At 36.4% G+C, this 72089-nt stretch overlaps 1 protein-coding gene across 2 annotated transcripts; it reads right to left on the reverse strand.

Moving 5' to 3' along the window:
* Positions 1-18641: 18641 nt before the first annotated feature.
* LOC131053581 (large ribosomal subunit protein cL38) lies at positions 18642-41652 on the reverse strand. 2 transcript variants are annotated; one of them, XM_057988207.2, is made up of 2 exons: positions 41056-41652; positions 18642-18945 (listed from the first exon to the last, which is right to left on the reverse strand). In XM_057988207.2, exons 1-2 carry the CDS (start codon positions 41422-41424, stop codon positions 18925-18927), a joined length of 390 nt encoding a protein of 129 aa, XP_057844190.1. In that variant the 5' UTR covers positions 41425-41652; the 3' UTR covers positions 18642-18924. The 2 variants fall into 2 exon arrangements, with proteins under 2 accessions (XP_057844190.1, XP_057844191.2); XM_057988208.2 differs by lacking the exon at positions 41056-41652 and adding an exon at positions 36919-37392.
* Between the last annotated feature and the right edge of the window lie 30437 nt (positions 41653-72089).

Here is a 72089-nt window from a genome sequence, read left to right on the forward strand (position 1 = left end):
CATTAATTATCCCATTCTAAGTATCAACATGTGGGGAAAATAAAATTAAATATCCATGTCCACAAGTCACCTTTATCATTGCATGTAAAATCATCACACCTTATATATGTATTACAAACAATAGTGAGAATAAATATTATAAAAAAATTTCCAATACACTCTAAGTGCCTATGGGCACTGCCCAGGAATGTTGGAACCATGTACTATGCCATATGATTTACAAGATAGATGACACCTTAATCCTAAAAAGGAAAGTGATAGGGATAGGGAGAGGGAGAGAGAGATAAAGATAGGGTGAGAGGTAAAGAGAAAGGAAGGATATAGAGATAAAGAGATAGAGGAAGAAGGAAAGAGAGATAGAGAAGGAGAGGTAAACAAATATAAAGAAATGGTGAGATATACAAAATGGTAGAGGGGGAGGGAGAGAAAGATAAAGAGAGAGTACATAAAGAGATAGAGAGGGAGAGCTAGAGAGATAGATAGGAATAGGGATAGAGATAAAAGAGAGGTAGAGAAACATAAAGAAATGGTGAGAGAGTTAGAAAGAGATAGAAGGAGGGAGAAATGGGGAGGGGAGAGAGAGATAGATAGATAGAGAAGAATAAAGGGAGAGAGGGGTAGGGAGAGAAATGAGGGATGGAGAGAGATAAAGAGAGGGAGGATGGAGACATTGAGAAAGAGGGGGAGATATACATAAAGATATAGTGACAAGGATATATGCAAAGATTAAGGCAGAGGGAGAGATAGACATAGAAAGTTAGAGAAAGAGAGGGACAGAGTAAAGAAATGTCATTTTTTATGATTGATGTTGTATCTCTTTCTTTTGTAAAATGTCAAAATGTGAGCGCATTTTCTAGCCAAAAACAATTCCCACCCTTTTTCGTTTGGAATAGGTTTGGATAACAAGCCTATGGATTTGGACTATTTATTTTTCTCCATTTCATATTTTTTTACCTTTGATGGAGTTTCTTGACTCGAACTTCATCAAGTTTACATATTGTATAACGATATTTAAAAAAATTAGTGCCAAAATTTTACACATATTCTTAGCTTTCTAATCATTTTTTTTAATATTTGAAACACATTAACATATTTAATTTTTAATTTATTTTACTATTTTTTTTTAATATTTATTAGACAAATATGTGCTCATTTTTCTTTATAACTTTTGATCTACTAACTAAAATTTGAAAAAAAATATATAGGATTGTTCTACACTTCATTCTTTACACATTGAAAAATATTATATTTTTAATTATTTAGTGGAAGTTATGTGGCAAAAACACTCAATGATGTGATTTTTAAAATTCATCCACTTTCAAAAATCATTATATATATATATATATATATATATATATATATATACTGTAACTTCTTGTACTCACTCTTAACTATGTTTCTATCGATGGGTTTTTCAAAATACTAAATGTAACAACAAAAAATAGAGCGGCATGTACCACAAACTATGTTATATTTTAGTGAAAAATAAGGAACATTTTTGTGTGCATGGAACATTTTGTCCTTTTAATCTTAACTAGTTTGTAAAAACTTTAGTATATTAGAAACTAAAACTTAGAGTACTACAATTCTTTTTTATTTTTTGTATTTTCAAATTTTGAGTATAGGAATCGCAAATTACTCATTCAAGTTCAAGTTTAGATGATTTTAAGAAAATAAATAGCCACTTTTGACCCCCTTTTTATACCATTTCCGTACACTTAGCCAATGTTCACAAAATAATTCCTTGTTACCTTCGTTGAATATCCCAAAAAATCCTTCCTAAGAAAATCTACTCTTTTATGGTATTCCAAATCATAGATCCTCACATAATGATTTCCACTCTAAGAATATCTTCACTATATACTCCTCTAGGATATTTGAAATTGAGAATAATTTTCATGCTTGGCTATTATGTTTACACCATATCGAAATACTATTTGCCACTAAGGCCTTGCAATTCAACTTTGACTATTGAAGACTAAATCGTCTATCCTTTTTAGTTCTACACACCAATTTCCAACTTTCAAGGCTCCACTTTTGAGCTTCTATGTTTCTAACCCATAAGAAGATTCTTGAGAGAGCATCAAGTTCCTTAAGGAAACTTTTTAGGGTGGCTAAAAGAATAAATCTATATATTGGCAACGCCTCCAAGATGAAATTCAAAAGAGTCAATCAATCAACAAATGAAAGCCATTGAAAATTCCAATAGCCAACCCTCATCCAAAATCTATCCAAAAGTTTCTTCTAGTGAGCCCTCCTTAGACTATTAATCGAGAGGAGGATTTCAAGATATTCTATAGGTAGGACTCCAATATAAAAATGAAAAAATTATAATGTAATTCTATGTTGAATTATCTCTAAAGTGTTAAAGAAGAAAATGCTAGACTTATCCTTGTTAATATTTTGACCAGAAGAAGATAAGTGGGTATGTGCACCAAGATGGTGAACAAAAAGGTAGCCAATAGCAAAAAAATGCCTAGAATGGTTAAAACATGTGCATTTTTTTGATAATTTCAAAAACTATGTACATGTTAATGCCTGGAAAATTTGAGCCAAAATATGTATGTGTTCTTTGAATTAAAAATGTGTACATGTTATTTAAAATAAAAACATGTATGCACTTTCATGAGAAAAAATCTGAATGCATTCTAACATGTATGTGTTATGGTAAACAAGCAAAACACATTCGTGTTTTGCTAACATTAAGCTAGAAAAGGAACATGGCCTTAGATGCAAATTCCTTTGGAAAAGTATAAGTTATATTTTCTCTTTGTCTCTTATATTTTGTATACATAAAGTCACATTTTATGTATACATTAGCAGGATGTTGAGAATGGTTTCAAGTCTCTAGGAGTCATAATGTAGATTCTAGATTCTAGGAGATCTTATAATTTTTCAAACTTAATCAAATTTCAATAATCACTAAGCTCCTATTATCATTCTCTCTCTCTATCTCTATTTCACTCTCTTTGTCTTCTTCGATCTCTAGACTTGTCTCTCTTCCTAACACTCTCCCTCTCCCTTTATCTCCCCTTATCTCCCCCATCTCTAAATATCACTCTCACCTCTCTCCCCAAGCTTTAAACCTATTTATCACCATTTTGTGTATCCCCCCTCTCTTCCCTACCTACCTCACATGTTAGACAACTCAGATAACTGGTGAACAACTAAGAGGGGAGGGGGGGTGAATCAATTGTTAACAGATTATAGAAATTTAAGCATTAAAACCTTATAACTGGAATACATAAACCAAATAGTGGAATAGCAGATATAACAGTTAAGCACAAATATAATCCATAGAACAATTACCAACCATCCACAAAAGATAACACCAAGATTTGTACGTGGAAAACCCAATAAAGGGAAAAACCACGGTGGGAAGCCTACCCACAGTCAAATAATACTTCTGTAGTAAGTATGTGATTATTGTTAGGTCCCAAAGACAACTGAGAGGGGAGGGGGTGAATTGGTTGTCTAATAAATTCAAACCAAAAACAACTTAACCAACCTTTGTGCTTAATACCGGTAAACCAAACTTTATGTTGGTAGACAGTTTATCAGTTAATTACAGTACCGGTAAAGATTAATGCATGAAACAGAAAGACAATAACATCCACAACACATAACACCAATGTTTGTACGTGGAAACCCTGTAAGGGGAAAAACCATGGTGGGAAACCTTACCCACAATCAGATGATACTACCGTAGATAGTATGTGTATACAAATGGGGTCTGCACATGCAAAAAGGCCAAGCGCCTAAATCTCACTGCTCAAACACAAATAGGAGTCACACTGACTACAATTGGATGGTTAAATCCAATAAGAATGTACTGCTCAAAATAGCATCTTTCTATGCTGGATTCAGTACCGGTGTAGTTCTGATTGTCTTTACAAATACCTTGTTTCACCTTCAAATGATGTCTACGTGTATATCTCTGCTTATTCTCGTATATACCTTCTTACAAATCCTTATCCTTATCGCATATCGATCTTGCAAATAAGATCTTACATATATACCATAACCTAAGACCAATTTTAGTAGGTCGGCTCTAAAAGATATTACAAGTAAATCAATAATTGATGCAATATTTGATTTAACAAGTTGGCTTAATACATTTACAATAACAACAAAATCATCTCCAAAGTGTGTCATGCTGATCTGGAATAGATAAGTCTGCCAGTGCATAACCTGGACCTATTTACCGGTAACAACAAATATGCAAATACGAATATGCCAATGAACAAATCTCCAAGAAAAAGTTTCCAAACGATGTCTTCGACATAACCAGGTGTTTTCCATATCATTCCAAGTGCCGGTGAACATTATATCCTGCCGATGTACCAGATACCGGTGACTGTGCATAAGTCACTTGCTTGCCGGTGAACATTGTCAATCCTCCAAAGTGCCAGAGTTGATAAGTGTTAGTAGGTGTTGACATCAATGACAAAAACATACCAAAATACGAACAATCTCCCCCTTTGGCATTGATGGCAACACAAGATGGAAAAACCATCAAAGTGCCAACACAGAAATGCCAAATACCAAAAACCAACATCTCCAAAAAGAGATCATGACCAGAAATCAAAATTCAGATACAGAGAGTAATCAATCATCTCAAAGTAACAATTTCTCCCCCAATGAGTAATCTCTCCCCAAAGGATAATGTGTTTTTCCATAGATATCTCTCCCCCTTTGACATCAAATGCCAAAGCCAATACAAAATACCAACCAATTCAGTATGCCAACTACTCCCCCTCGGAAGTAGCTCTCCTCATCAAAGCCGGAGTAAAAGATTTCTCTGTTAATTATGTCGGTTGATGATAAACATCAACTGTCTAAGTCTCTACCAGTGGGGGTATGACCCCAAGCTAATCTCTAAGATATTCAAAGGTCTCTTTAGGCAGAGGTTTAGTGAAAATATCTGCAATCTGCTCTTTAGTATTCACATAAACTAGTTTTACTTGTTTTGCTTTAACATTCTCTTTCAGAAAATTCAGTTTGATAGAAACATGTTTGGTTTTAGAATGTAATATCGGATTCTTAGATATATCAATTGTTGCAATGTTATCATAATAGATAGTCATAGGTTCCTTGCATTTTACCTTTATGTCCTTCAACATTTTCTTCAGCCATAATACATGTGTACAGTTAGTTGTTGCTGCAATATATTTTGATTCTGTTGTTGATAAAGATGTGCAACTTTTTTTCTTGCTCAACCAAAAAATTAATCTGCTTCCAAGAAAAAATGCTCCACCGGTGGTGCTTTTTCTGTCATCCACATCTCCTGCCCAATTTGCATCTGTGTATGCACATAATTCAAAGTTTTCATCTCTAGGATACCATAAACCAAGATTTGTAGTGCCTTGTAAGTACCGGAAAATCCTTTTTACTGTTGATTCATGATTTTCTCTAGGATTACTCTGAAATCTTGAAACAATACATACTGCATTCATAATATCAGGTCTTGTTTGTGTCAAATATAGTAGGCCTCCTATCATAGATTTGTACCTAGTCGGATTAACAGGTGTAGATTCATCCCTTAGTGATAATTTGTCATTTGTAGTCATAGGTGTGCTTACCGGTTTAGAGTTCGCCATCCCAAATTTCTTTAGTAACTCTTTCAAGTATTTGGATTGACTCAAGAATATATCTTTATCAGTCTGTGAAATCTGCAATCCTAAAAAAAATTATCTCTCCAATCATAAACATTTCAAATTCTTGCTACATTTCAATAGAAAAGTCTTTACATAATTCATCTTCTCCTCCAAAGATTATATCATCAACAAAAACTTCTATAACCAAGATGTCATCATTAGTCAAAGTGATTCAGTCTTACATACCGGGGTGTCTTTGTTTGATGTTGTTCCTCAGTCACAATGGAATATTCAGATGATACCGGTGTAACTGGATCTTCATTCTGTACCAATGGATTCAATTTAGGTTCATTTGTGAGTATCTCTATTGCCAGTTCAGAGTCTATATACCTTGAAGTTCCTCTAAATTGTTCATCAATCTTCACATTTATACTATAAACAATTTTCTACAATCTCTTGTTGAAACATCTATATGCCTTGCTCTTAGATGAATAACCAAGAAATATTCCTTCATCACTTCTAGGATCAAATTTGCTAATATACTCATCTCTTCTAATATATCATTTACTTCCAAATATTCTGAAATATTTAAGAGTAGGAGTAATACCAAACCATAGTTCATGAGGGGTCTTACCGGTTTCTCATTTGATGTGAACTTTGTTGAATGTGTAGACTGTTGTGCTTACTACCTCTCTCCAATATACATGTGGTAAATTTTCTTTAGATAACATACTTCTAGCTACATTCAAGATAGTTTGTTTTTCCTTTCTACAACTCCATTCTGTTGTGGTGTCCGGGGTGTTGATAATTGTCTTCTGATTCCATTCACTTCACAAAATGTATCAAATTCCTTAGATGTAAATTCTCCTCCTTGATCTAATCTCAAACGTTTGATTTTCTTACCGGTTTCATTCTCTACCATTGCTTTGAATAGTTTGAACTTTCCAAGTACTTCTGATTTTTCTCTGAGAAAAGTAACCCAACACATTCTAGAATAGTCATCAATGATTAGCATGAAATATCTATCACCTTGTAAGCTTTTAGTTCTTGCTGGACCACATAAATCAGTGTGAATTAAGTCAAGAGCATTATTTGATTTTTCTAGAATACTTTTAAAAAGATTCTCTAACTTGTTTTCGAAATTGACATTCCTTACATACCGGATTGTGAGGTTTGACAGTCTTAGGTAAATCTCTAACTACCTTAGTAGTACTAATTTTTACCATGCAATCAAAATTTACATCACAAAGTCTCTTATGCCATATCCAACTTTCATCAATATGTGCAATCAAGCATGTCTTTCCACTGTTATTCAAATGAAAGATGTTACCTCTAGTTTGATTACCGGTTGCAATTTCCAAACCAGTTCTGTTCATAATTTTGCATTTACCATTCTTGAATTGTAACTGAAACCCTTTTTCAACTAATTGACCAACACTCAAAAGATTATGCTTTAAACCTTCTACATAGTAAACATTGTCAGTATTATGCTTTCCATCAAGAGATATTGTACCTTTTCCTTTGATTAAACAAGCTTTGTCATCTCCAAATCTTACCAGACCTCCATTATATTCCTGAAAGTTCAAGAATTTACCTTTATCACCAGTCATGTGATGTGAACATCCTGAATCAATGATCCATTCATCCTTAACTTCAACTTTAGCTGCCAGGGCCTGCTCTACCGATTGAACAGTAGGTGTCGGTTGATCTTCTGTTATAGCAACAAAAACCCATCCATTGTCTGTCAGGTCTTCATCAGAATCATCAGTGACTCCTTCATCAGCAAGATAACAAGATTTATTTTTATTCTTCTTAAATCTGTATCTCTGGTATTCAAGGTTAGGCTTGTATGTTCTTCTAGCTTCTTCTCTTAGTCTAGCATGTCTATCAGGGCATCTAGAAGCAATATGACCAATCTTACTATAGTTAAAGCATTTAAAGGGTGTTTTACCTTCATACTTACTTCCAATTGGACCTTTAGACATTTTCCTTGCAAATAGTGCTTCAAGTTCTTCAAGTTCTTCATTTTCTCTCCTGCTTTCCTCAAGTTCTCTTGCATAAAATGTTTTCCAATCAGGCTTGTCAAATGATGGTGCAGATGATGTTTATGCCTTAGAAGCTAAATATGTCTTTATAGTAGCAACAAGACCAAATTTCTCAATTTCAAAAGCTGAAAGTTTTCCAATCAATGTATCCCTAGTTACTGATGTATTAGGCAATGTTCTTAACTCATTTATAGCAGTAACTTTCATTTTATATGTCGGTGGCAATCCTCTTAAAACTTTTGAAACAATTTCATATTCACTTAAGGTTCCTCCACAACATTTAATACCCAAAACAATTTCATTTACTCTTTCTATAAAAGTAGAAATCCTTTCATCTTCTTCCATTTTCAAATTTTCATACCTGACCCGGAAGCTTTCAAGTTTTACAATTTTGACTATGGAATCTCCTTCATTCAATGTTTCTAAATGATCCCAAATAGCTTTAGCAGTAGACCTATCTGATAATCCCATGATTTGTTGATCTGTTAATGCGCTCAAAAGTGCTTCTCTTGCTTTGCAATCATTTTCCTCATCTTTAGCCAAGTTTGGTGGATTAGGCTGACTGGTTGTAGGAGTTGTATAGTCATTCTTTGTAACATCCCATATGTCCTTTCCAATGCAATTTAGATGTGTCTCCATTCTGATCTTCCATATTCCATAGTTGGTTCCATCAAGTTCAGGACTGTCCTTCCTGAAATAGCTAGTAGACATTGGATCTCCTCAAGCTGTTAAACTTCTGCAAAAAGAGAACTCAGCTTTGATACCAATTGTTAGGTCCCAGAGACAACTAAGAGGGGGGGGTGAATCAGTTGCCTAATAAATTCAAACCAAAAACAACTTAACCAACCTTTGTGCTTAATACCGATAAACCAAACTTTATGCTGGTACACAGTTTATCAGTTAATTACAGTACCGGTAAAGATTAATGCATGAAACAGAAAATAATAACATCCACAACACATAATACCAATATTTGTACGTGGAAACCCTGTAAGGGGGAAAACCACGGTGGGAAACCTTACCCACAATCAAATGATACTACTGCAGATAGTATGTGTATACAAATGGGGTTTGCACATGCAGAAAGGCCAAGTGCCTAGAGCTCACTGCTCAAACACAAATAGGAGTCACACTAACTACAATTGGATGGTTAAATCCAATAAGAATGTACTACTCAAAATAACATCTTTCTATGTTGGATTCAGTACCGGTGTAGTTCTGATTGTCTTTACAAATATCTTGCTTCACCTTCAAATGATGTCTGCATGTATAGCTCTGCTTATTCTCGCATATACCTTCTTACAAATCCTTATCCTTATTGCATATCGGTCTTACAAATAAGATCTTACATATATACCATAACCTAAGACCAATTTTAGTAGGTCGGCTCTAAAAGATATTACAATAAAACAATTACAAGTAAATCAATAACCGATGCAATATCCGATTCAACAAGTCGGCTTCATGCATTTACAATAACAACAAAATCATCTCCAAAGCCTATCGTGCTGATCTGGAATAGATAAGCCTGACGGTGCATAACCTGGACCTATTTACCGGTAACAACAAAATGCAAATACGAATATGCCAATGAACAAATCTTCAAGACAAAGTATCCAAACGATGTCTTCGACATAACCAAGTGTTTTCCATATCATTCCAAGTGCCGGTGAACGTTATATCCTGTCGGTGTACCAGATACCAGTGACTGTGCATAAGTCACTTGCTTGTCGGTGAACATTGCCAATCATCCAAAGTGCCAGAGTTGATAAGTGTTAGTAGGTGTTGACATCAATGACAAAACCATAACAAAATACCAACAATTACATAAAGAGGGGTTTGCACATGCAGGAAGGCCAACAGCCTAGAACGCACTACTCATCACAAAAGGAGCCTCACTGACTACAAAATAAATCCAGACTACAATTCGGAAAGAAGAATGAACTGCAAGAATAACATCTCTTATGCCTGAATACAGTTTCGATTAAGCTCAGTACTGGAGGTCTTAAACCTCTTTCACCAACCCAATTCGATCACATATGATCGACCAAAACCTCTGGATATGATTACAACCTTATTCGCACACAGATTAACCTATATCCCCAAAACCCATATGCCCATGAATATCCCCCATGATCTACAAAGAGATCTTACATCATATTTATACCAACCTAGGACCTAAACAATTAGGTCGGCCACCTAAAAGATAATACAATAAATTCATAACATAAACACGCAATCCAATGATCAACCAAGTCGGCCTAAGACCGAAACAACATAATCCAACTGGAAACACATCGGGATCATCCACCAACACATTACATAAACCGGTCCATAACCTAGCTGAATAAGATAGCATTAGGTCCGGACCCAAATCCAACACCACCAATCAATAGGAACATGAACAAGATAACCACCAGCATCCCGAAAGCCATCTAGAAGCCACGCCAACACCCCTTATCATGTGCATCAAAAGATCTTCAACAAAGCTCTGTCAGTAGAACCCTTACCGGTGACCAAAAGGCTTACTAGAACAAATGATAGCTCTCGAGTAATCAAATATCGAACCAATTGATCTTGAAACAAATTTGAATAGCATGAATGACAGATCCAAACCAATTCCACAAATCGAAACATACCGGAGCATACCGAATCAATATCATAATACAATCGCTCTACCGAAATCTACCGAAAACTGGTAAACAACTAAAACAGCCATTGTTGCCATCAATGCAACCCATAATCAATTCCTCCAATTGCCAACATCACACACATTCTCTTCTCTCTATCTCACCTTTCTCCCACTCCCCAATTCTCTCTCATTCCCCCTCTCTACTTATCTCTATCTCTTCTCTCCCTCTCCATACATACATCCCCTTACTCCCTCCCTAACTGTACTTCTCTACATACCTCTCACTCTCTCTCTCCCTTTCTCTCTATCCCACCCTCCCATGATTCCTCTCTACTTATCTCTCTCACCCTTTCCCTCTCTACTTACTTCTATCTCCTCTCTCCCTCTCTCCACATACCTCTACCTCCCTCCCTCTCTACCTCTATTCATCTACAAAAATCTCACTCTCTCCCTCTCTCTCACTCCCTCCCTCCCTATTTCCCTCGCTATTCCTCTTTATCTCTCCTCTCCCTCTCTTTACCTGCCTCTCTTTCCATCCCTCTCTACTCTTATCTCCCCTAATTCTCTACCTTCCTCCCTCCAAACTACTCTCTCTCTCTCTCTCTCTCTCTCTCTCTCCCTCCTTACCTCTCCATACTATCTCTCTCTCTAACTACTTGTCTTTATCTACCCTCAATCTCTTTGAATACCTCTCCTTCCCTTTCTCAATCCAACTCTACACTCCACTTTTGTGCATCTCACCTCTCTCTATCTATCTAGGTATTTAGCTAAATAGAGTATGGGAAGAGTGTATGAGAGGTAGGTAGATATAGATAAATAGAGAGAAAAGGAAAGTGACAGCTAGAGAAATAGGTAGGGGGGAGAGAGATGTAGTTTGAGAAAGAGGTTATATATATATATATATATATATATATATATAGAGAGAGAGAGAGAGAGAGAGAGAGAGAGAGAGAGAGAGAGGGGGGGCAAGGGAAGGTTCAGGAGATAGAGGGAAAGATAGAAATATAGGTCTTGTAGCCCAAAGGGAGATATATAGAGAAAAAGAGAGGAGGAGGGGAGATAGTGATAAGTTGCGAGGGGGGAAATAGATAGAGAGGTTGAGAGAGATAGAGAGAGGTGAGATAGACAAAAGTGGAGGGGAGAGTTGGAGTGAGGGAAGGAAGGAGATGTATTAAAAAAGATAAAGGGTAGATAGAGATAAGTAGTTAGAGAGAGATAATGGAGAAGGAAGGAGGGAGAGAGGGAGAGATAGGTAGAGAGGTAGGGAGAGAGAGTTTGTGAGGTGAGATAAATAGTAGTATGGAATGAAGGAGGTAGAGAGTTAGGGGAGATAAAAGTAGAGAGGGATAGAAAGAGAAGTAGGTAGAGAGAAGGAGAGGGGAGATAAAGAGAGGAGGGAAGATAGATGGATAGAGAGATAGAGAAGATAAATAGAGAAAGGGAGAGGGAAGATAGAAAGTACATATGGTTGGATAAGTAGAGAGGCAGAAAGAGGGAAGGAGGGCTCAAGGGATATAGGAATAAAGATAGAGGGTGGGAGGGAGATTTATTTAGAGAAATGGAGGTAGTAGGGAAGGAGGGAGAGGTATGTATAAAGAGAGGGAGAGGGGAGATAGATATAAGAAGAGGTAGAAGGGGAGAGAGAGGATGGAAGGAGAACTATGTAGAAAAATAGAGGAATGGAATGAGAGGGAGGTATTGTTGGTGTATGTTTTATCATCTACCAAACATTAGAATAAGATACCCAAAGGTATTCTATCCTCTCTTGAAAAATCACTGCTGATTCCAAGGTCTATATGTGCGAACAAGTGACTTTAGTGGGATAGCTACTTGGGTAGTGTATGCTGAAAATCTCAAGGGGGACTTACGTTGATGAATGTCTTATAAGCTTCTTGACTTAGATGGATTTATCAATTTTAGGTTCTTTCTCTTTTTTTGGATTTTTTGGGATTTAGACTTTCAAAAAAAAAGGGGAAAAAAGGAGATAGGGTTAAGGAAATTTAATCTAAACCTAGGAACTTTGGAGACGGTATTAACTAGGTGTTCTCGGGAAACCACACTTTGTTTCGCCACACTGAGGACAACTACACAAAGTGGGTGCAATCTTCAACTGGTTGTGCTTATGATCAAAATGTTGGCATACACAGGGGATAGGCTCAGACTAACTTTGCATAGTGAAATGGAAATCATCCATTCACCAAAAGTATGAGCAGAGATACACCGTTAATTAATACTTATCAAATCTTTCATTCAATTCTAACAACTTTGAAAGCAAATCTAAATTAACTTTTAAACTATTGTGTTGAGGAAATTGAAACCATGCTAATCACTCAAATAACAGAGATTACAAAGCCTTAAGAGAAAGCACACATGCAATGTATTATTTGAGAAATGACCTTCACGCAACAATATATCAAAAACCACACACTCTCCAAATGAGAGGAGGTAGCCTTATATAGTTTTTCAAAAAATAATGAACGGTCGAGATCAAACAATGATCAAGGGCTCAGATTGAAAGATTGAAACCCTAATTAAGGTTTCCCAAAACTAACTACCCCTCGACCAATGAGAAAATTACATTTGGGGACACTTGTCCTTCTTGCTAAATATGAACCAACAATGAAAATAGAAGGTTGTTGCATTGTGAAGTGTGCCCTTCTAGAAGCTTTTGGATAAGTCAGGTTCATTGAACTCAGACATGCTGACTCGAAACAATCTGATTGGTCGGAAGATGACGAAGTGCCACCTCAGCGTGTTGGATGTCTTCTTTGAATTCTCTAATTTGTGTCAAGAAATTGTCTTAAGTATGGAAATTTGTTTGTCATCACCTGATTCTGATTAGGAGCTTAATTCTTCAAGAGATGAAATTCTTCAAGAAGTTGGAAATTCTTTTCAATATTTTCACCAAGTCTGAGAATTTTTCTTTCTTGATGTCTTGAGATGCTCGAATAACCTTGCTCATGGTCCTGTCTTTAACTCTGAATTTGGCTCGAAGCTCCATTTGTGTATTCAGTGATGGTCCCGCCTTCAGCTGCCAATTTATGTTGCGCGGGAGGAGGGTAAAAAAAACTCTGGATAACCCCATGCAAATATGAATTCATGTTCTCAAATTGATAATTCTTTCAAGTGCCTTGAATTTGGAGAAGAATTTATCCATGCCTTAGAATATTTTCCATGACAGATTTTGTTGTCATCATCTTCTTGTCTTCCATTTCAGCTCAATACCTTATCTTCAAACCTGATCTTACCATGATCTGATCATTTTCAAGGCATACTTAGGATTTTGTTTGATCTTTCATCAGTGGGGTGGACTTCAACCAGCTCATGACACCACACTTGTTCATCTTTTGGGGTGAAGTTTAGAGAGTTTGTGGCACCACACAATCATCTTCATTAATACTTCCAAGGGCGGACTTTATGAAGTTCATGGAACAGCTTTTTCAAACATAGGGGGGAGTTTGAAGAGTTGGACCTTTGGAGGGTGGACTTTTGGGGTTCACCTTGGAGGGCAGACTTTTTGCTTCCTAGGCACCAAGGAGGGCGGAGTTTTTCCAACTTAGGTGTTGTTGATTGTAAAGTAGGGCGAACTTTGTGAGACTTATGCACCTTTTACTTCACCTTGGGTGGACTTTGGAGTCTCCCTCTTGCATATGGCGGACTTTAGGGGAGTTAGGCACCTTCCACATGCTACTTTCATTCCTCTTGGGCGGACTTTATCACTTCTCTCCTTCTATTTGGGCGGGGTTGAGGAGACTTGTGCACCACTCTTGTTATTGCTTCACCCCAAGGCAGACTTTGTGAGTTTCAAGATCCAAGGTGAGGGCAAAGTTCAAGAGATTCATGCACCTTCTTCATCTTTCCCAAGGCAGACTTTGAGAAGCTCCTGTCACAACATTAAACACCATTAGCCAAACTTAGAAATATTTGGAAAACCTTTAAAATTTAATAACTTCTTCAATTATAGCCAAATTAACATGGTATTTGAAATCCATACTCAGGTAACCCATCTGAAGCGTCATGACCCCTAAAATATAGGAACTTAGCTTTTTGGGTCAAAACTTGAAAATTTTCGATCACGATCGATGCAAGTCAGTGGTGTCAGTGCAAACCCTAGGTCCCCACTCCGAAAAAGCAAAAAACAAACATCTAAAAAATAGGGAAAACTTTCTAAAAATAGCCATCTCGAGGATCAAGCTAAAAGTGTCAAAAACAAAACTTCCTAAAAATAGGAAAAAAACAAAAAAGAAAACTTTCCAAAAATATAAAGTTGTTCGAAGTCATTCAAATCAATTGCATTCTTCATCCTTTGACCTTTCTAAGCACTTTGACGGTGTCTTGACTCTGTTATCACTTGGTTTGCAAAAATTGACTTTCAATCCTTAAGACTCGAACCGTTCAAAATTTGACAAAACTAAGTAGAACTAAAGCGGAAGGCCATGTGACACTAACAAAGACCCTAGAAAGCAGGAAAAAAAGGAGGGTCCCCATTTGCAATGGGGCGATGTGTGAAAAAGGTCACAACAAGTATGTAGATAGAGGGAGAGGGACACACACACACACATAGAGAGAGAGGGGGCAGGGATAGAGGGTTGAAAGAGTGATAGAAAGATATGTCTAGATCTTGGGGTGGAGAGGAGAGAGAGGTAGAGAGAGGGGAGAGAGGGAGAGTGATAGGGAGAGAGATTAGTAGAAAGCTTTAGTATCTAGTCATTTTTTTCCAAAAAAAAACATAACATAGTATCTAGTGTACGCATAAAAAAAGTTATAGTTGCATTTAGTATTTTGAAAAACCCTTTGGTAAAAAGATAATTAAGAATGAGTTTTATAAGTTGCATATTTTTTGTAATATTTTGTTGAGTTTTGTTTTATTAATAATTTTTTGAAGTGAATGGATCCTGAAAACTAGATACCTGTTCATGATGAAGTGTAGAACAATAATGTATAATTTGTTTCAAATATAAAGAATTCTAGTCAGTTTTGCACGTCTGTTAGATGTAGCAGTACCATCTGCTAAATTTCGTTACGAGTACAATATAAAATCTAAATTTATTATCACACCACATTATATATGAAACAAAGTTATCTGCACCCCCTATTTCAATGTTGTGCATGGTACATAATATCCATACATTGTTAGTTGGATACGTATTGATGGGCAGACTTACATCAAGTATCATTAGGAAGTGTGTTTCAAAAGGTTTACAGAGGTTAATTTATGGAAGGATAATGCAAATGTGATAGAACCTACATGCCAAAGATGTAAAATATGATGTTAATCTGTAAGATTTAATGTGAAATATGTAGAAGAAAGTAAAGAAACGAGAAAACAAATGCAAAGGAATGTATTATCGTAAGATGAATATAACCATAAAATCAATAATACAGTTAAAAAAAAATCACTAATCTGAAACTTTTAGAAAAGATTTTTTACTTGCAAGATTGTTCCACCGAAATAAATTGATTTTCATAAACGTGGGTTCAAATATGTACCCGAGCCATGTAAGATTTGTTGACTAAATGTGGCATTTGTTGCAGGGTTTTGAGGAAGCCCATTATTCAAAATTTGGAAGAACGAAGGATGTTAGGAGAATGGGCATCCTCAAGCTGAAAAAGGGCAGAATGGGGAGAATTATAGTGAGGGAGGGAGTGTTGCTGGAAATGGGAATAACAGAAACACTGCAAGTTCAGCTTTGTACAAACAGTATTTGCCTTGGGCAAGTCAATCAAATTTTAAAATTTTGTCATGTTGTTTGAAATAGAAAGATACATTGGAACTTAGGACCAAGTAGATAGTTAATTTGCAATTTTGCAAGATTTACTTCGGGTACATTGAACTGTTTAAAAGTTTTTTTGTTGTTCGCACTAAAGATGAAAAAAAGATTTATCCTTAAAATTTGAACAAATGACTAAACCACAGATCTACAAAGATTATGATCAAATAAAGCATCATATCAAATGTTGTTTGATGAAGAATCATGATGGGAGGGAGTTAAAAGAAATGGTCGTCTACAGAATTTCAAAATAGGTACATGGCATCTAAAATCCAATGTGTTTGGTCCTAGGGATTAGAAGTATATGGAATTTAGTACTAGGTTTTATAGAATGTAGAATAGGTTACTGAATTGCTAAATTATGTATGTTTGAAATGGAAAAATATCAAGGAATTTAGAACTGGGTAGATAGTTAATTTTATTAATATGTTGATCTTGTAGCTGCTTTGGATTTAAAATATCGGTGAATTGTATGGGAGATTGATAAGGTGCAATAAAGAAATTTACATTCAATATAAATTGCAGGGTGAGCCTTCACGGAATTAAGTCCTTACCAAAATATCTGACCTAAGCTCTTCATTAATTGGTGGGCAGAAAGTGAGGCATAGAAAGTCCAAGAAATGAATACTTGACCTTGATTAACGTTGATTAATGAATCCATCCGAAAACGGTAGTGTGAATAATACAAATTAATTCTGTATATGAAGCACAGAAAGTAAAATTTTGAGCTGACATACAGGAAATTAAGTTGTATTGTTAGTTTGAATACTCTCTCAAATTTACAACTGTTTTAGAATAAAACCTCTGTGAACTGTTTGGGAGATTTGGAAGATACAATAGAGAATACTGTGTTAAATATAAAGTGATGGGGTGAGCTTCATACTATATGCAATTATGTTCTTACCATAATACCAGATTGCACTCTTTGACAAGGGAGCACATTCTTCTTTTGTCGGTGCACAGCTTAAAAGGTGTAGAAATGTCAACAACTGAACATATAACCTTAATAAGTGCATCCATCGCAAAGTAAAATTAAGGATATAATAAAGTTATTTTGTAAATAAAATAAAGAGAGCATAAACTTTACAGGTGAAATATAGAAAATTTCTGGTAGATGTTCAGTTTGCACAATCTGTCAACGTTGCAATTATTTAGGTATAAAATTCCTGAGTGAACTCTTTGGTTTGAGACAAAAATATCACATTCAAAAGAGATTGTAGAGGAAGCAGTAGATTGATCAAAGACCAGGATTATGAATACAACAATTTAACTTGGTAAGTGAAGCATTGAGAGGGTAAGTCAGTGTAGGAGATGGCAGTCTGATTCTTGAATTATGATAAAAGCTTATGAAAACTGATTAGTTTTTACTAATTTCTCAGAAAATTATGGAGTGGATATTGTTGGTGTGGCTCCAGAGAGATCCATAATCATAAATCCACTAACCGTGAGTGAAAAACACTAAATTCAAACTGAAAACACTTGTGAAGTTGTTGACGTGCATGCACCTTCAAATAGCTACCATCCATGGACTTATTATTGGCCTTCCATTATCCATCAATCTTCATCACAATCTTCTTAAAATCAAGAGGCACATCCCCCATCTTCCCAACTACTGCCAGTATCTCAAAAAGCAAACTCCTAGCTGACCTTCCTTTGCTGCATAAATAAGGAATGCTCCTTCTCTGACTGGTTACCTTCCATATGAAACCACTTAAGAGCCTTCAGCATGAGCTGTATCACCTTCGGTGCTACCTTGAGGACCCCCTGCACCTTCCAGCACAGCACCATGAGGTCTTTCTTCTTGTCAACCAAAAAACTCAGCAAGCCCTCCACATCCATCTTCTTGCACATGGTATTCAACTCCAAGTGCGGTCATACAACCTGTCCATAGTTTTTTTAGCCTCAACCAGATTCAAACCTTATGCAGCTGCTTGGGGTTTTGGGAAAACTCCTCCACCCATGTCACTTACATCTCCACCAATTCTATCCATGAAATACACAATCTTTGCTTACAAGTCTTTCTCCACAACAAGGATCTAGCTATACGACTTGCATTGCTAGCTTCCCTTTATTCAAGGCCTTTAACTATGCAGCCATAGAAGTGGAGGAATAGGATACTGTTCTTGGTTTTGTTGTGAGCAACTCACATTGGTTTGATGGTCATCTTGCACCCAGGATAGGAGGTAGACAGCTGATTTTAACCTGACATTGTATGGGACATTGTATGGGAGCTCACTGTGCTCCACAGGGGAACACCAATTGGCATAATTAATCATTGTCTTAATTTAACTAATTAAATAATAACACAAACTTAGGAGACATTACACTCCATCCTTCTAATGAATCTTGCTTGTTAACGCATCCTATGGAAACAAAGGATTGCCACAAAAGATATTCAGTCTTAGAATAAGCGTTAAAATATCTGTAAGTGCAAAAATGCAAAAACCATTACTTGAATCTTGCAACGAATTTGCAACAGCTTCCAACAAAGTGAACTCCTTTTTTCAATGCTGAGAATTAATACAGTAATACATATGGAAATGAACAAGCACAGATAAACAAAGCCAACCTATAGAACCTTTCATTGCTAGAAAGCTTTCCAATTAACTGATAACTTTTTTATTAAAAATGCAAAAAATATAGTCAATCAGATGACAATACATTATCCAATCTAGGCTCTTAAACAACACAGCACAATTGGTAAAAGAAAAGATGAAGCTTTAATTCAACTCAATGCAAAATGTCAAGAGCACGGAAGCACGGAAAATGTGTCCTATCATTAAACCTGTAGCTGTCAAGAATTTAAAAAAATTAGCATTATATTTTATAGTTAAAAGGTCACATGACACAAAGAACTCGAAGCATGCAGTGATGCAGCTCTAAATCGCCTCAGCCACTACCTGTAAACAATAATGAACAATTTGTTACAACCCATGCTTGCAAATTTCACTTAACCACATTTAATTGTTATCACCACAGAGAAAATCTTTTTTATAAAAACAATTGAAGTTTTTGATTACTTGAAAAACAGGTTTTGAAGGGGCCCCGAAACCCTTTACAGCAAATTAGAATAGAGATTAAACATGATAGGTCCAGCTAGAAAATACATAACAACAAACAGAAACAGCTGGCAAAAACAAAAAGCCAGCAAGAGACCCAAGAGTAACAAAAGGACAGCTCAGTGACACCAAAGGGACAGCCAAAAGCACAGGCCAACACAATTGAAGTTAACTGAATGTAATATATTCAAACTGAAAAGGAAAAGCCTTTGTTAATTTCAAAGCTTCAAGTTCCCCTGTGTGACAGATTGCATTAAGCTGACGATTAAAATTGTTCTTCTAAATTCATCATCAGAGTTATAAATCTTGATATAAAGGTTTAAATTTCACATTAAATATTTCACAGTATTAAATGGGTCACTTAATCTTAAGATCAAAGTTAAATTATTATTAAGATTCAAAAGAAATTTCAGGTGGAGGGTTCTTGTTTTAACAACATTACTGAAATACTTAATGATCAGTTTCTGAGTGTTAAAAACTTCTGATCAGAATGGATACACTAGAAGGCCAACTATTGATACAAGCGCTTGAGGTTATTTTCGGAAGGATATTCGCAGATCAATTAGAAACCTTATAATGAAGCAGAAAGCTGCAGGAAATCACAGAACTTTGAACAAGTGGATGGTGTACAAAAGCTATTTTGGTCAGGAATAATACCTTGGAATGTCCTTACAAACACTGAAATAATACCTTGGAGTGTCCATACGAACACTGAAATGCCCAAATTATTACCATGCATTCTGGAACTTGAAATCAACTGGCTCTCCCAGAGGGCCTTGGCTGGATGCTTTGTTGGAATCTAGCCCTCAGTGAGCTTGATTCACACACGGATTCTTCTAACATGGGTTCTCTCTTCTGGTGTGCCCAACAGGTTTGATTGTGACAACGTTCTTAAAGAGGATCCCTGGTTCTTTGGCGAGCTGGATTTTTTCTAAAATCAAGGGTTTCAAGCTTTTTAACTGAGAAAGAACAGGTTGATTTTGCTCATTCATATGTTTGGCTTTTCTGTCTACCCCCAGAAATGTGTCCAACACGTGCCTTAGATGATTTGCGACTCTATTAGCTCTTTCCTGTGCTCTACAAGAGCAACTAAGGATAAGTGGATGGCATCTTGTACTTGCATTTGCATTCAAATGAGCCATTCCAAGCCTTTCCTGCTGCACATGGATAACTATAGCTCCATAGTCCAGGAACTTAACCACAACTGCAACCACATTAGATGTCACCTTTGTCATAAAACCAGCAATCTCCAACACAAGTGCCCTAAGCTTCAGAAACTCATCAAAGAAAAGATATGGAAAGCTGTGACTCATTCTAAATCCAAGGCTCAGTGATCACAAGAACAATGTCATGATAGATTCTTCAGAGGGAGAGGAAACATGCCCATGTCTTTGGAAAATGGATTCTACTCAGCATCTAAAAGATGTCTAAAGACAAAGAGAAGGTACATTCCACTAGGTACAGCCATTTCTTGATGATATTCTTCTCTAGAGAAGCTGCTCCTCAGGATGTTAATGATCTCAAAAGAGTTATTAATGACTATGAGCTTGCTTTAGGCCAGGAGGTGAATGCAAATGCTTGATCGTGTTTTTTTATGTCAATCCCCTTAACAATGGGAAGTTGGATCAAGTTCTCAGATTTCAGCTTGGGAAACTACCTAGTAAATATTTGGGCATCCAGTTCTCTAGTAGATGCAATTGGATTTTGTGGGTTGATCTTCTCTAAATTGAGTCAAGGATTAATGGTTATAAAAGTAGACTTCTTAGTTTTGATGGAAGAATCATGCTTTTGAAATCATTTTTGCGAGTTCTTTCAATTTACCATTCCTTGGACTTACTAACCCCAAATGGGATTTGTTGATGTGTTTTTTATGCACATGCAAACACAGAATAAAATACCAAAAAGTATCTTATCCTCTCTTGAACAAAATCTCTCAAATGGTGAAGATTAGCTTAAGGATCACTTGAGAAGACTCCAAGGTTCATGAATGTAGGGTCACTTCGTGTGGATAAGCTCATTGGTTGATGTGATTATGTTGGAATCACAAGGGGACTTACGTTTGAATGCCTGAATGCTTGATTTGCTAGAACTTAGATCATCTGATGTTGCGATCTTGTGATGCTTCTTATCCTAGACTAACTTGAATTGAAAAAATGGCAAAAGATGAAGGGTTAAGAGAGTCTATTCTAATCCTAGGAATGTAGGAAGATGAGTGAATGATTAGATGGAATCCTACTGAGTGAGGTCTCACCATCAAACTGAACAATTTGACACAAGCTCAGTGCAATCTTTTAAGGATATTTCAAAGATATTCGAATCAATACCATCAAACATCGATCACCATTCAAGTTAATGCATTAGCAATGAATGTAGAACGATTCGAAGTTAAGTTCATATCATTCCAGTTGATCACACAAGGCACACTTACAATCAGCAAGAGGCTAGTGGTATGGACTAAACGGATTCCGCCTGAATACATTCAACAAATTCCTCCATTCAATCTAATTTATTTATCATCTAACATGAAGATCCAACAAGAAACCATGTACATTGTAAAGAAATGACACACTTCACCATAATTTCAATGAAAATGGAGTTCATTTACAACCTAGGCAACAATTTCTACCTTCTCCTCCTACTCTACTCAAATGGCCATTCTACTCCTCCTATTTCTCTGCTACTAACTATTCATTGTTTCTAACTATTAACCTTTACAAATGAAGAGTTTGAGCTATATATAGAGAGCTCATTTACAATGAACGGCCATGATTGAATCTCCATCAATGGCCAAGATTTTACAATGAAACCCTAATTTGAGTTTGTTACAACAAACTCTCCTTAGCCAATAACAAAATTACATTCAATGAGCGTGGACCAATAAATATCAAGGGTAGGTACATCAGAGTTTGTGCATCCATGGGTGAGCTTGGTTCATTGAATCAAGACGTGCTGATGTGGACCTCTCTGATTGGTGGAGTAGCGACTGGGATGCTACCTCAATCTTGCATTTTGTAGACTTGATTTGATTCATCATGATGAAGGGATGTTGAGAGATATCCCTTGATGAATGATGCAACTGGTTGAATGCAGCTCTTCATTGTACTGAATTTGATTCTTGGATTCCCGAAGGAAATTCAAGATTGTCAAACATTCTTCCATCATGTAGGTTTTCTTTTCTTCATGCTCTAGTGCCTTGAGGTAGTTAGATGATTTCTTCTTTGCAGCCTTTTATCTCCTCATGTCGTCATGATGTGGTGGGATCTTTTGAGATCTTCCCTCCCTTGATGTTCTTGTGTTTGCTGATGAAGTCTCCTCTTGATCTTGCATAGTGGTGATAAGAAGTACTTGTCATGGTCAAGTCATTCCTTCATCTTCTGATTGCTCATCTTGCCTCGAAGTACTATCATCTTCCTTACATATCTGCAAAACAAAGCAAGTATGGTATCAAATACATTACAAATGATCTTCACACCCATCTTGTTTTAAATTGACCTCTCACTCTGATTTTATGTGGTTTTTCACTAAATCTGATCAAGAGGAGGCTAATAATAATCAACGAATTCACTGTGTGGAAGACAGATTTAATGTCTAAGGGTAAATCTGGGCTGTCTAATGATGAAAACTGCTGGTTGATAGGTCTCTTAGCTAGGCAAATTCGCTCCCTCTTGCTGTATGATGAATTCACCTTCCTAAAACATCAGATCTATATCTTTAATGTCTTATTTCACCCTTGTGCTGCAGCAGCTCAGCTATGTTTTGATGAAATTCGCTCATGTATTGATAAAATCCGCTGCCTTGCTGAAGAAATTTGCTAAGTCTGCTCTCAAATTCACACTTGGAGAGAAGAATATATTTGAATTGGTGGCTGAAATGAATGTTTTGACCCTTCCTTTATAGGCACTTTAGGGTAAAAGAGCTGTCTCTTCCCATAAGGTCGACTTGATTTTAAATAACAAATCACCTTTCCCATGCTGGCCGACTTCACCTCTTGCCAAAAATGCATGGATTTGAGGAATTCACTCAAAATAGGTGGCAAGGTACATGATTTCAAAAATTCGCTCCAAGTCCTTAGCAAGGTACATGCCTTCATGAAAAAGTTCACTCCAGGTCCTTAGCAAGGTACATGCCTTCATGAAAAATTTTGTTCCATGTCCTTAGCAAGGTACACGCCTTCATGAAAAACATTGCTCCATGTCCTTAGCAAGGTACAGGGGTCAAGGTGAGAAATTCGCTCCATGTCCTTAGCAAGGTATAGGGTCAAGGTGAGAAATTCGCTCCATGTCCTTAGCAAGGTACAGGGTCAAGGTGAGAAATTCGCTCCATGTCCTTAGCAAGGTATAGGGTCAAGGTGAGAAATTCGCTCCATGTCCTTTGGAAGGTACATAACTCAAAATTCGCTCTAGGACCTTTCCAAGGACATAACTCAAAATTCACTCTAGGACCTTTGGAAGGACAACTCAAAATTCCCTCTAGGACCTTTGGAAGGTACGTGACTTGAAGCAAAATTCGCTCTAGGGCCTTAGCAAGGTACACATGATAAAATTCGCTCTATGCCTTGTGTAAGGTACATGGCTTTGAGTTGACCCTTAGTTCAATTCCTTCCTCTTTCTTCTACCTCATTGATTTGAGCCTTAAGTTTTCCAATCTTTCCACATGAAAGCATCATCAATTTGAGCTTTGAGAGCACCTATGGAGGAAATTCGCTTGGACTCTTGAGCAAGGTACACGATCTTATAAAATTCGCTCTCAATGCTTGCAAAGTACATGATCTTTCCAAATTCGCTCTTGACCCTTGGCAAGGTACAGGAGCTAAATGCAAAAATTTGCCCAGAGTCCTTAGAGAGGTACATGATCTCAAACAACTTTAAACTCAATTCCTCACTTTCCTTTACTCTATTGGATCATACCCCATATCTTTAAGTCTTCTCACATAAAACATGTTAACTTTTAGCCTTCAAGAAGGCTCAAGGAAAAATTCGCTCCAATCTTGAGGTAAAGGACGGGGTCTAAGGCAAGTTTGCTCCAGCAAGGTACATGACCCTATGTAAACACTTCATTCAATCTCTTCACTTGCCTATACTTTATTCATTCAAATTCCAAGTCTTAAGTCACTTCAATGTCCATGTTAAATTAATCTTTATAAGTGACCCTAGGGGAAGACTCCTCATTCAATCCATTTTCACCTGACTTGGTGAACTCTCTAGCTACTCAAGAAATTCTATCCCTTCAATGCAAAGATTAATAGCAAGGGCCCTAAGACTGACCAACAACTAAGCTAAGCGGACTAATCCTAGAAAGCGAAAAGTGGGGGTCCCCATTTGCAATGGGGCGATGTATGAATACCTCACAACAGGATTGTCTCCTAAGTGAACAAAATTATGAGATTCTTACTGTAGCATGGTACGTCTGATGTGCACAAGTTCCCTTTAGTGTTGGAAAAAGTCTGCAGACCTATTTTATAGGGATGATTTACGATTCAGGATATTTCAGCAGTAGACAATATACTTGAAGTAAAGCACCTCGATGATATTCCCTTTCTGCCACAGAACTCCCTCCAGGCTCCCATGCTTCCTCTTTTATTGCTCACAGCTGCCCTCTGATCTTTTCTCTCTTAGTTGGCCTGTGAAAAACAATATTCTAGCTGATTCTCAGTGCTGTCATCCATCTTGGACAATACTAGGTGGAAAAATGTGGCCCCACTAGCCGTCTCAATCCATAAATTCCCTTCCATGAGTTAATCTTTCAAGATCTTGTTTAGTCTACTTGAATGATGATGACAGTCTAATATGGACCCATGACCCTTCACGATCTTATATAGTAAAAGCAGATTATTAATTCTTGATGGATTATTCGCCTGATGTGGAAGAAACTGAGGTGATTTAATTTAAATAAGGCATGTCCAATACCAAATCCTTTGCTTGGATTTGCAGTTTTGACAAAGCTGCAGAGACACAGCTTTTATGGGCCTTTTTGTTGCTTTGTTTATTTGAATGATCCCAAGATAGCTGAACACTTGCTTCTCTCTGACCTATTGATTAAGATATTTGGAACTCTTTTGTCTCAAATCTAGGCTTTCTTTGAGTCAGAACTTTCTCTCTCCTGTCTGCCTTCCTTTCTTGGCCACATGGCAATTCAAACATTCGACCTCTCTAATCTTCTTCTCTGTCACTCATTATATGGCATATTTGGAAGGATCAAGACCATAGACCTTTTTGGGTTAACTGGTCTCTGTTGGAACAAATTTGTGTTAAGTTTGAGGCTGCAATCTATGAAGTGTGAATTCTGCTGTGAGATCTGCTCTTAACAGCACTCCTAAATTCCTTTCTGTTGGAGATAAAAAGGTTTTGGCCCATACAAAATGAATTAAATTGCCTAGCAATAAAGGGTTCAAAGCCTCTCCCATCAATGGTCCTCTCCTGCTCCCCAAGCTTCCTCCCCAGGGTAGGAATCTTTGAGCTCAAATTAGATGGTGCTTCTCAAGCCAATTCAGACTTAGCAGGGACTAGGAGTTTTATTAGGCATACTCTTGGTCAGTCTAGTGCTGGTTTCTTTCTTCCACTCTCTTTGCAAAAGGGCTCATGCTCAGATTGGTGTATCAACAATCTTCTTCATGAAGCTTACATCGATTGCCCACAGAGTTTCTTCAAAAATCTGGCAACATCGTTTGTGAGAAGCAAATGTGTTTGCAAACTTCTCGCAAATGAAGGTGCAGATTCAGTCTCAATTAATGTTAGCAAAGTTCCAAATGCATGGGCAAATTTAGATGACATACTAGCTAAGAATTCCTGTTTTCCTCATGTATGATATTCAAGATTTCATCCATGATTGTCTTTTTATCATTGAGTCTTGTTACAGCTTTCAATGACACTTGTATTTATGACATGATGTGCAGCTTGTTATGAAACTTTTTACCCAAATGTAATAAGGATTAGTATTTCTTTAATTTGTAAATGAAGCAAAAGAGTTGTTAAAAAAGACAACAATTTGTAATTTTGATTGTGGGGTACAATTAAGGATTTAAAAACGTGTGTCAGTTGTTCAACTATCTTGGAAAACTATATATTTCCTGATAAACTTTGAAATTTACATGTGGAATCTCTTGGATGACAAAGCAAAGTAGGCAATTAGAATTGGGGAAGGGGATGCAGAGCATGTCCAACCAATGATACAAGTAATTGAAAGATGGAAAAGAAAATAAATGTTATGGTTTTAACGAAGTGTTTAATTAATCTATAAATCAGAAATACGCTATGGATCTGCAATAAACAAGCCTAACATTAGAAAATGGAAACAAAACACTCAAAACAGAACATTGCACCTGTCAAATGTCAGATCTGGGAGTAGAACTTGGATGGAAATCATTGTAGGATGTGGCTGAATTCTGGAAACTTCAGAATATTGTATGAAAAAGGGACAAGCCTGGCCACACTAGATGTGCACAGCTGGTTACAATCTGTGTAAAGATAGTGCAAGTGGTCACAAGAGGCACAAATGTCCCTGCACCAGAAAGTTCTGAAACTTTCGCCAATTCTCCATCTTTAAGTTTTGTGCTTGTTTCTGCTTCAGACCTCAAAAATCAGATACAATGATCTGAGCTATGGAGCCATGAAAAATGGTTAGTGTTGCATAGGCGACTGCCTTAGTCAGTTGCCTTGTGGGCATATTCCAACTTGTTCCACAAGAGCAATAGGAAGTTGATGGTGCATCCAGACCTATACAAAAGTCATAGTGGTGTAGGTAAATGTGTGAAACAACAAACCCTAGGAGCCGGTGACTACAACAAGAGTGGCATGCGGTTGTGATGGATGTTAAGAGCAATGAAAAAAGTGATCACAAAGAGGCAATGACAAGGGTTGAAGGATAGGAGATCACAAGGGTTTCACTGGGGGCAATCATTTTAAGAGGATGGATGAGAGCTTATATGGCATGGAATGATCATAATTAAGAGGAATAGGGTGTTTGGATAAAAGTATAAAGGAAAATCTACAAGATAGACACTATTCAAGGAAAAAGGGAGGTCACCATAGCTCAAAATGTGCAATCCAGTGTCTCCAGATTTCTGTTCCTCATCATGCATATGCAATTTGTTGGGATAAGTGTGTCATACACCTTGCAATCCTCATGGTTTTATTTATTATTTACTTATTAATTATTTGTAAGCCCGCATTGAAAAGGGTGTCCCACTATGACTTCGCCATTATGTCATGTGCATGCATTGATATACCTCATCATGTAAGATGTGTAAGGGAATTTATGACAAAGCAAGATTGTGAGAGAGGTGTAAGAGAATCTATGACCTGTGTAAGAGTATGTAAAGAAGTACATTGTTGACTTAAAATTATCGATGCATATGATGTGTCATAAGGCATCTTTGAATGGAGGAATAAGACCAGAATGGAGTGCCCAATTCGGGCAGATGACTATGACATGTTATTACAAGTTACAACAGGTGTAGGAGAATCTATTAAAAATGGTCAAAGACCCATCTTGAACTATAGCATTGAAATTTAGGCCATGAGAGTTTCGGGACCATTCCTCTCATATGTTGACTCATGACTTTGTGAGCCCACTTGTAGTTTTCTCTTCTTGCTTCTCTATTAATTCAGTGTTTGAGATGGAGGTTTCATATAGTGTATTTTCAAGTACTATTATGCTACCAAAAACTCTCCAAATTTGTTGTTGGTATTATCTCCCATGAAGGCTTGAGCCTAAAGTTGTAATATAAATGTTGGGTGTTATTGGGAATACAATTTGTTCAAGATTTAGAAGCTAGAAATTTTTCACAAAGGGTTTCCCCAAAGTATATCTCTATGTAATGGCTTTTTGTGTATGTTTTTTATCCCTGCAAGTTGTATGATCATATCTTATTTAAACTTCTCTCATAGATTAGTGAGAAAGTGTTTTCATTATCTTAGCTTCCTTTCACAATTCACCTTGGAGATGTGTGGAGAGAGAAAGTTTGACTGTTTGATGGAATCATGAGTGAAAAGAGTGGGGAAATTTGGCCGAAACATGGTGTGATACTAACTTTTAGGGTTTATGAATGCCTATAACATGGTTAGCGCTAGGTCACAAGGCTCAAGTAAATTTTGGTGTAGAATAAACAAGACCGGCTGTGCTATGTTTTCAGCTACACAGATGGTTATTGATTGCATAAGGGGTGTGCAGCTAGCATTTAATGCTACAAGCTCCAAATTTTTAGTGAAGGTTTTCTAAGGTTTGGAAATTCCCATTAAGCAATCATTGGGAAGGTCAAATTTAGTTGTAACATGGTCCTAAAACACACTTGGTAAATGGACACCAAAATAGTACCAACAAACATAATAAGTTACAAGGTATGCAATTTCCATTATTCTATGTATACCTTGGATAGTCCTAGCCAAGGCAAAGTGTGATTGTCTTCATTTTTACCTCCTTGAGGCTATTAGCTTACACACCACTCAATCTTTTTACCAAGAGAAAGAATGGCCAGTTCCTAGGAAAATAACAGATATGTAATCAAGCTTCTAGAATAAAAATATTTTTTTGTTGAGAATTTCAATTGTTTACTAGTCTCTATTAAAGCAGTGTTTCTCTAAATTTTATCAATGTTACCCCGAGTTTCTGGGACGGGGGGACAAAGAAATGAGTTTCCGGGACGTTTTTTTTTTTGCCCGGAACAGGGGACGGCTAGCTATATATATATGAATAATGAAATTTAATAATAGCAAGTAGCAACATAATAACATTTATAGATTAGAGTCTTGATTCTAATTCTAATTATTTGCAGATGATGTTTGATTTCAATGTTCTCGAAAAGATTTTGATTCATCAGCAAAATAAGTTAACTGTTCTCACTCAGATTGAATGATTAAGACTAAGCTATGAACATTCAGATCTAAGAACAGAGTGCACATGTTACAAATGAAACGCAGACTTTAATAATGGTAGTTGTTCATTGATTGATAACAATAATTTATGGCATCCATACATGATAGTTACAGTATTAAAATCTCTTCCAGCATACATGGAAATAATTGCAGAAACATCTGACCTTAATATTGAGCAGATAACAACATACCCAGTGCAGCAAATGGATGAAAAAATACTCGGATTTATGCATAGGTACTCAGAATGAGAACAGCAACAACAAGAATCTTATATCTGCTCAACATTTTTTTTTTTAAAATTTATTGTTGTATGAGCTGGAAACGGCTAGCCGTCCCCGGGACGGCTAGGGGACGGCTTGGGCATCCCCTGCCATCCCGGGGATGGTCAACGGTCCCCGGGCAAAATGTTGACCATCCATGAGTTTCCGGGACAGTTTCCGGGAATTTTCGGGGATCAGGGACAGCTGGGAAACGATTCCGGCCGTCCCCAAGTCCCTGAAACCGGGACGGTTTCCAAAACAAGTGCCTTGAAGCCGGAAACTCCTATTCTAAATAATAAAAATCATGTCTTGGAAAATTGGAAAAATATTAGGAAAAGGTAGGCAATGAGCAATGGAGAAAGGGCATGCAGGGCATGTCCAAAGAAGGATACAGGGTATACCTTAGATGATTCTTGACAGGCCAAAGTGTAATTATGTGATATTGTTTTCCTCCTTGTGGCCATTATATCAGGACCTTTGCATATGATCACCAAAGGATAGAAATGCAGAATCCAAGGAAAATCAGATATGTATTCAATCTTTTAGAATAATTTAAATGTTTATCATAGTTTAGAAACTCACTAAGTACTCACAAGATTTTTTACACCCAATAAACTCACCCATTTGCTCACTAGCAAGTTTTGGCAAATTTTACATTTAAAAAAAGGTGTTAAATACTCATGAGTACTCACATATCCACAAGAGAAACTCAAATACGCTGAGTGATATATCTAGATTCCTCCTTTTTCTTGGAGTCTAAATAGCTGGTATGCTGTAGGACCTTGGACCCATGACATGAATCTTAGGTAGTTATAGTGTGCCAAATTCCATACCTTGAGAGACTGATGCTAATGTTGTTACTCCTGAAAACATGTATAAATGGAATGTAAATTTATTATACTCCATTTGTCTTTACAGACTTGCTAAGATTTTATAGAGGAAGAAGTAAAGATCTCATCCATACATGTACATGAGCAAGCCAGGATTTATTTTTAGGTTCAATATGTCTATAAGCATTAACCCTTACCCTGGCTATTTCAATGTGCCAATGGTTCACATAGAGCTACAAACTAGATTTTAGTGTGCATGTACACAAGATCAGTTTTCCATTTTTAGATGACTGATATTGGGGAGAAAATACTTTCAGTCATAGACTCGTATGTGATAACCTAATAGAAGGCAAAGTTGAAAACAATATTTGTGGAACCATACACACACAAACACCTTTGTTCTGGTCTATGAAAACATTTTTCTACTATAGCAACTGATTGTATGGGCAGTAGAATCATAGATATATTTATACTATCAGATGGCACATCCTCAAAAAAAATCTTGAGAACAATCTAGTGCTTTTTGTCTTGATATATAATCTTTTAACTTCTACTCGCTATTGAGAATTTTTCCAAATATATCGTGGCATTCTAAAAAAGTTTGCAACACACCTGTAAGAGCTAGTAATAAAGCTATTGGATAATTGAAAAAATGTGAGACCAACTACACAATTAGAAGAGATGCCTGACTAATTATTAGAATTTATTAAAAATTTAAAATAAGAGTTTAAACATTAAGTAAATTCTAAATAATACTCAATTTGGTATGGTGAAATCTCATTGTAACAAAGCAAGGTAGGCAGTGGGAAATAGAGGGGTATCCATGATACGTTCAACCAAGGATACAGGGTATACCTTTGATGACCTTGTACAGGGCAAAGTGTATTTATGTGATATCGTATTCCTCCTCATGGCCATTAGAATAAGAACCTCTGCATTTGATAACCAAAGGACAGAAGAGCCAAAATCCAAGGGAAACCAGATATGTATTCGATCTTCCAGAATAATTTAAATGTTTCTTATTGCAATATTTCAATTGCTTCATTGTCATTATAGATTGTATTTATGCTGTTTTAGTTTTTAAATAATGAAAACTAAGTCTGAAAAATTCTAAAATTGGTGCATAACACACCTCACACATTTTTATATTTTATGCTATCTGCCAATTCATTCCATCATGTCTTAATTGAATGACCTATGTCTAGATGGAGTGAGATCTTCATCATTGCATTTCATCAATTTTTCTAGACTGGCATTTCATCAATTTTTCCAGACTGATGCTCAGCAATCTCTTGTTCCTGAAGCTGCATCAGCATGTTGGAGATTTGAGCATGGTGAATCAGGTTGTCTCTATGTCTGACACTAGGCAAGCTTTAAGGTTCGCAATTCACTCTCTAAATTTTGAATGTTACATTCTGGGTGAGACTCCAAGGAGGCCAAGAGGTGTTCATTTTGCACCTCAATGACAAGGTCAAGGACCCTCTTGTCTTTGGTTTGTTATGCAGAATATTCATGTCCAAGTATAGCAATAGAATTGTGACCCCAACAGAAAGTGGCATAGCACATATTTTGCAAATGCGTACTACAGAACTGGAGACAGCTCTTGGAAAGTGCACTGGGGGTGACTTGGTCTTGTTTCTGTCAATTGGAGCCTTCAATTTTGAACATTGATCTGCCTTATGTTTGATGGTTTTTGTTATCACAAAAGCTTGCACCCTTGCTGAGCTATCAACTCAACAACCTCGTGAAGCGTGGAAACAACCCCGAAGTGTGGGACCTTGCACAAGGGGGTTGAATCTCCGGAGAAGGCCGGCTTCCTTCTCAATCCAAGTGCAGGTATTCAACCAACTCAACACTTCAGATCTCACTCCTAAGCCTATCCTAACAGCTTGCAGAGGAAAAGGGAAGAGAGAAATGCTTAAAATGAAAGGAAGTGATGCACCAAGATAAGAGATGTTTCTCTCCCCACTCGAAATGGCACAAGGAATAAATAGAAACACCCAAGGGATGCACAAATTTCAGCTGCAAGAATGACCTCAACACGTGTATGGAGGTTAGAACTTGTTGAATGTCAAGAGGGGAGAAGGTTTCCCACAAGTCACACTCAGAAATAGGTTAACACAGCATATATGTGAAAGAAAGTCACAAACATACACTTATAATGAGGGTAAGAACACATACACAACATCCATAAGTTGAAGGCAAGAATGGTAATTTCAATTCATTCAAAAGCCAATGGCCAACTTATAGTTGCAGAAATACAAAATTATACAAATCTTTAAGAGAAGTGAAAGAGCATAGAATAGCTCAAGCCAGCAGGGAGAGAACTGTTATCACAAAAGCTCGCACCCTTGCTGAGCTATCAACTCAGCAACCTTGTGAAACATGGAGACAACCTCGAAGTGTGGGACATTGCGCAAGGGGGTTGAATCTCCGAAGAAGGCCGGCTTCCTTCTCAATCCAAGTGCAGGTGTTGAACCAACTCAACACTTCAAAACTAACTCCTAGGCCTATCCTAACAAATTGTAGAGGTAAAGGGAAGAGAGAAATGCTTGAAATAAAAGGAGGTGACGCACCAAGAAGAGATTGTTCCTCTCCCTACCCGAAATGACACAAAAAAATCAACCGAAACACCCAGGAGATGCACAAACTTCAGTTGTATGCGTGACCCCAATGCATGTATGAAGGTTAGAATTCACTGAATGCCAAGAGAGGAGAAGGTTTCCCACAAGTCACACTCAAAAATAAATTTAACCCAGCATATATGAGAGAAGAACCACAAAACATACACCTATGATGAAGGTAAGGAAACATACACAGCATACATAAGTTGAAAGTAGGCAAGAATGGTGATTTCAATTAATTATAAGGCCAATGGCCAAACTTACAGTTGCACAAATGCAAGATAAATACAAGAGAAGTGGGAGAGCATGGAATAGCTTAAGCCAACAGGGAGAGAACCCTTTACCATGAGGCTTAACAACCTTATATAGAAAAATGGTTACAAGAGTGATCATGACCCCTGTATGTCAATCTGGGGGTGCAGGGAAGTGCATGCACTTGACTTGTACATGCAAGCAACCTAGCCATACCCACAAAAGGCAATTCTGAGAAGGGTGGATTGACTGAACTTCCAAAGTCAGAGTATGCAGTCATGACACAAGTCACCACAACAAGCATGGCCCCGTACCTCCCTTGATGGAAATCCTGCCAAAAACATTAAATGCACCCATGTGGCTCCACAAAAGAAGGTGCACAAGTCACAAAAACTGTTGAAGCATTTAAAGCCTTGAGTGTCGATCACGCCATCCAGAAGTGTCGCCAATCGGAAGAAGTTCAGGGACTTCGGAACCTCGAGGTTCCGGAGTTCCGGGGAAGAGGAAGGAGAGCAGCAAGGAACTTCGGAACCTCGGGGTTCTAGAGTTCCAGAGAACTGAAAAAAGGGGCGAAGGAAGGAACTTCGGAACCTCGAGGTTCCGGAGTTCCGAAGAGCAGAAAGGGAAGCAAAGGAAGAGAACTTCGAAACCTCAGGGTTCCGGAGTTCTGGAGAAAGGAAGGAAGAAAGGCTAGGAGGGAAGTTCCGAAGAAGGCAAGGGAAAGGAACTTCGAAACCTCAGGGTTCCGGAGTTCCGGGGAACTTAGAAGGAAAGAAAAGGAAAAGGCGGAACTGCATAAAGGAACTTCGAAAGAAGGAGAGGAACTTCGAAAACTCGGGGTTCCGAAGTTCAGGAGAAGGAAAAGCGAGAGAAGGCAAAGAGAAGGAACTTCGGAACCTCGGGGTTTCGTAGTTCCGGAGAAGGAGAACAGGAGAAGGCAAAGGGAAAGAACCTCGGAACCTCGGGGTTCCAAAGTTCCGGGGAAGGAAGAAAAGGCCAAGGGAGGATCTTCCTCTTGACAAGGCAACACTTCACACTTCATGATTCTTCAACTTTCTTTTTGATCAACTAGGGCAGCGTTGGTCCATAGATCGTATTTCTGATCGGTTCTTACTGATGGACCAAGGGTGTCACAAAATGACAACAAGAACCTTTACAATGAGGCATAACAGCCTTATATAGAAAAACTGGTTGCAAGAGTTGTTGGAGCATTAAAAACCTTGAGTGTCGGGGCTGCCGAAGTTGGGGGGGACAAGGAAGCCGGGAAGGAGAAAAGAGAGGCAGCAAGGGACTTCAGAACCTCGGGGTTCTGGGGTTCCGAGAAAAGAAAAGGGCAAGTGAAAGGAACTTCAGAACCTCGGGGTTCAGGGGTTCCGGGGAACTGGAAAAGGAGCAAAGGAAGGAACTTCGTAACCTCGGGGTTTCGGGGGAAGGGAAGAAAGCGACAAAGGAAAGGAATTTCGGAACCTCGGGGTTCCGGAGTTTCGGGGAATAGAAGAGAGAAAGCAAAGGGAAGGAACTTTGGAACCTCGGGGTTCTGGAGTTCCAAGAAAAGAAGAGAGAAGGCAAAGGGAAGGAACTTCGGAACCTTGGGGTTCCGGAGTTCTGGGGAAGAGGAAAGAGAAGCTAAAGAAAGAACTTTGGAACCTCGGGGTTCCGGAGTTCCGGACAAGACAACACTTCACACTTCCTAATTCCACTGTTTTTCTCTTTGATCAACTGGGGCAGTGCTGGTCCATGGAACATATCTCTGATTGGTTCTTACTGATGGACCAAGGGTGTCATAAAATGACAACAGTTTTTCCAGCATTGAAGGCGGTGATTATTTAATTTTTTGGTCTCTGCTGGACTTTTCAGCAGGACACTTGTTCATGTTTCCAGGCATAGGGTTTAGTTTGTTGAATAGTGGGAGTGGAAGTTTCAGAGCAGAGGAAAGAGAAAAAGAACGGAGAAAAGGGAAAAAAGGGGACGCTGGGTTAGGGGAACAGAGAATAGTCTCCTGGAAGAGAACCAAAAAGCTGCAATAAAAAGTATACTGCGCTGAACTTTGTCAGTTTATTAAAGTTTTTTCTTTTTTTTGAACTGTGTCTAGCTGTAGGTATATATTTCATGCTTTGTACGCTCATTTCATGGACTGTCCTTTCATATGAATAATTAAAGATGTTGTCATTCACTTCCAGAAATATAAACTAGATTTGTCTTTATAGTTTATATCTATTTCTTGGCTTACTATCATATTATTCCTTTAAACATGAGTACAAGTTGCTCCAAACAAGGGTGAGTGTAAGAAGAGGTTTGTGCCTTTAATTATAAATTTACAGGTTAAAATCTAGACTGTCCTGCTGAAGCAGAGCATATCCTACCAGAGATTAAGTAGTGCTGAAAAGAAGAATTTTGACTATTTCATTACTTGAACCTGGGTTATTCCAGAGGTTGTTTTTCAGTTCCAGTGTAGAGGTGCATCAAGAAGTCTCCATGAAAGAGTTGTTGAGTACTGTAATGCCACTCAGTTGGATGCATGATACAAATAAACATTTGGTTGCTGAAGATGGAAGGCATGGCCTTGCTGTTGCATTAGGGGTTTGATGCTGCCTGGTAATTAGGTGTTTGGTTTGACTGTGTTATCTTCTCATTGCCCAATTTATCTAAAGTGATGGGATTTGTAATGCTCTAGTTGGTAAATCTTCTCTTTCGAGGCATTTCCTTCATGTCTTTGAGCTTTGTTTTGACCTTAGACTACTGTTTCTAATAATTATATTTTTTAAAAGAAAAAGTTCAAAAAAACTAAGAGAAGTTCCATCTTAACAAATGTATTGAATAACACTCCGTGAGCCATCGTCTTTTCAAGTTTAAATACGTCTATGTTAATGAACTTCTAGTTGGTAAATCTTCTCATTCGAGGCATTTCATTCATGTCTTTGAGCTTTGTTTTGACCTTAGACTACTGTTTTTAAAAATTATATTTTTTAAAAGAGAGAGTTCAAAAAAACTAAGAGAAGTTGCATCTTAACAAATGTATTGAATAACACTCCGTGAGCCATCATCTTCTTAAGTATAAATACGTCTATGTTAATGAACTAGGGCTTCCCCAATGAATCCCTGTGAGGCTTGTTAATAATGTTATCCAATGGGTCAGTCGCTGCAGAGTTTCCAGACTGTTTTTCTAGTGCTGATTTTCCTTTGCATTTGTGGTTCATGTCAGTTATGTACTTGTTTCGTCTGATTTGGCAGTTCAGCCGGGCTTTCTTCTACCTCATGAAAGGGAATTCCATGCACTCCTTGGCATTGATGAGATCAAGAGGACATTTGGTAGAGTTGAGAATATTTTTAAACCTTATAAAGCTTGCAACATTGATTTAATGCTAGTTCTCCTAAAGACTTTGGCTAGTTTATCTATGGCATATAGAACATACTAGAAAGGCTAAGGCAGTAAACGTCTTGAATGACAGAGGTTGAAGGATTCCTCTTTTTCATTGCCTTTCTTCCTGGGTCAAGATGACATTTGGTAGACTTGAGAATAATTTTGAAGTTCCTAAAGCTTGCAAACATGGATTTTAATACCCCTTCCCTTCTCTTAAGGACCTTGGCCGGTTTATAAATAGTACGTCGAACAGGGGCAAGAAAGTTCGGGAAAGAAACGCCTTGAATGGAAGAGATTAAAGGATTCCTCTTTTCAATTTCCTTTCTTACTGTGTCTGTGAAACCATAAAAGCTCCAGACAATTAACATCGCGCTAGATAAAGACAAAATTTAGAAAGAAAACAATCCCCTCAGGATAGGTTAACTATAAGGCCATCATTTCTTCTTCACACATATCAAAAACCCTACCTTTCCCAAATAGGTGTGTTCAACATATATCAATGTAAATAAACTAATTCAGAAATAATGAAGAAACACACTTCCCAGGCTGGGCTGATTCATAAGAGACTAGAATTAAAAAGGCTCAAAATTATAATGGAGGTATGAAGGAAATACATACTGGTGCTGCCGGAGGAAGCTCTTCCACAATGGATGAAGAAGCTAGCACTTCGGGCGGTGGCTGCTGGTCGTCCTGCTGGGTTTGCGGGGGCCTGACAAGAGGGGGATAATAAGTAGGACCTTTTCTGTTCTTGTCGTAGGGATTATGCTTCTTTGGCCTCGTTTTGTTGTGATGGGCGGTGCCCTTCTTCTTTGGCCTAGAAGAGCACTCAATACTCAGTGACAGTGACATGGGATTGCGGTGGACATTTGGGATAGAAGATAAACCAAGAATTTGAGCCTTCGATTTTCTGCACAAAATTCTTTGGCCCAACAATGGTGTTTTACATAATGGTGATGCTACTGATAGCATGAGTGCCATTTTCACTTGCGGTGAGATAAGTCAGTAGTTCATAAATTTGAATGGATCAGGAATGCTTACACACCGCAAGTTGAGCACAGCTATAAAGGATTATCCAGTCAAGGGACCGTACTAGTGAATTTAATCTAGAAGCTCAAAGTTATAGGTGTAATGGTTACGGGTTATGAAATTTTTATGTTTACCCATGTTTTCATGGTGCTGTTTAAGGGCAAATCCGGTTTAAGTGTTTATATGTGAAAATTTTATTAGGAGAAAAGGATTATTTGAAAAAAATATATTAGTAGGCTAATTAAATTTAAAATAAGTTTGAAAAAAAAAGGATTGGATATAAGAGTAATTGTATAATCAGAAAAATAATATTAGTATATCTATATTCTAAAAAATATACGTATAATAATGTTGAGAGATATCACATAATTGTCTTACATATTTATTAGTTGTCAAGAAGTACATGGAGCTGAATAATGCTCCACTATTTCACTCTCATTGATCTGTGGCAATGATTCTATTTTATTCAAAGTAATTAAATAATACCTATAGAGAAACCGAAACATGCATGTATTTACCTGTCATCTAGACGTCAAATTTATTCAAAATTCTTTTTTTGTTTACAAATGTTTGTATGTCATTGTAGATGCCTCTCGGCATAAAAATTTCTAAAATTTCTTCTCTTCTTTTTTATTTGTCTTAAATTTTTCCTCGATGCAAAAACCATTATTATTTCTTACATTCAAAAAATAAAAAATATTCATGAGGTCACCAATTTCACAAATTCTTCCTAAATATCTAATTTAGAAACAGATTTAAATTATTTAGTTGTCCTAGCTATCCTATCTAACATATAAAAAAGTCAAAGGAAAATATATTCAAATTGAAATCAAAGTCATGTTTGTTGTAATCAAATTGTCTAAAGTAGCTCATATAACTATTGTATAAGAAGATGTACATGCAAAAGAGATAGTGAGTTGTGTTGGTGACCGTGGTAGTAATATGGCTTGAATCTGTTCCTAGATCCACAACATCAATTCCCTTCCCATTTTGGATTAAAGGAGTAGGGGGGAGGCCCATGTGTAGGGCAATTGGCACCTCCCACCGACCCTGTGGGGCTAAAGGGCCTATCTGAGCATGAAACATTCCAATATCAATGAAGCAAAAAAGGAGACAAATAAAGATGGGAGCGTCTGGTGATAATGGTAATAATATGGTTGCCTCAAAAAATAAGGGTATTGAATTGCCACCTACTTTGTGCCTTTATTAGTGACACTGAAAACATCTCTATATCTCTCCGTTGTCACACCTAACTACAAAGTCATTCCTCCAATTTCATAGTCACTTATCCTATATGCTAAAAGGATCAAAGCACTCTTCACGCATAGTATAGACTCCATGATTTATGAATTGATCAACACTACCAATGCACATATAGATATTGATATAATTAAAAACGATATCTCATTCCATTTGCTTATTCCTCCAATCTCCAATCTCTTAATTCCATGCATATAACCAGGATTCCCCAAGAAACCAAGATCTCAAGATAGGTTAACTATAAGGTCATTATTTATTTTAACAGATATCAAAGACGGTACCTTCCCCGAATGGGCATGTTCAATGTATATCAATGTAGGTAAATTAATTCAAAAACAATGAAGAAACACTCTTCTCAAGTTCACTTAATTCATAAAAGGCTAGAATTAAAAAGGTTTAAAATTAAAATGTAGGTACAAAGGAAGGAAATACATAAACAAATTGTTCTAAATATCTAATTTATAAGTAGATTTAAATTATTTGTTTTCCTATCTAAAATATCAAGTAAATGAAATACATACTCAAATTGGAATCAAAGTCATGTTTGTTGTAATCAAATTATCTAAAGTAGCTCATATAACTCTTGTACATAAGAAGATCTACATGCAAAAGATATGTAGTAAGTTGTGGTGGTGGTGGTGGTATTAATATGGTTGTCTAAAAAAGTAAGGGCATTGAATTGCCACCTACTTTGTGTCTTCATTAATTAAATGGAAACGTCTATGTATTCTTATCTGTCATTGAATTATCCTCTATATCTCTTTATTGCCATGCCTAACTGCAATGGCATTCCTCCAATTGCAAAATCACTTATCCTTTAGGCTAAAAAGATCAAAGCACTCTCCACACATAGTATAGACTCAATGATTTGTGAATGGATTAACACTACCAATGCACATGTACATGTAATATATAATTAAGAACAAGATCTTGTTCCATTTGCTTGTTCTTCCAATCTTCATTATCTTCATTCCATGCATAGAAGCATGATTCCCAAGAAACTAAGATCTCAAGATAGGTTAACTATAAGGCCATCATTTATTTTCACACACATCAAAGATGGTACCTTCAGTGTTCAATGTATATCAATGTAAATAAACTAATTTGAAAACAACGAAGAAACATTCTTCCCAAGCAATGTTGATTCCTCAAAGACTTGAATTAAAGAGGCTCAAAATTAAAATGTAGGTACAAAGGAAAGAAAGACATACACAAATTGCTCCCAAATATCTAATTTAGAAACAAATTTAAATTATTTAGCTTTCCTATCTAGAATATCAAGAAAGTCAATGAAATATACATTCAAATTAAAATCAAAATCATGTTTGTTGTAATCAAATTGTCTAAAGTAGCTTATATAACTCTTGTATAAGAAGATATACATGCAAAAGAGATGAAGAGTGAGTTGTCGTGGTGATGATGGTAGTAATATGGTTGCCTAAAAAAATGAGGGCACTGAATTGCCACCTACTTTGTGCCTTCATTGATGAAAATAAAAAAAATCTATGTATTTGCCATTGCATTATCTTATATATCTCTTCATTGCCACATCTAACTACAATGCCATTCCTCCAATTGAAACATCACTTGGGGGAAGGACACTAGTAGCCATAACAGTTAAGTTCATGTACCCTAAGCTCTTAAATGGTACATTAGATTTTAACAAAAAAAAATTTGGTTTTCTTCATGTGCAACTTAATATCTTATAGCTATTGTTTAAGCTCCAAGGTAGTTACAACAAACAAGGGAGGATTCATTATGCAAGCAAGGATCAAAAAGTGGTCATTTTGAGGTGACATCTGATACATATTCTTTATTGTCCCATTATCTGTTCACTTTGACCACCACAAAATTTGCACAACTGATCCAATGCTTATGCACAAATGGTCAAGTAATCGTAAATTAAGGGTACCAATAAAGTTACACAATTTTTCTAATTAGTAACTTTTTCTTCAACTATTAGGTATAGAAGCGAGCCCAATAGTTCAATTTTTAGTTTACTTTTAATTAACATGTTCCAATGAACAAGTATTGAATTGTGGACAATAACTGACACCCTTCTCTTACCCTTATGCTAAAAACATCAAAACACTCTCCACACATAATATACAATAGTATACACTCTATGATTTGTGAATAGATCAACATTATATGTATAATTAGAAACAAGTCTCATTTGATTTGCTTATTCCCCCAATCTTCAATCTCTTCATTTCATGGATAGAAGCAAGATTCTCCAAGAAACCAAGATCTAAGTATAGTTTGAGTTGGTCTAATTGTGAGTTGGTCTAATTGTAAAGAATTTATGTTCTTAAAAGATAGGTCACATAAAAGCAAGATGTGTACTAAATTAAACTATTTCAAAAACAATGAATGAAACACTCTTCGCAGACCAGGCTGATTCATAAAAGACGGGAATTAAAATAGGCTCAAAATCAAAATGGAGGTACAAAGGAAGGAAAAACATACAGGTGCTGCCGGAGGAAGTTCTTCTACAGTGGATGAAGAAGCAGTAGGAGGTGGAACATCAGGAAGTGGTTGCTGGTCGTCCTGCTGGGTTTGAGGGGGCCTGACAAGAGGGGGATAATAAGTGGGACCTTTTCTTCTCCTATCGTAGGGATCCGACTTCTTTGGCCTCGTTTTATTGTGATGGGCAGTGCCTTTCTTCTTTGGCCGAGAAGAGCACTCAATGCTCAGTGACAGCGACATGGGATTGTGGTGGACATTTGGGATTGAAACTGAACCAGGAATTTGACCCTTCGATTCTCTGCACAAAATTCTTTGGCCCAACGATGGTGTTTTACATAATGGTGATGCCGATGATAGAATGAGCGCCATTGTTACCTGCGGGAAGATAAGGCAGCAGTTTATAAATTTAAATGGGTAGGGAATGCATAAGCGCCGCACGTTGAGCACAACTATAAGGATTTTCCAGTCATATACTAGTAAATTTAGATTAGCACCTCAAGGTTATGAGTTGTAATGGTTACGTGGTAGAAAATTTTATGTAGTATTTTACAGCACTTGGACAATTTTAGGAGGTCTAAGGGGTGTATTAATAGGGAAATAAAGAAATATTTTTAGGAAATGGAAATAGAAATGGATCTTTTTATAGTCTGTGATAGCGGTCTACAAATGGCTTATATTAATATAGGACTATTTCGCACTTCTTGTAAGAGGCATCTAACTGTGCTACAAACGAGGCATGTACATACCTTATCTCTTACAAGATTTGAACTTGTGACCTCTTTTCCAAGGCTACAAGTTCACCACCAGGACAACTAGGAGAAATTGAAAGGAATATTAAATAAGATAGGAGGAATTCAAAAAAAAAGATGAACTAATGGTGATGAATATCTAAAATTTTTCATTTATAAATAGATTTAAATTTTCTTTCTATTCTAACCTAAAATATCAAGACAATAAAATATGTTTTCAAATTGAAAGAAAATTCATGTTTGTTGTAATCAAATTGCCTAAAGTAGTTCATATAACTCTTGTACATGAAGATGTACATGCAATTTAAGAGATATATAGGGAGTGATGATGGTAATTGGTATGGTTGCCTTCAAAAGTAAAGACACAAAACTGCCACCTACATTGTGCCTTCATTAGTGGCATTGTTGTAGCATCATAAATTGTACAGCTTTAATTAGGGTGTCCAATTCCACACTTTGTTAGCACTCATTTGTCTCATTATACTATGCTTATAGGACTCTCATATGCACTTAATCAATAATTAATTCAAAAAATGAGTTCTTTCTTGATTCTAACCTCATCACACTCTCATTTGGGTGCTTAATTTTAGGTGTACCCTTTATCTTTTAATCATCCCGATTTATGAAAGATCCTACCCTATTTTCAATCTCAAGACATGTTTCCCTTACCTAACCATTATAAATTGTTGTACAAGCTTAACTTTGACAAGAGAACCCTATTATCTCGCATTCCTAAAAAAGTTAGGCTAAAATTGTTGGGATCGGGTTGATAAATGATTCTCGATCTCATGCTTTTTGCTCCAAAATTTGGGAGGATAATAAGGCAGTCCTATCCTATTCAAAACTAGCCCTGTGCAAAAAAATAATAAATCCAAATCAGCTATTCATCAAATTAAACTTAGAATCTCATATATAAGCAATTTTTTTTCTCATTTGTGATATCTATCTAGCATTATCAATTGAAGGTACGAATTGGAGATATCCTATTGTTGGTAGCAGGGTAGCAACAATGCAGGAAAACTGAGAGGGGGGGTGATTCAATTTTCACCAAACTCTAGCATATTAGTCTCAACTTTAGATCTGATTAGGAACAACAATAGCAAAGATAAACACCACATCAACAACACACATAACGCATGGGTTTTTGACGTGGAAAACCCCATTAAAGGGAAAAACCACAGTGGGAACCTACCCACAATAAGATGATACTTTGCAATAGTATGTGTAAATATTACAATGGGGAATGCACATGCATTCAAACACACTGCCTAGAGCTCACTGCTCAAAAACAATAAAGGGTTACAACCCCGAGGAAGGCTCGCTGCCTTACAAGATCGAACAAAAATTCGGATTACATGAACTAAAAGAATAGCATCTCCAAATGCCTGATTACAGTTTCGATTAAGCACACTATCTATGTACAACAACACTTCTCTGCTCTTCTCCACTACCAAAATATAAATTTTCTTGTTAGAACATACAATACTCTCATAGATCATAGATCCAACCGCAGACACTCGTAGACACACATCTTACATTATTACAATGCTTATTTATCAAATCATCAACCTTAACCTTGAGGTTGACTCAACACATAAGACCTAATTACAAAATTACATCACATGATACATAAATCCATAACTAGATCGATACAATGTTGGCAAGGACATCTAGCATGGACCCAAATCAAATCCTCGAACATGCAACACCACCAAATAATTTGTCAAGATCATCCACAACACGCTAAACCACCGAGAATATGTCGCATAACACGAATAATACCACCAGACCAATAAAATCTTCAATAACACGCACCACAATCAACGCGGACCACCAAAATGTATAGCACACGATAAGAGAACATCAAAAAGCAATGTGAATTCCACCACAATAACCACAACAACTCGGATAACAAGAATCATCATTATTTCATCATCAGAGCACAAGAACACCAATTGACAAATTGAAATATATTCTTGAAAGGTTCGAAATCATGAACCATCTGATTAGAGGACACACATGAACGTCCCAAACACTCTCCAAAATCCGCAACTCAAGATATAATCATTCTGGAGCAATATGGATCAAATACCACAACACTGCAACATAGAATATTGAAAAAACCAACCATCACACCGGATCGCATAACTCGACTAGATCACCACATAGCATCATGAAACTCATATTGAATCAACTAGAGATAATTATATCAAAACCCATTAATCTGCATCGACGCATCTGCAACAAATCATCCAAACAACTCTCTGCAACAAACCAACAACATAGGAATATGTTGACATCAATGACAACAACACAATCCAACAACTCTAATATCCAACACTTATGAAGTGAAAGTGATTCTTTTAGGAGAATTTCAAATCTAAAAATTGTTTTTCATCAAATATTCATCAAAACATTCATCAACCATGCAAGCTTCAAAATATATTAGAGGATATTAGGGAATTACCAACTGATGATTGGCTTGTTCCTCTTCCTAAGGAATTTGGTATGATTTCATGTTGTTCTCATATTTTTTTCATTAAGCTTCAGATCTACATTTTATCATTCAAGTTATGTGATTCATATGTTACTACATTCAAATCATATCATTCAGGGTTTTTCTCTAACACATTTGAGTAGACTCTAGTTTGTATTTATGCACTTTAGCTCATAGAAATCTTAGACATGTTTAGGTTCAAAAGAACACACATTATTTCAATTTCAATACTAGCGATTCATGGAGTTGGAAATCACCAAAATGGGGGGTTGATCAAGGAAAACCCATATATAGCCACCACCCTACCCTCTTTCTATTTTGTAGGTGTAGCTATAGGTTTTCAACGGAGACAAGGTGAATAGGGGACATTCAACAAACAAAGACAAAGTAGTGTCTGAAGCCAGGATAGGGAAACCCTAGACTAGGGTGCTTTGGGCACCCCTATCCAGGACCAAAATACCTTGGGAACCCTTGTCCTCAGAAAATTGCATTATATTCAAGGGAATGAAATGCATGGTCTCAAGAAGTCTCTGTTTAGTTTGTGTGTAGAATTCAAAATACCAATGCACTCTGGACACCTCAATTTAGTGAATTTAGCTCTAGGTTGCAGTCATAGGTGCACCTCTATGTTTTCAATCCCATTTTGTACCTATTACTAAGTTTCTATTTGTATATCAGTCTGCTACAATCTTTTAAGTTTTCATTTACAGTGTACCTAGATCCTAGTTTGACATCATCCCAAGTCAATACACTTTCCAAAGAAGCATAGGAATAGAATCCCTAAGGTACTATTTGACTCTCTTTGACAAGAGTTAGTCAGATTTAATCACATCTTTGGGGCTTTGTATTTCAATGTTTGTGTGAAAATGGATATTGGCTCTAATTCTACCTTGGTCTATTTTTACATTAAACATTTTGGTGAGCCCAACATTCCTGCATTGCATTTTCTGATTTGTATGTTCATTTTCCTTTCAATTAATTAAAAATTACAAAAAAAAAAAATATTGTTTTTGCATTGTGTATTTACATTACGTGCTTTGTTACATTAGGTCGTTTCATCTTATTTCAATAGTTAGTGTTTATTTTAGTCACTATGTTGGATTTCTTTTTGCAAAACTTTAATGCTTTTGATGACCCATTTGATAATGATGACCTTGCCTTTGATGAGTCATACAGTAGTGATGACCTTGATATGTTAGATGAGGCTCTTAATGACTTCATCTCTATCAATTCATCCCCTATGACTCCTAAATAATATATTTTCCAGAAAAATTGGTTAACGTGATCTATGTCATCAATTCTAAGCATCAATTGTTTAGTAGTAATGACTTTGGTATGTTGGATGAAGCACTTGATAACTTCATCTCTACTAAACCCTCCTCCAAGACTCTTAAACCATTATTTTACCAATGATCGATCAACAAGATACATTTGAATGGTTATAAACAAGAATTGAAAATTCCTAATAAATGTGTTACTAAGTTTCTATATGTATATCAGTCTACTACAATCTTTTAAGTTTTCATTTACATTGTACCTAGATCCTAGTTTGACATCATCCCAAGTCAATATACTTTCCAAAGAATTCTCAGCTTCATAGTTTACAAGGAAAGGTCTAGGCTATCAGTATGTTTGTTTCACAGCTTGTGGAACATACTTTCCCTTTCACTCAAGTACTACTTTTACATGTAATGGGGATTGCCAAAAAGCTTTTGAAGATTTGAAAAATTACTTATCTAATCCTCCTTTTTTACAACTTGCTATTCCTAATCATCCCTTCTTCTCTATATAATGTTGCTTCTTCTAATGCTCTTGCAATCTTATTTTCACAACATGAGAGTGATGGTAAAGAGTGTCTCATGTACTACATAAGCCGTACTTATGAAGTTCTATATACTTTGATAGAAAAGCAATGTCTTGCTCTTGTTTTTGCAACTCAAAAATTAAGACATTATCTCATCAATGTTGAAATGCATGTTATCATCAAATTTGAACCATTAGAATATTTCTTCTTTAAAACTTATCTATCAAGATGCTTAGTGAAATGGGTTATGTTGTTAATTGAATTTGACCTTAAGTTTATCTCTCAAAAAGCAATCAAAGGCCAAGCTTTAATCGACCATTTGGTTGATGCTCCTTATCCTTTTACTTTACCCAATCAAGACTCATTTCTCAATGATCTTGTGCTTCCTTTAGAAGTGGATAAAACTTGGAAATTATATTTTAATGGATTTACGTATTAGACCAGGGTTTAGGTACTAGTGTTAAATAATACCCCCTTCAAGAAAATCGATTCACCTATCTTATTGTCTCAATTTCTATGCACTAATAATATTGTTGAATATGAAGCACCTATCATTGGATTAAAAACAACTTTATCCTTTGAAATTCAACACTTGCATATCTTTGGTGATTCACAATTGATTATAAGATAATTTATGGGAACATATCAAGCTAAACAAAGTAAACTCTCTCAATATTGTGACTTGGTCTTATCATTGTTAAAGAAGTTTGATTCCAATATCATAGATCATATCCCACCGAAAGATAATTGACATGCAGATGCTATGATTGTTGCTTCCCTTGTATCCCTCAAGGATCCTTCTATGGATTATCAATTCATTATTCATAATATTTCTTCACCTACTATTTTTGAGAACTCTAGTGAGGTTGCTTGTTGTTATACCTTAGTCTTTGATGAATGCTACTCTAATATTTTTTTATATTTGTACGATGGGACTTTTCTTGATTCAACAATTTAAAAAACTAGAACTTGAATTCGTAAACTTTCTACAAGATACATAATTATCTCTAATTTCTTTTATAGAAAGAGGTTGCAATGGCATTCTTATGTGTTGTCTCAACAAATCAAAGATTCCCATTGCCCTTGAGGAAGCCCATTTAGGTGCTTGTGGGGGTATTTTGATGGTAAATTTTTGGTCCAAAGGTTGCTCCAAATGAGATATGATTGGAAAACCATGGAAACGGATTCATTTGTCTTTGTCAAAAGGTGTCATTAGTATCAACAACATAATAATTTGATCCATACTCCTACTTATGAAATTATAGACCAAGTTGCTTCTTGGTTGTTTTCTTTACAAGGTTTGGATCTTATTGGAAAAATCTCCCCTCCTTCTCCCCAAGGACATACTTTTATCATTACAGTTACAGATTACTTTACAAAGTGGGTTGAGGTTGTGCCCCTTTGGTCCACTATTGCTGAAGTAAATTATCATTTGATTCTAAACAATATTATCTCTCGATTTGGTGTACCTTCCACTTTGAAATCTGACAATGGTACTTCATTTAAGAATAAATATATGAAGGATTTTCTCAAGAAATACCACATTCAAAATTGATTTTCTACTCCATATTATCCTCAATCAAATGGCCAAGTTGAATCTTCTAATTAGATAGTTGAGTAAATCCTTCGTAAAACTGTCAACAAGCATGGTAAGTGATGAGCTGAGATATTAGCTCCTTTTATTCCTAGAACTCATAAGTTTTTGTCACATTTTAAATTTTATAATGGGATGGTAATGATGTATTAAAGTTTGAGTATATGCATTTCATATGTTAACTGAACCCATGGAATCATGTTTTGTCTTTGCCAATTATTTGCTAGTTATTCTTGTAGCCATGTGACTTGTTCCTGTTTCCATACAGATTGTCATAGGCGATATCATGTGTGAAATGATTGAGTGTTATGATTAATTAAAATAGATATGTATATGCTTGTATGTTCTCTCTTTTCAATTGTAGGAATAAATGAGATGTTGTGGAGAAGGTTGTCCCGTCATGTCAAGAAGGCAGTTTGAGATATTCAAGGGGCGACTAAAAGTTCAAATCAGCGAAGAGGATAATGGGCGTGAGGAATGACAAAGGAGTAGTAGGGCACACAAGACTCATTTATGTTTGACTTTAGTGAGCATCAATCTTGTAATACCGCCACACTATATTCTTGGTTGTGGTTTGGTGTAGATCCACGTTTTTAGTGGCTTAACTCTGACAGTTCTCCTTCATGAATGTTATCCACCTCTTCTCATCAGTGTGATCTTAATTGTAGGAAGTTATAATTTTATTTTAAATAAGTGTCTCTGCCTCTTCTCTGAGGTTGGAAAGAAAGAAAGAGAGGGACAAAGAGTAGGAGATTTAGAAATAGTTGCAGAGTGTTTTAGTCTTCTTTCATTCTGAATGATGTATTGACTTTTGAAAAGAAATGAATAAAGTTATGTTATTCTGAGCACTTGGAGTTATTTTGGAAGCTTGGATACAATCATCCAAGGGGGCTCACTTGGTGAGTGTTCCTGTGCCTTTGTTAAAATTAGTTTTCCTTTTCTGCCACAATAGACATCCTAACATTGATTGTTCCTATAGCCATTGGAAACAGATCCATTGTCTGTTCCTGCAGCCAAAGCAAACAAAGTAATTCCTGTTTGACAACTCTGGGCTTAGTTAACATTTTTTTAAGTGATTTTTATATTAATGCAGAGTTTTCTTGTAGCCATTCAGTTGTTTTAATTCTTTCTTGCTTATCCCAAATAGATTTTAGTTGCTACAGTAATGCAGGGTAGCTATCACAGGAACTTAGTGCATATATAATGCAGACCCATTTCAAGTAATACGTCCTTGGGTTGACAATCAAATGAACTTCAGTTATGGAGATAGTAACTTCATAGAGTGAATATCCAAACTTCGGGTTGAGACTTTAACTATAGTTATTATTCCTATTGGTGGAGCAAACATTTTTGGCGTTGTTTCCAGGGATGGTGTCAAACTAAGAACTTGTTATGGTTATTATCTTTTTAGTTTTTAGTTTAGTTGTTTTTGATAGCCCAGTTTGTCTAAAGTAATTCTTATGAATCTGCATGCATAGGTGAAGAAGAGATGCTCAAGGTAGATTCCTTCCCAACTGTCCTAATCATATAAGACTCAATCCATATGACCCCCCAGATGTAAATCCTTTTGTTGCACTATATCAAATCCCAAAAAATTTGAACCCTCTTGAATTTGAACTTCCTAAGAACAACCTCCATTTTCTCTTTGGACCTCCTGAAGAGGAACTTCATTTATTGAATTCTCCCCAAAGCCCAATGAAAGGAAATCCACCCCTTGGTGGGAATAACCCACCTCCACCTATGACACCAACATTTGAGTTCCCTATTTCTGATCAACATGATAATGCTAATCTCAAGAACATTCCAGCTTCTTCCCTCCCTAAATTCTATGGATTAGTGACAGAGGACCCAGATACTGTAATGTCCCCGATATAATTAAATAATAAATCTAATTACTTTATTGTAAGGCCCCAAATTTAATAAACAAATCTTTCGGGCCGTTTTATTTAATTAGTTTAGGCAAGTCTTGGTTGGTCTTGTCGGCCCATTTGTAACCCTTCGGGAAGTTTCTTGGAGCCCATATATATGGCCATGTTAGTCATTGTTGTAGGTATGTGAATTTTTATATTTGTTCTCTCCTGTGCGAATTCCTGTTGGAGTTCTTGTATCCGCCATTTCGGAGGTGAAAGACCCTCCCTATTTGGTATTTGCAGTTTCGGTGAGATTCACCCCTCACCCTATTTTGTTTATTTGCACTCATTTTGGATCTGGCAAATCTTGAATCTCATCATTGTTTATCACTCCAGTTACATATCTGTTAATCTGATACATTCATAATTTATTGCTTACGAAAGATCATCCCTTCACCGCACATTCACTGGAGCACACCATACGGTTATTCCAATGTACACACCCACCGTACGCCATTCCTCCACTATATGCCTTACCTCCCACCGTATGCCATGCCTTACCTCCCACCATATACCATTCCTCCATTGTACGTCCCACCATACACCATACCTCCACTGTACGCCATACCTCCACCATATGTCATTCGTCCACTGTACGCCCTCACCTTCACCATATGGTCACACCCGCACACTCTCCATATTGTTGTACATTGGCAAGAGAACATTACAAACACATTCTTGTTTGAGTTTGATGTCCTCTGTAGAAGTCTTGATTATACTACAAATGCCCATAGACTCAAAATATTCCCTACCACTTTGAAAGAACCATCTTTAAGATGGTTTATGAGTCTAGGGAGTAGCACAATCACTACATGGAATGACATTGGACAAATTTTGTCATAAGTATTCCAGATCTGCTTCTAAGAAGAGTAGGCATTTCAAGCCAGGAGTTTCTTCATCAACATCTGGTAATGGAGTTTCTAGAATGGAACTTAGCCATTTGTTGAAGGATTTTAAGGAGGATATCATAAACAATATGGCTACTCAAGTGGACACACTTTCAGCTAAGAAGAAGCATGAGGAAGCTGATGCAGTTCTTGCAAAATTCTGCCCCCATTGTAGACAAAGGAAAAGAGACTGAAGATGTAAAATGGTTGCAAATCTTGAAGTTCCTGATTTCAAGACAATACAAGGTGATGATGAACAAGTTTTCTATGTTGCTCAAAGAAGGCCAAATTTTCCAAGACAAGGTATGCCTCCCAATCCACTTTCTTTTTCTGGTTATAGTGGAAATTCCTATGCACCAAATAATCAATGGCAATCTCCATATTATATGCTCAAAATTTTGGTAGTTATCCAAATTGTTATGATCTTCAAGGCCAAGGGCAGCATTTTGCCAATCAAATTCCATAGTGGTAGCAACCACAAGGAAATTGGTCTCCACCTCAGGGACCATGGTAGCAATTTCAAGGAAATTAGCAACCTGCTCCTCAATGGAGGGGGGTTAGCCATGGACAAATCATTTGTCTAGATATCAACAACCTATGCAACAGCCACAACCACCTACAGTAATGCCTCCTCTTGCAACCACTACTGTTCCACCTAAACCCACATAGTTTCCCACTCAACTAATGTCGAAACCTAATAGCAAATCTCAACAACAATAATAAGTTTATTCAACTGATCCTAATCATACCCAACCTATTCTCTATCTATAAGTGATATTCACCTCAGATCTAGGAAAACTTTGCCTAACCCGTCCCCACCAGTTATAAATGAGATACCAAAAGAACAAGAAATCTCTAGTCCAACAATCCCAATACCTCAAAATCAACAAATACCTCCAGTAAGGATTGGTGTACACTCAGTTATCCTATTCTTTATGGGCCTACCAAACTAGTGCCCATATAGATATGGGTACCACTCCTTATAATCTCATTTACAATGCTGATGCAATTATACCTTTGGAGTTGGAAATTTATTCATTAAGAATTTTACTTAAGGGCAAATGTTATCTATGATGACTCTTACAGAAAATAACATCTTTAAAAACTTGAAATGCTTGATGAACAAAATATCAATTCTCTTGAAAATATTCAATCTTACCAAAAGACTATGGAACAAAGTTATAATGACAAATTTATTCAATGATCTTTCTCAGTTGGTGACTTAGTGCTCTACGAGAATCAATGCAACTTGAACACTCCACTAGAAAAAAAAAATAGGAAAGTTCAATCTGAATTACCTTGGTCCATGTATATCATCATTGAAGTCTATGGATCAGGTTCTTACAAGATAGGAGATGTGTAATGTATGCCTCTCAACGAACCCATTAATTTTATGCACCTTCATATCTATTACGCTTATTTCTCTATCTTCTTTCTCTCTTGCTAAATACTATGAGCTAGAATTTTCATTATTAAGGCATGTATATTGGATAGTTTTATTGTCTTACTATTTGATCTATAGTGCTTCATTCTTGACAAATTAATACCTAGCTTGCCTTGGATCATTTTTGTGATTTCTTATTTGCAAGAGATTACATTTCTTCATGTTAGCATATTATTTAGTAATTTGTGTACTTATGTTAGTTAGATCATGATGTATTTAGTTAGAAAAAATGTTTAACTAGATCACACATGCATTCAAATTGATATAAGTACACTACATCATCAATTATAGCATTTAGTTAAACACTTCTCAAGTTGTTTAATTAAATCACACATATCCATTCAATTATTATAGCATTAATTGAAGCAATCTACATTGGTCAAGTTCAAATTAATCATACACACATTGAATAAGGACATACACGAACACCACCATATTTATTATTCTTGATAAAAGCAATATAAAACATATTTTTTGCATTAAGATAATAAGTATGAGAACCATCATTACATATAGATTTTGATACAAATTATACATCACATCATCACTCATACATAATGTGGTGACTAATCATATCATATACTCTATGGATGATGGTTGTTTGTGCCCTCAAGCCCTGGTCCTGGTGGTCCCATAAAGGTGCATCTATGAGATGTCATGGAGCATGAATGAATCCTAGATGAGCTCCTTCTCTCCCTTTCTTGTGTGATACCCCTACACATTATGGTCTATTCCCTGGACTTTGTGAGCTCATGTTTTAGTTGCTTCCTATCCTCCCATGCAATCTCTTGTTTGATCCTCACAAAATAAAAATAATCTTTGTGTCATCCCGCATTGTGTTGTGATCTAGGAGTGATCTATGCAGACCTTGGGATGTTTATAGATGTGATAATATCTCCAAGAACTCGGCTCACAAAGTCATGCCATCCCTATGCATTGACTATAAGATAAAGATATTAGTAACTTCATCACATGTATTAAAATCAAATATAACTAAGAATCTCACCAACGATTACTTTAGTGGCGAATATTCGCCAATGGTGAATTTTTCACGTCGGCCATGTCAAAAATTGCGAATATTTTGTACCGTATGGGGATGGCCATGTCGCCAGAACATTATCAATTTCCGTCAACATCATGGCCCGATCCTCATATGTTTTATGCAATTAAATGTTTCTATGCGATGATTTCGCCAATACAATATATGGTGGACGCATGGTAAATTTAATTATTTTGCCTACACTCTCCGAGGTTGCCTTAATAGATGACCTTAATTCGCCTATAGGCATGTGAAGATTTGTTATCCGGGGGGACCCAATTCGCTCGACATCTTGCCAACGCATGTCTCCAGTCACCCCAACTTTCGCCAACTATATTGTATTCGCTATTCGCCTATTATTTGGACGACCTATAGTCGCCTCGAAAATTACGTAAGTCTTATTTGGATGACCTATAATCGCCTCAAAAATTACATAAGTCGTATTTGGACGACCTATAATCACCTCGAAAATTACATAAGTCATGTTATAATTATACGGGATTCGCCAAATATTTGTATACTGGTAAATTCCCGCAGAATTCACCATATAAGGATTGGTATAAATACATGCAAAGATCAGATCTATCTCAGCACAATCTAGTGGGTTCTAGGCTCTGAAGTCTGATCAATAGCGAAGTTTCAGACCAAGGAAAATCATTGTTGTTGACTGTATTGGCAACTGCTAGTTACCTAAAGCCTAAAGGTGAGCGATTATATTTTTGAACTGGTATATTATACATTATAGTCTATTATTGCTTCTTCAGCAAATTGATATTTTTTTGGTAGCCTTTATTTCGTTGGAGATGTCAAACAGGAAGAGGGGTAGGAAACCTGAATGTGGGGAAGGCCAGGAGAGGCCAACAAAAAGCAGAACATTGTCTTCATACTTTGGCATTGGAAAAGATTGTGGTACTAGTGAAAATCAGGAAGGTACATCATCACAAGTACAAGTACAAAATTCGCCACCTGCACCGCATGTTGAAGATGGTGGCGAACCTGATATCTCAGATCAGGATGATCTTGAAGAAGATTATCTAGTAGATACCCAAGTTAGCCAGAATGATATAATCGACTTGGGTGATAATTCCATTGATGATAATGCACGGAAGGGGAAAAGAAAAGCCATATCAAAAAATGGTGAACCACAATCAAAAAAGGATCGGGAGTGGGATATGTCAGTCAGGAATTTTCAAATTAATTGGGCATCAAAGTATCCATTCATTGAACTAGTGGAGAATCCAATTGAAGTCGAGCCTCCAATAAAATGCAGGTGTAAGATTTGCACTTGGAAAAATAAGAAGGAAATTAGGTTGCAGCTAAAATTTGACACCATAGAAAAGCATATGGGTAGAGTTTATGAAAAACAAATGATAGATGGGGTTGAAAAATCACTGATAAGATGGAAAACAAAGAATGAATGTAAGCATGTGAGGAATGCCGAAGAGTATTATTTTCATGAGAAATTACAGACGAAGCCTGCTGAAGTTAAAGGTTCTATTGAAGTTATTTTTGGAAAAGCAATGCAAATAGAACAATTGGGAAAAGTTGTTCAGTTAAGCGTTGTTTTTCATATTTTGAGCAGAGGGCGTGCTATGACAGATTTCCCATCAACTAGTGGTTTATTACACTTTTTGAAAGTTCCTAAGTATCCTAATAGACAATGGTCAGTAAACAGTGGATGGGAATGGGCAAGTTGTCTTGCTGAGGTTGAAATAGAAGATGTATAGGAAAAAATAAGAGAGTCAAACTTCATTGCATTTTCTTTAGACGAAGTTACGGCAGTAGACAATACTTCATGGGTATGCATGCATGTTTATATTGTAGAGAATCATACCCGCCAACCTCATCTACTATCTATTGCTAAAATGAAGGAGAGTGCGACAACGAAAAATTTATTTCAACTAGTAAAGAGAAGTTTAATTGAATATGGAGGTATGGATGACATGACGGTAGCCAAAAAATTGGTTTGTGTTGGAGCAGATGAAGCTTCAGTAATGCAAGGTCACAGGAACGGTCTTTGTACAAAGATTGAAACTTCATTTGCACCGTACATTACTGCAATTCACTGCATGGCTCACATAATGAATCTAGCTTTTGGAATTGTGAGCAAGTTTACTTCGGTTAAAAAAATTGAAATTTTAATCAGAGAGCTCTACTCACACTTCTGTCGAAGTCCCAAGCGATTTATGGAATTTCAACACTTTACTGATGGATTAACTGATGGGAACAAGCTTCTCAAGGATAATGATACCAGATGGATCTCTTTGGATGGTCCAGCGCATCGAGTGTTTTCAGAATATCCATCCTTGATTGGACTATTTCACACAACTCACGACGAATCAGATCAACCGAAATTTCCTGAACTTCTTGGCAGGTTAAGTAATTTAGAGACACTCTTAACTTTAGCAGCTCTTCTGCCCATGCTAGAGGAAATGAGGAATATTATGAAGGCTACCCAAAAAAGAGCTCTGTATATTGCAAAATATGCTACGCTGCGTAAGATGACATGCATGACCCTCGACAATCTCTATCGAAATGAACCAACACTATCTGATGAAAAATTTGTTAAGTGGTGGACACTCACAGATTTGAACAATCCTGATAACTTTTTACAAATCGGTGTAGACGGGGAGGTATGTGCCAATGTATGGGGAGTTGAGATACCAATGCACTTCTATGCCACGGTTGACCCCAAGGAACCAGGAAAGCGCCCCAGGAAGAAACTAGCAAGAGTTACAAAGGAAGATTTCGACAAGATTGTTGAGACTATAACTACTTCTGTGAAGAAAATTGCATATGATCTTTCCTCAGAAATTAGAAGTAGATTCCCTCCTGACAACCTACTCGAAGCCATGTCTATTGTGTTTCCTCATTATTGGAGCCTCAACAATGCATCTGATTTTCAAAGTAAGCTACTGACTTTGATAAAACAATTTTGCATATCCAGAGAATTGAATGGAGTAACTATAAATGGAATATTAGACAAAACTCATCTTCGAGAGAAATCATCTCATTTTGCATACACTATGAAACAACAATATGCCAAAATGGAGAACCCCCGCGAAGAGGGATCAGTAACAAGGGTTTGGAAATATATAGCTGAGAACACATCCTTGTGTGATTCAATGCCAGAATATGTGAAGCTTGCTGCTTTATGTCTTACCATGATATTGGGTTCGGTGGAAGATGAGAGAGTTTTCAGTGCTTTGGGGTTCCTAAAATCAAAGATAAGAAACAAACTAGACAAAAATTTGGAAAATTGCTTGAGGCTCTATACATCTAGGTATGATGTCCACACTTTTCCTTACGATAGGGCACTGCAAATCTGGAGGTCCAAATGTGAAAGAAGAGGTTTGGGCAACACTTCAAACCAAAGTGCCAGTGGGACTAGTGGACGTACTGGTAGCATTGAGATGCAATTCGGCGAAGATATGCAGACTCAGTCTCAGAGTAAAGAAACCACAGACGAGAATCAAGAAAGCACTGAATTTGATGAGGATGAATGGCAACTGTAAGAGATTGGTATTTATTAATCTTATTAATGTATCTCATCATTCATATTACAAAAGCATATTACTTTTTGCAATTAGAATTTAATATTGATTTGTAATTTTATTTTTCAACTTTCTATTTCCAGATTTAAAATAGCATAATAAAAAAAAAACCATAATGTGTTTATTGATACATAGATGTTTATTGTTTATTTATACATATTTGAGTCTCAAATCAGTGTGATATATTTTAGAACCATATGATAAATTTCATTCAATAGTAATACACATGTCGAGAACTTAGATTTTCATTAATCATTTCAGAACCATATGATAAATTTCATTCAATAGTAATACACATGTCGAGAACTTAGATTTTCATTAATTCTTTCAAAATATAGCCATATGATACATTTCATTCAATAGTAATACACCAATCTGTGTGATTCTACATGCCAATTGCAAAAGTGAATACAAAGTTTCAGAACCCTTTGCAAATGACCCTAAATTCCCTTTTATAGAAACAAGAGAGCAACAACAACTCCTGTGTGATTCTCCAATGTCCATGCAAAAGTGAATACAAAGTTTCAGAACCCTTTGCAAAATTGCAAATGACCCTGAATTCCCTTTTATAGAAACAAGGGAGCAACAATAGCTTCAGGTCGAATTGCAAGTTTGAAACATGTGAACACTGAACATCAAAATCACAAACTCATCACATATTTATATGGCCATCACAGGCCGTATTAGCAATTTAACATCTGCTACATGTTTGATGTCTCCTGTTCAAAAAATAGAGTTCAAAATTAAATATTAATTCACGCCATGAGTCATGACAAATTAAACATAGATAATAGCTATAGGAGTGCCTAAAACCTACTAATCAGAAATAGAGAAATGCATAAATGTTAAAGCAAGGGAGAATTTGAGAATACAAATTTACTGGCTGAAGTTTTGCAATGTGCATCATAGATTCGTAGGCTGGATTAGCAAAATAGCACACAGGGAAAAAAAAATCCTCAAAATTAAGAATAAAAGAAGAAAATTGTGCAGTACATACTATGATTCTTAAGAATTCCGTGCCAGTTTTTGTAGGGTGCTCCACTCTTCGTCTGATGGAAGGTCAATATTCTGTAAACTATGGAAAGTCAACTCCAACTTCATCAACATTCCATATTTGGAAGATTTACTTGACATCACTGTTTCATCCAATAGCGAATTTAGAGTTGTAAATGGTTGGATGAATTCCAGAAAGCTTTTGGGAGTTGTGTCCTTTGGAAGCAAGTCTAAATCAGACTTCATTTTTTTCTCCATGATTTCTTTGTAAGCTTCTTCTCCAATGAATTTATTTTCTATGTCAACAGGCTTAGGCAAACCAAGTTTAATCAAATTATTTTTCTTTTCTTGCAGCTTCATTATCTTTTTTCCACAACTGTCCATAACTTCTGATGTTTCCCTTAGCTTCTGGAATTTTTGAATGATAGATGATGTCTTAACTGTGGCATCAATGTGGCTCTTAATTCCCTTAGATGCCAAGTAGCTGTCACTGGAACTGTAGACTACTTTCAGAATCTTTTTTGCCATTTCCTCTTTTGAATAAACATGTGTGCTCTTCTCATAGTGCCGTTTGATTTAAAAAAAAATTTGTCTCATACTTTCAGTCAATTGAAACCATTCACATAACTTCTCACTCCTCTGCATTATTTCCCGCCAAATGTTTTCTTGTATATACTTCATTGTATTTTTCATATTATCTTTGAATCTATCATCCAAAGTTTTTATTTTATCATTTGCATTGTGCAGGTCTTCTTTCATTTGTGCACATTTTTTTCTTTCTTCCTCTACTTCCTCTTGCAAATGTTTTTCTTTTTCCTTCCCATGATCCAATAGGTCCTATAATTTTTTCATTTCGGCGGCAGCAGACTCATAACTTCTGTATAATTTTTGAAAACTGGCTTTTTCCTCAACAATTTTTTTACTTCTTTTAGCTAGTTTTTCTGTCAGGTCCTTCAATTTTGCATTTTTTTATCCTTTTCTGTAATTCATTGCACTTGCTATTTGCTGCTTTCCTCCTTGATTTCTCGTTTTCCAGGTCTGCCTGTAACTTTTCTATTTGTTTCTCCAGTTTATTTTTTTCTCTCTCCACCTTTAGCAGTGAAGTGTAGACCACTTCGTTAGTCCTTTTTGACACACTAATTTGTCCACATTATGTACTTTGGAGAAATCCATTTGGAGGGTGCTAAATTGAAATTGAGAGGGATCTATCTGACTGTGTGGTGGATTTTTATCTTTATATGGGCCCGGGGGCATAACAACCATGAACTCCATCATATCTTTCTGTGGGTCATATGTTGGAAATACCATGTTCCTTGCAAGCTGTTCGTTTACAACTTTAGACACGAAATTCCTATGAAATGCTTTCTTTTTTTCTTTATTTGCTTTTGTCGTGTGTTCAAATTTTTCATAGTAATCATGAAATTGAAAATCTGGGGTTGCTGAAGCAATTGAATGTTTGAAAGGTGACATAGGAATACCATAGGCTCCAGTTCCACTTATTCCTGTGGTTTTAACTAATGCTTGACCAGGATTAGGATTACCAACAATAGTTCTTGATGCTGTCCCACTCCCACTGACACTTTCATGTGTAGTTTTCATAGTCTTTTGAGGTGTGTGATCTGAAGCTGCAAATGATTGATTTGTAGTGTTAGTGGCACTTGATATAGGATTCTCAATAGTATGAGATTGAGTATCTACCTCTAGTGGCCTCTTGCGAGAGATATTTTGTTGTTGCCCTTGTCCAACACCAATCACAACGACACTTGACTAAACAATAATAGGAATACTATCCCCAGATTCCCCACTAGTGGCAGTGGCACTTAATTCACCACCAATGGGAATACCATGATGTGGTGGTGGTTGTGGATTTGAACCAGAAACAAATGTAGGTGGACCCTGAGGGTAATGAGTAGTACCTATCCCTGATGAATCTAAAGAATCAAGTCCAATGACTGGTTTATAAAGACCTTTTGATTTTGACTGTGATGGAAGTTGTACCTGAAGTGGATACCAAATGCCCTCTCCTCTAGGACCTAGACCACCACCTTCAAAACCCATTTTTTCCACAAGGTTTGCCCCTTTGCTATATTTGTCTTTCATGGACTCACTGACTCCACCTAATATTTTAGGCACTGTAGTAGTTGTTGGAGGGGGCTCAACAACAACCTCATGCTCATCATCATCACCTTCAGTCCCACCATGCTCCATATCCCACAATTTGCTAAACTCTTCATCCTTGTCGATGCTCTCAAATTCTGCACTTGTCTTTGGTTCACTGAGATTCCTCCTCATAGTCCAAAAATCATTTATTTTGGTTTGAGTCTAGCAATTCTCTTTACATTCGTGCAAGATTGAATTGGGAATAGTTTTCTTAGATGGATTAGCAGATTTTATGTAGAAATTGTAAGACCTCCTATTTTGGATGCCCTCATTGCCCTGGCCCTCCATAATTTGTGATGAAATTTCTTCTGTTGAAATGTTATTGTCAGCTGCAATTTTCTCCATCTCTTTTTTAACTTCATCCTAGGAGTCCTTGTTTCTAAGCTTTTCTAGCAATGGTTTACTTTCATGTTGACATAATGCTGAAGAGTTCCCATTTTTCTTAAGCCTTGCTTGAACTACACTGATTGGATCATACTGCCAGAGACCCTCGTCACCAAAGTTAAAAACTGTCAAGAAATCATGTGCCACAATGAATGCTTTTCTCTCAAATGTGATCCCTCCACATGAGAAAGGCAAGGAAGGAAATATGCGCTTCTTTTTCTGACCATGGAAGTGCCTATCTGTGCTCTCCAATTGCCGTACATACTCTAATGCAAATACCCTCTCTGTCACATGTATTGGAAGTCTGTATGGTTTTACTGCCGATTGGTAAAACCTTAACACAGTGAATTCTTCCATGAAGAACTAGTCAGCCAATTCTATTTGACTTTCGAGTTGAATGCAATCTCTACAAGACATAGGCAACCTAGGCATTGGAGTGCTTGTAATTTCATTATACATTGGTGCCAAAAAGAAGTCTACAAAATGGTTGTAGTTCTTTCTGTTATCATGCATCCTTATCTTTGGGCTCCAATCATATATTGGACAGTCTGTTCTCTTCCCAGTCTTCTCATCAATCTTATAGCTCACAATTTGAAGCTTGTTGGTCTCAAATATTGCACGATACTTGGATAGAAGGAGATAGCACAAGTAGGATGAGAACCTAAATGTCTTACAGGAACCTTTTTTGATCATAAGTAATTGTTTTTGCATGGATTTTACAATGTGATCAATAAAATTATATCTTACTGGCTGACTTGCACAATGGATATTATAAATCATTTCAAGAAGGCTTGCACCCACTTCCCTATCATTTTCGAATCCCAAGCAAAATGACAGCAAGGAAATAGTGTCCTCAACCCATGGAACAAAAATTTTAGAATCATAAGGAGGCTTATGATTTTGATCCAACACAATACCGGTACCAGTCTTTATTAGACCTTTGATAAATGAATCTCTGCAACTTGGATCGAGACTCTCATAATTCCCTGCCAGCTTTTCAAGGTCAATTTGGACGTTTGAATTTTGGGCTTCAAATTCTAGGTTCAACAAACGAGCAAATTCTCCCTCGTTTATGGATAGAATTTCCTCTTTTGTGTTTTTATTGACTACCATTTTTTTATCTTCATCATAATTTTGGGCGTAGACCATGACAAAATCAGGGAAAGGGAATACTTCAGGTAACACCATGCTTCCCAATCCAACATCCCATGATGCGATTTTATTTGTTATTTTTTGTAACATTGGGTTGAAAACAGTAAATTTTGCCCTGGATGCATCTGCCGCCTTACTAGACAATGTATATCTAATATCTATGATACGCTTTTTACCATGGATAGCAGGGTCATAAATATCATGGTATTCATCAGTGAAACCTAGTGTTTTAACCAGTTCGGTTAGGTTGAGGTATATTTTGTTTTTCACTTGGCTTCTTGTTGAACTACTGCTTCCCGTTTTCCCCATCACTATTATTGTTAATAATTCAAAATAATGCTAGGCAGCTAGATAAAAACCTAAAAATGCTAACCCTCAAATTGGACCACGAGATTACCAAAAGCAAAAAAGGTGGGATGTAGGTGTTCTAGATTTTACCCGGAAATTGGAATTTCTATTTCACTAGATTGGCACAGACAGTCTCTGTTGCAACTTGCATTCCTCAATCTAGTAGCTGTTTCTGAATCTCCCTCGATTTACAGGTTTATCCAAGAAATGAAAGACGATTATGATTTAGGAGTCTCTTATTTTGAAAACTCTAAAAAGTAGAAAAGTAAAACCTAAAGGGCAAAATATCAAGAATCATGTTGTAATTTTATTAATTACTATTAATAACTATTCGATGCCGAAGGACAAAACATTCATTACTTCAGTATAAATTTCGAGGACATTAAGAATCATGTTGTAATTTTATTAATTATTATTAATTATTCGATGCCGAAGGACAAAACATTCAATACTTCAGTATAAATTTTGAATTTCTGAGGACATTAAATGTAATACGTTCAATTCCGGGCGAAGTTCCCCCAAATGTGTTCACTTCCCACATTCGGGCCGAAATCCACCCTAAGCCGTTGATCTTTGCTCATCCAACGGACGAGGGACCAAGGTACCTGTTGTGACTTTACGGGTGATTTTTTTAAGTCTGTTTAATAATTTTAAACTTTCGTCTGAAAAAGTGTTTTACAAACTTACTTATATTTAATTAAATTTAAAACATTTCAATTTCGGGCAACGTTCTCCCAAATGTGTTCACTTCCCACATTCGGGCCGAAATCCACCCTAAGCTGTTGATCTTTGCTCATCCAACGGACGAGGGACCAAGGTACCTGTTGTGACTTTACGGGTGATTTTTTTAAGTCTGTTTAATAATTTTAAACTTTCGTCCGAAAAAGTGTTTTACAAACTTATATTTAATTAAATTTAAAACGTTTCAATTTCGGGCGACGTTCTCCCAAATGTGTTCACTTCCCACATTCGGGCTGAAATCCACCCTAAGCCGTTGATCTTTGCTCATCCAACGGACGATGGTACCTATTGTCAGTTGTCATGGGTCCCATCACTTCTGCCAGTTTTCAGGCACATCACCATACTCGTGTCACTTTTCCGGTTTGATTTTTAGTCTATTTAATCATTTTAAACCTCCGCCCGAAAAAAAGCTTTATAGACTTAATTGTATTTAATTACATTTAAAATGTCCAATTCCGGGCGAAGTTCTCCCAAATGTGTTCACTTCCCACATTCGGGCCGAAATCCACCCTAGCTGTTGATCTTTGTTCATCCAACGGTCACGGGTCGATGTTACCTGTTTTAAGATGTAGTGGGTCCCATGACTTCTGCCATTTTTTTGGCACGTCACCATACTCTCGTCACTTTTCCGGTTTGATTTTTAGTCTATTTAATCATTTTAAAATTCTGCCCGAAAAAGAGATTTTTAGAATTAATTATATTTAATTAAATTTAAAATGTCCAATTCCGAGTGAAGTTCTCAGAAAGGTGTTCACTTCCCACATTCGGGCCGAAATCCACCCTAGCCGTTGATCTTTGTTCATCCAATGGTCGATGGTACCTATTTTTCGATGAAGTGGGTCCCACGACTTCTGCCATTTTTTCTGGCACGTCACCATACTCGTTAATTTTCTGGTCTGTTTTTGAAGTCTACTAAATCATTTTAAAATTCCTCCCGAAAAAGAGATTTATAGTCTATAGAGTCATAGACTATAAGTATTAAGTATAGACTTTCACTTAATTCTATTTAATTAAATTTAAAATGTTCAATTCCGGGCATTTGGGCAATAGTTTGAGATAACTATTAAAAATAATGTTAATATTATTTGTAAAAATTTTAAATTCAAAAATAGTATTAAACATGAAACTTAGTTTCTAGAATAAAACAAATAACTAAATAAAAATATAAATTTTGATATGCAATTTGAAAGGTAAAAGTTTAATATTAAAAAGAAAACATTCAATATTAAATCTAAAATATTAATTTAACGTTTAACAAAATTCTTTGAAAATATGTTTACGATATATCATTTTCAAAAATAGTTTAAAAATATATATAAAATTTCAACATAAATTTAGTCTATTAATTTAAAAAAATGTGCAACTGCAGTCCTCAACCTGTTAAAGCGAGAAAATTTGGAAAGTACGAATGCCAAGGTGGCGATTAATTGTTGCACAAGGAGTTGTCTACGGCATGCCGCACGAAAGGAGGAAGGGGAGGATGGCAGGAAATCTTTTTCCCGATCTCATGGCATTAATGTCTTATTGTGCACATTCATTACCCGACCTATAAGAGTTAAGACGGAGGCAGATTTTTTTACCTTTTCATCTGTGTACCACTTTTTGCTTTGAAGCAGCTGCAAGTACAGAACAAATCTGTAGTTTGTAGTTCGTAGAATCATACCTTCTATAAGACAATGGAGGCCAATTTCACACTTCGAACAGACAAGAAGTTGGTGCCCTTTTTGGGCAAAGTATCTGATAAACGAATGCAAGGACTATTCAGGTTTAAGGAGGAGAAGTTGTGGGCGGCAACTCGACTGATGCTTGCGGAGGAGGTGGCACATATCAATCATCGGTATCAAACTAACATGGAGGTTTACTCTCTGATTATGGCGTGGGCCTGTGAATTCGAACCGGAGTTGGAAAAGGTAAAACTCACATTGGTCAAATTGATTGATGGGGAGTTTTTGATTAACCTGGATTCAATCTTGGAGTGGGTGGTGCCGGGAGTTGGCATTCGAATTATGAAAGGGGACGACCAAGAGGAATTGCTTCCTTTTATTCGTGGCCCAAAGGATGAAATCAAATACCAGTGCCGTGAACAAGCCCGAGTGGGGTGGGAAGCGATGAAACTCTTTGTTAAATTAACGAGGGTGGATGAAGTCCTGAATGCTTTGCATGTGGTGGCAAGGATGTAGGTTGGTAGGGCATTGAGAGATAGGGTTGAAGAAGGAAGGGCCATACAGCTACTGGCAAGCTTGGAGGGCGACCCCGACTTCGGGTTCCTAAACTGCATTCCAAAAATGAAAGCTGAAGTGGCAAAAGGGAAAGCCAAAGCATCGACCTGTGAGGAGGGAAGGGACTGGGAGGACCAGGGGGATAGTGAGACTGAGTGAGTGGCCTATCGACAATGAACTAGTTTTTTTGTCTGCTTGCTATAAGCTGTGGACAAATTTTGTATCTTGAAACATTTCAATTAATTGAATGAAAAAACCTTGACCGATAAACTTTTGTATCTTGCAACTTTTGAAATTTTGTATTTTGAATGACTATATAGTAATAGTATATATTTATAAAATTATAATCAACCATAATCAATGTACAAATAATTAATGGAATGAATTGAATTTTTTTTTTTATAGCATTACATAAAAAGATCACGGTATTAAATTTATTTCCATTGTTTAACAAATAATTGAAATAACGTAGCCGGTAGCTCATATACAAAAAGCATTTGAAAGAAATTAATTAATAAAAATGAAATAGAATTATAGAAAGCATTTTTATATCCATAAGAATGTAAGAGGCAAAGTGAACAAACTGGAATTTGAAAAATTATCATTAAATTATTTTTGCTTTTGAAATTTACAATTTTTTCGTTAGAGACTTGAGTCCCCCAAAAACTTAAAAGCCAAAATGAGTGAGCCTCTGGCACTCAACCTGTTAGGGTTCAAGGACATAGGAAAAAAAAACTACAGGTAGTGGAATTGTTTACAATTTTTCCCTATGAATCTGGCCCTCCTTCCATGTAGAATTCTTCAGACATCATAAGCTGAGAGAATTCTTCAAGCCACATGTAGTTTGGAAAGTCGTCTAAGAGGAACCATTTCTGGAGGAAGTCCCTGCCAATCCACGCCCATTTTCTGTGATGCGTCAGCTGCTCCGCATTCAGGTTTAGGAGAAACGGTTGCCTGGCCACTGGCAGTGTTTGGTCAGGGAGGAGAAGCTTGGATAAATCACTCGCCCAAGGGATCCCCACCCCTACTTCTGCAAGAACGACAAGAGTAATGTCATCTCCGAGGAAGTCTTCCTTAAAAAACTTCCTCAATAGCATCAGCATATCCACCTTGTCTCCTACCAAGTCCAGAAGAGACGCTAAGAAGCAGGATGTAAGGTCCATGTTAACACGGTACCTATTTTCGTTTCGCATAAATTCTCTACCCAGCACCATCCGCACAGCTTCATTGGTGAACGACCCAACCTCCTTGTAGATTGATTGGAGGGTTGGGTCTCTAACGGAGCCTAGAAAGGCCCTCTGGTCCTTTGCAGAAATGCTTCTCAAGTGGATGGGAGTGTCCATCTTGAGAAAACAGATTAACAAATTAAACAACCTGAGCAATGAGCCTATAAACCTAAAATACCGTGAGCTCTGACGATTTATCTACTAAATGGCAAAGGCTAATTGAAGAAGAAAGAAGCAGAGATCATATATAAATTGTTGAAGCTCTTGATTGTAATAATTACTTCTTTAACAGTATTAACTGCTATAAATTTTTTCAAATCTTTCGTATCTCTGCAAATCTTTCCCATAAATGCACGAGTGTGCGAAATTGGAAACAACTATGAACTAGTACCAAATTGGCAAGTATCACATTGGAAGTCATGGGGATAGAGTGGATTGCCGTAAGTGAAAAGATATATATTAAATGAATGAAATTATGGATCATGATTCGTGACATTTGATACGTGTCTATTGAATCCAATTCCATTCCGGACACTTTCTGGTGAGCTATGTTCTCTTCAAAAAATTGGGCTGAAATAAAACTTCAGCCATTGATATATGATCATCAAATGGTTTAAAATCATTGATAGATTTTAGGTATGTGTCACCCTTTACGTGTCAAAGAGGCCGCGCTTATTGATACATCGTGCAGAGTCTGGACTCAATGTATTATGTGATGTGATGTGATTTGCCTTGTCTATTAATGGCAATGAATTTATGAAATCGCCAATGAATTATATATTATACCATAAATAACAAAATATTCGCCAAAACATTTAAATAATTTTCAAGCGGTGGATAAAAATCGCCAATACATTTAAATAATTTTCAAGCGGTGGATAAAAATCGCCAATACATTTAAATAATTTTTCCTTCGGAGTAAAAATTTTCACTCATACAATTATATATTTGTTCCTTTTAACAATAATTATTCGCCTCCCACAATAAATATTTTCCCCATAGAACAAGGTATTATTCACCAAAAATTTATGGCATTTTCGCACACTAGAAAAAAATTCGCCAATACAATATAATTTTTTCGTCATTTAAAAAAAAATTTCGCCATCGATATGAAAATTTCTCCCCGAAAATAATGTTTGATTCGCTAGGATTTTACACAGTTGCCCCGGGGGGGGGGGGGTTTCTTAAAGTTATCCCTGAATCTCACAATTTCTTACTTGGGTCCCCCTTTTGCCAAGTAGGGTCGATTATGGCTAGGGTGTGAGACAATTTGGCGGGAGGGGGAGGGGGGTAGCTGATAGTTCTACTACTCTCTCCATGCTTGTATTTCTTGGGTGTCTCTACATAGAGTGTTAGTGGTGATGACTGTTAAACCCACGACAAGACTGAGAGGAGGGGTGAATCCAGAACACTCGAAATATGATCTAACTGATATTAATTAGTAATTAAAAGCAACACTAAAAACATAAACCATCAACACATGAATACCAAATTTACATAGAAAACCCAATCAGGGAAGAATCATGGTGAGAATCATACTCGCAAAATAAATATAATTGATTACAATTTTTTAGTCTTTACTACCAGGGAGCAACATGCACCTAATAGACTTGTAAGACTAAGGCACACTACCTTAGGGCAAGATACATGAACTTTCTCAACTGAATCACACTCCTTCAGGGTAAGATACAAAGGAGGCTACCAAGAGACCCATTGTCTTCTGTCAACCAAAATAATAGTATAGCAGATATGAGAAGAATATCCTAGTCATGAAATTATCCTTAAGCCTCTATTTCAAGCGATCGACGTCATGAAAAACATCTCTAATAATCATCACTATCATAACAAACTATCTCACTAAATGTATCACCTTCAAAGCTCTCCACAAATTGAATTTTGCATATCTGTCGTCTCAAATCTGCTTGCACATCATTCACATTTGCTTCTCATCAATTGACACACTATCTCATGCATAACTCATACATTTGCACTCCCTAAGTATAAGATAGATCATCAAAAACCTAGTTGAGGGTTGACTAAGAACATAATAAACATTATTACACAAAATAAGTCATCTAGACAAAAAATACTCAAAGCAGTGCACTCTAGGAGAAAAGAGAGTACCCAAAATAATCATAATACAATCTTTCAAGTTGAATCCAATGAAACACACACACTAACACATCCTCCAAAGTTGCCACCAAATAAAATGTGTAGATAAACAATAAGGATTAGCACTCACTTAGCCAAAAGGCATCTTCCAATGCAAATTAACTAGCACAAATCTCCACCCAACATGGTAAGACCCATAAAAATATTCAAACTCAACCTTCAATGCACATATAGACCAAAAGGTATGATCCAAACAAGATAACCCAATCGAACACACCGAACATAACATATTTGAATATAGAAAGTACAAACCAACATAGCTTACTGGCAAAATAGAATCACCACTAGAGAATTGAATTGAAATATTGCACGAACCACTTAAACATGTCCATGAAACTGTAACTTAAGATTCAAAATATTCGGAGGCGACCAAAGACTTTCCAAACTAGTCAGACAAACATGTTTACTATTAGAAAATAGTAACAACCAACTTCTACATTCCACGAACTAGAAAACCAGTTGATGCAACATTCATAAAACATAATGTTTACCAACTAGAGGAATGTAAAGCATTCTACCAATGAGACATTAAATATGTTTTCCTACACACATTGAGTACTCTTTCCTGCATATTAAACTTTTCACAATCAACACCAATGCATCAAACTCAACCAACCCTAGACAAAGAAGCTTGAAATAGTATAGGATCGTATCTGGACCAAACTCCATCTGAACAACCAAGTTTGACACCAATGACAAAAAAATGAGGTATCAATCAAAAAAATCAAATTTGTAACAATCTCCCCCTTTGTCATTGATGGCAAAATAACAAAAAATTCTCCTTCTTCAAGAAATCTCTTCCCCAAAATCTCTCCCCCTTTGACATTAAAGACCAAGGACACAACATGACATATTGATCATCTAGCACCTCATTTATGCATCTAGTTAGAGAAAGTGAGGGCAATGACTGCTACTTTCAACCTAAAATACTCAAAAGTATCATTCACCAATGCTTTAGTAAAAATGTCTACAACTTGTTCTTTCGTAGAAATGTAATCCAATCTAACTTTCTTTTCTGCAACCTGAACTCGTAAGAAATGATACCTAATTGAAATATGTTTTTTTTTTTGAATTCACTACCAGATTCTTTGAAATGTTTATAGCACTAGTATTATTACACATGATGGGAATAGCTTCACCATACATTACTTTGATATCCTTAAGAGTATGTTTCATCCACATAACTTGAGTACAGCTAGATGCTAATGCAATGTTTTCTACTTCTATAGTAGATAGAGATATTGGATCCTACTTCTTACTTAACCATGAGACCAAACTGTTTCCCAAGTTCAGGAATGCACCACTGCTAGTACTTTTCCTATATCAACTCATTCAACCCAATCTACACTTGTGTATGCCTTTAGCATGGAATCTCCATTAATTTATAGCAAAGACCAAAATTTGAGGTACCTTTAAAATACCTAAAGTCCTCTTCACTGCTTACTCATGTGATTGCTTTGGATTAGCTTGAAATCTTGCAACTAAATAGACAACTTGCATAACATCTAGTCTAGAGGCAGATAAATATAACAATTCTTCAATCGTAGATCTATACTTTTGTAGTGTCATAAATTGTACACCCTTAATTAGGGTTGTCCAATTCCATGCTTAGGTTAGCACCCACCTTAGTGTGTCCCATTGCATCTTACATAAGGCTCCTTTAGGCATTTAATTATTAATTTAATTAAATCAAAAGTTCCTTCTCATCAATTCACATATCATAAAATTGGGCCCTTAACCCTAGGCATCCCCCTTTTTGTTTTCTTTAAAATTAATCCTAATAATGTCCTAATTTCAATATTCAAGGTACATTTCCACATATCTAAACACCTTGGACTGACCTATCATGTTGGATTTGACTTTATAATCATGATATGTCACATCCCTAAAGAATTGGAAAAAAGTCGGTCAGACCAGATGCTATCATTTTGGTCTCAACTTTTTCTCTCCAAATTTTAGGAGCTTAATTTGGCAGTATAATAATGTTCAAATTCCACTTTGTGAAATTTTTTATTAATTTTAAGTCATCTTATTATCAAAATTAAAGTTAGGGTTTCATATATATCCCTCATTTGAAGATCCAAAATCTAACAATTGAAGGAGATCCTTGTGAAGTTAAAAAGAAAGTTTATGTGAGGTCTACAATCAACAAATTCATCATCAATAAAGTCTTCATCAATAATTTTATCATTCATGGGAGCTTTAGGAGATATCGAATCTTGAATAATAAGGAGATCATTGTTTGTTGATTGGCTTGCACCTCTCCTTAGGGTTTGGTATGGTTTCATGTTATTTTCATATCCCCATTTGAGTTTCAGATCTACACATCATTGATTGTTAGATTTACTTTATTTTCTTTAGATCTACATTTCTTATGTGGTTTGAAGCATTTACATTACATTCATTTTAGGGTTTTTACTCAAAATATAGGGTAGAACTCTAGTTTGCATCTAGCTCGTAGGAATCTTACAAACACATGAGATTCTAGGGAACACACACTTTTCAATATTATATTTTCTATTTGTGGAGGTGGAAATCACCAAAACAAAGGGTTTGACTAAGGAAAAACCCTATATAGCCACAAACACACCATTTTTCAGATTGTAGGCATAGGTACAATTTTCTGTTGGAGTGAGCAATTTTTTGGAAGATCTCAACAATCTGTCATAGACCCATTTCCAGAATCAGGACTTAGATCTCAGGGATGAGAGTTCCCAGTGCCTTGGTCCTCTAGGACTAGGGTGCCCACACCCTAGTCCTCCCTAATTAGCTTCAAATTTGGCAATTAAGATTTAGATAGATTCAGTTTCCATATTTGTAGTCTCCAGATTAGTTTAGCTACTGGGACTAGAGTGCCCAATGCCCTAGTCTAGTCAGATCAAGCTTAGTTTTAAGTATCAGGTGAACATCAGATTCCCATTTCTAGATTTGTACCTTTTGTTTCATTTTTTCTTTTGTATCAAACTATTATTATTGTTATTCTAATTGTTTTCATTCATCCAACTAGCTTAGTTTGGTATCCTCCTACATTTGACACATTCCCTTTCATATCAACAAAGGAATAAAAACCCTAAAAGTATTCCTTAAATCTCTTTCACAAGAGTTAGTCAAAGTGAATCACTTAGGCTCTTTCATATTCCAATGTTTGGATGGAAGTGAGATTAGGTCCTAAACTACCTAATTCTATTTTCATCCATCAAAAATTCTTCTAATCAACTTCCAAAGATTTACTATCTTTTCTCAACTTACAACCAACAACCAAGGGAACAGAAACCAATTTACAATTTTCCATTTCAAACTTCATCAGCATTTCCTTGACATACTTGGCTTGAGAAATTAAAAATTTCTTCTAACTACGTAACTTGCAAACCAATAAAGAAATATAACTCACCAATCATTGACATTTCAAATTCTTTCTACATCTCTTTATCAAACCCTTTGCATAGACCATTATTTCCTCCAGATATAATTTCATCAACAGAAAAAATAATAATCAGCAATTTGTTACCTTCAACTTTGAAATAAATATTGGTGTTAGCAATTTCATTTTTGAATTTTTTTTTGTAATAAATATTTATATAGTCTAGCACATCGAGCTCTAGGTTCTTGTTTGAGTCCATATAACACTTTCTTCAACCTACAAACCATGTCCAGATCTTCTGACAATTTGAACCCATATGATTATTCAACATATACTTCTTCTTCAAGTTCTCCATTTAGAAAAGATGACTTAACATCCATTTGATATACCTTAAAGTTCTCATAAGCAAAAAAAGAAAGGAACATTCTTATATCTTCCATCTTAGCTAGCAGAGAAAAAGTCTCCTCAAAATATATAGTGTTGGTTCTATACAGTGAAATTTGGAAGATAAAAACTATTGTAAAACTATAAAAGATCCAATCACATAAAATCCTTGTTCTGCAATCATGAATCCACCATACACCAATTAAGACCCTAAAACATGCAAATCACAACAAAATAAAAATATTATTGCATTCACATGCTTGGTAGTGTTTATCTCCATTGTTTCCTATCTCCATTGATCTTGTTTGATATATTTGGTCTTAGATTTTGTATTGTGCACAAGATCTCAACAAAGAATAGATTGTGGTTGTGAAGTCGCTTGATCACATGAAGATTGATTGCATAAAGTACTTAGT

Source organism: Cryptomeria japonica, chromosome 4, assembly GCF_030272615.1.
Source record: "Cryptomeria japonica chromosome 4, Sugi_1.0, whole genome shotgun sequence".
In the NCBI taxonomy this organism is placed as follows: Eukaryota; Viridiplantae; Streptophyta; class Pinopsida; order Cupressales; family Cupressaceae; genus Cryptomeria; species Cryptomeria japonica.

Bases quoted from the DNA above. Each gene is read 5' to 3' on its own strand.
- LOC131053581 (XM_057988207.2), bottom strand. From the start codon at position 41,424: ATGGCGCTCATTCTATCATCGGCATCACCATTATGTAAAACACCATCG. The intron at 18,946-41,055 runs GTATGTTTTTCC...TATTGTTTACAG, and splicing joins AACTTCCTCCGGCAGCACCT to GTAGTGGCTGAGGCGATTTA.